At 47.7% G+C, this 60,948-nt stretch overlaps 2 protein-coding genes across 5 annotated transcripts; both read right to left on the bottom strand.

Moving 5' to 3' along the window:
* Window positions 1-265: 265 nt before the first annotated feature.
* LOC309680022 (solute carrier family 2, facilitated glucose transporter member 5-like) lies at window positions 266-9,802 on the bottom strand (the record flags this gene model as incomplete). The annotated part of the gene is made up of 12 exons (XM_082493507.1): window positions 9,725-9,802; window positions 7,999-8,097; window positions 7,397-7,557; window positions 6,770-6,894; window positions 4,732-4,884; window positions 4,523-4,648; window positions 4,050-4,237; window positions 3,524-3,634; window positions 2,908-3,009; window positions 2,429-2,504; window positions 1,154-1,281; window positions 266-496 (listed from the first exon to the last, which is right to left on the bottom strand). The coding sequence occupies exons 1-12, from the start codon at window positions 9,779-9,781 to the stop codon at window positions 266-268; spliced, it is 1,557 nt and encodes a 518-aa protein (XP_082349633.1). The 5' UTR covers window positions 9,782-9,802.
* A 4,755-nt stretch (window positions 9,803-14,557) lies between these two features.
* On the bottom strand, window positions 14,558-30,870 carry GPR157 (G protein-coupled receptor 157). 4 transcript variants are annotated; one of them, XM_082493393.1, is made up of 6 exons: window positions 29,505-30,870; window positions 27,741-29,376; window positions 21,240-21,453; window positions 18,623-18,817; window positions 17,810-18,073; window positions 14,558-15,375 (listed from the first exon to the last, which is right to left on the bottom strand). In XM_082493393.1, the coding sequence occupies exons 2-5, from the start codon at window positions 28,115-28,117 to the stop codon at window positions 17,852-17,854; spliced, it is 1,008 nt and encodes a 335-aa protein (XP_082349519.1). In that variant the 5' UTR covers window positions 28,118-29,376; window positions 29,505-30,870; the 3' UTR covers window positions 14,558-15,375; window positions 17,810-17,851. The 4 variants fall into 4 exon arrangements, with proteins under 4 accessions (XP_082349519.1, XP_082349520.1, XP_082349517.1 ...); XM_082493392.1 differs by lacking the exon at window positions 14,558-15,375 and adding an exon at window positions 18,170-18,526 and having other exon boundaries at window positions 17,973-18,073; XM_082493394.1 differs by lacking the exon at window positions 18,623-18,817.
* Window positions 30,871-60,948: the final 30,078 nt, after the last annotated feature.

Here is a 60,948-nt window from a genome sequence, read left to right as displayed (position 1 = left end):
CTGAGGATGTTGCCCTTTCCCTGTGACAAATACCACGAATGGGCAATTTGTCTTGGCAGTGGCTATGCCATGAGGCTGAATGGTCCTTCTAATTACTCACAGTGAGAACACTCTCAAGACACAATGGGTTATTTGGAAACTTCTGCTGTGGGAAGTTTGCAGAAGGTCTGAATGAAGATCAGTATCAAACGATGAATCGATGCATTTGTTCTCCCACTGAACAAATCCTGAACAACCTATGGGCCAGGCCAAATACTGAGCTGGGTCACAGCTCAATGCTGGAGGATTCTGACTTCTTTCTCTGCCCACCTGGGACAGGGTGGAAATCCTTAAGCTCTTTGTCTTCCTGAATCTCCACCTTGTTCCTTTTGGCCATGATCCTGTTGATTTCCATGAAGGTTTTGTTCTTCGTCTCAGGAACAATAAAGAAGATGTAAACTATAGTGGCGAGGCAGATGGCACAGAAGATGAGGAAGCTGTAGGGCCCCAGTCCAGCCTAGGGGCAATGAAAGAAGACAGAGAAGGGATCAGAGGAATACTCCAGTTGCATACATTACAGGATTTGGACATGCTGAACCCTGCAATAGCTATAAAAAATGCAGCCACAGCGATAGTGATGCGCACATATTTTAAGTTGAACAACTAGAAGTTAGAGGTGGTTCTAGATTCTGTCTTCCCATACCACCAGCATGGATTTATGAAACCACCACGGATTTACTGGAAAAGAAGGGTGAGGGGCTGTTACGTAAATCAAACTAAACTCGCCAGCTCCCTTTGCACAGGCTAAAATCAGCAATTGCAACAACCCGTGGGTCACTACTGCTGGGGACCAGTTTGAACTGGAGACCTAGAGATCAACAGCTAAAATTGGCTAAGATGGAAGACAGGGAATTTGCAGCCTTTTCCATGATCCTGAATTCAGGATCAGACATCCACCTGGAAAAATAACAGCTTGCTTTCAAAGCATGTGCTACAGACCGATGTGATAAAGAAGTGCTGATTAATATCTGTTTCTTGCCCTTAGTAAGTAATCCTGCATAGAGATACTGGGAACCAACTTGGGCACTTACGGCTCTCGCGATTAAGAAGAACACAGGGGTGAAGATACTAATTTTAAGCTGAAGTCTTGCCCTGTCATGTGATCGTGTCTTACCTCCATGTAGAGGAACACGAGCCCCACGGTGAAGTTGCATAGCCAGTGCACAGACCCACCCACCATGAACGCAGCAGGCCGGGATGACTGCAGGAACATCTCGGTGATCATCACAAAGGGGATTGGACCTGGAAGGTAGTTGCACATTTGGAAACCCCAAAGGCAATTCCTCCACTCCGAATTCCTAGATTACACTGTTCATTTCAGTGGCAGGCACTGGTTTCTAAATTACCGGTGTTTAGAAACACCAATATACCAAATAAGGGATTAAATTAAAAAAAAAAGAAAAAAAAAAAAACAACAGGGCAAACAAATGACCTTCCTATGCTCACACACAGCAATCAACCTCTTCTCTCCTATGGCTGCACCCTAACCACAAACCCATCTCCTGCAAAAATTGTAAAATAAGGTTGATAAACACGAACCGTCTCTCCAGAGAGCACCCTGCGAGCAGCGACTAAGCAAGTGATTGCTTCTTCAAAAAACAGAGAAACACCCCAACACATGCAGGTGCTGGAAAAATGACTGGTGGGACAAACCCCCAAGCCCGTGCCCTGCCGCCCCATGGCGTGGCTAAGCAGAATCAGACCGTGTTCTCATTAACGGGGTCAGGCCACAGGTCTAGCTGGCCTGGTGGTCTCCCTGGCTATTTATCAGCCATCTCCCTGCCCCCCGGTGCTTGAATCTGCCTGATGGCATAAATGGAAAAGGAAAGGTTGTATGTAATTCCATCTGCCAATGAAACCTCTACAGGAGTTTCAAACCCACATTGGTACATCCAGCAAGGGTCTGGCAGAGCTTTCCAAGCTAACCGGACAACTCCACCACGCTAAGGAGCTGAGTCAGGACTAAGCCCTTCCAACACCCACACCTATCTGCCCATCTCCTTTCTGCAAAGCGATCTGCAGGGCCACGCGTATCATTGGAGTTGCTTCGGATTCGATTTGTTGCCTGTAGCTGCAAGCACGCAACATCTCTGCCCAGTTGGTAGGGCTGGCTATCTCAGCGTAATTTTGCTCCAGGTATCGCTGGGGGCCTCTCAGGCACAAGCACAGTTGTGCCTTTGCTTTCCCTCCTGAAAGCCAAATGCTCCCCTGCCTCACGGACACAGCCAGCAAGTCACCGGAACGCAATCAACAGGGTGCATGGCCACACCACCAAGAAGAAGTTTTGCCTCCTTGGATTAGCTCCATAAAGCTTTTGATTTGAAATTTAGCATAACACTTGGCTTTACCCAGCTTGTGGAGGGGACTGGACTAAACTGTGCATACTTACTGGCTCCAATAGCGTGTCCGATGATGTAAACAATGACACACGCTATGCTGAGGTAAGACATCCATGAGACGGTGGTCTGTGAAGAATTTAATCACAGGTTAGATGTTGTTCCTATCTGAACACCACCAACACATTAAAGGCACTATGTGCAGTAAGATTTGAAGGCATTTCCAAGCCAGCGTCACCCGCCATTGCCAGATATGTCCATACTTTGCCACAAAAATCATAGCCTGGGTATGATCCTTGCCTCCAACAAATGGACACAATGGGTATTATCTGGATGCACTGGAAGCAGTATTCAGACAAGCAGGATCACAGTTTCCCGGGTTTACTTTAGGTAGATATACAAGCACGGAGACCTTTCGTACTGTCCCCTTCCCACCAGGGAGTAGAAGCAACTTCAAGATATACCAACGGTCTGCTCCCTGGAAGGTCCCAAAATGCATGGGTAGGATCACCCAAGCCCTTCAACTACACACCTGGAGATTGAGGGCCAAAGTTAACACTGCACAGGAGACACAGCACAACCCAAAGCCAGCAAGGAGAAGGATCCTCCTCCCCAGGGATTCCACAATGAAAACCTGAACGAGACAGAAGAGGGTGAGCCCAGACACCTGGGGCACAGCACTTCTTTTTCCAGCAAAATTTATTAAGATAGTCTTTGTCTTTTAAGAAATTCAGTCCAATTTCCACCATCTACTGATGGAGTGTGGGCACGAAATCCCCCAGGAACTGCAAAAAGCTGCATGTGTCAATAACGCAGAGAGTAGGGAGGCCATTCTTCAGTACCCAGTCCCAGCGAGAACTGCGGGGAAGCCCCACGTGGTAACACTGGGCACGGTTACCCCATGGTAATGCTGGGCAGCAAAAGGAGGGCATATCAGCCTGCAGACCAGAGATTGAACACTTCTGCGGCACGTGAGAAATCGGCACGATTAATCACTTTGGTTAGCATAGGTGCCTTCAACCAAGGGACACCGCAGGACAGCTGTCGTGCAAAGCAGCTCACAGGATGTGTACGTAACACAACTTAATTTAAACAGTGACGGACAGGGGAGACTGGAGAAGCCTCAGAAAGGCCCGATAGAAACTTACAGCAAGCAAAGTCATGACGACATTGATGGCACCTATCGACACAGTGACATATTGAACGTTGTTGCTATCCACACCGGCCGACTGGAAGATTCTGTCTGCGTAGTAGAAGACCTGCAGCAAAACCACAGCTGTGTTTGTTTATACGTGGCTGAAGGCAGAACACAGGAATCCCGTTTTGGCTGCTTTTACATCCTGGAACTGGTGCACAGAAGCCCGAGCACTGAATTCTTTAATTTCTGGAGACATTGGTGTTTGGATCCAGGCACAAGCACCTTACTCTAAAGACATCCAAGCTCCCCTTCACAGGACAGCTTGACCCTGTATCTAGTACATGCGCGTATTGGATTTGGTACCGGCCAGGGTCAAACCACCACAGTGTGATGCATCACCAGTGTCCCTGATGAAGAGGCACTCCCGTGTCCTAGGTTCCAGCTCCTGTGTCAGCACTGCCCCACGTCACCCACTCTGAGGTCCCATCCCTTTACTACTCACCCCGCTGGCCTTTCCCACACGCCTCCCCACTCACCGCATTAACCCCGGAGAGCTGCTGGCCCATCATCATGACAATAATAGAGATGAGCTGCCATCGCAAGCCTCTGAAGGTGCACAGGCTGAGTACAGAGAACTGTCCTTCTTCCTTTTCAGACCGGTCTTCTTGGCGCATTTCTTCTATCTCATCGTCCACATCACCCCAGCCTCTCAGCTTCTGCAGGGCTAGTTGGGAGAAGAAAGGGAGTTATGGACCCCGGACAACAGGTCTACAGTGAGCTCTCCTGCTTCTAATCAAGACAGAACAGTATGTAAACCATACTGTTTACATATCCCCATGTCAGGGATTCACATATGCAGAGAAAGGACTAATGTTGCAGGAATTCCATCCACCAGCAGCACATCAATGAAGAATTTCACACTCAGTTGCTTCACTGTCACTGTCGGTCATGCCCAACAATCAGATCTATCCCATTCCACCTCCCCTTTCACTAAAGGCTGATATTGTACCTTGTCGTGCTTGCTCTTCATCGCCCTTTTGTATCAGGAGATATCTGGGAGACTCAGGGAAAAAGGGCAGTGTAAGGAGCTGAATTAGCGATGGGATCCCAGTGAGCCCCAGCAGCACGGGCCAGCCTGCAACAAGGGAGACAAGATGACAACCGTGAGAAATCTTTCCCCATTGGAGCCCACAGAAAAGCCCCGAGCCAGGGCTTTACCTTCGGCATTCCCGAGGATGCTGTTGAGACCGAAGACCTGAGCGACAAGGATCCCAAGGGTGATGAAGAGTTGGGGTACTACCCCAATAGCACCTCTCAGATTTTTGGGGGATATTTCTCCAAGGAACATGGGAACCACATTGGAAGCCAGACCTAGTAGTTAGAGAACAGGGTTAGATGTGCAGCAGCCTGATGTCAGCACGCTCGCCAGCTTTAATAAGATTCCTTTTTCCCACGTGAGACCAAAGAACAGAAATTAGTATCCAAACAAGCTGGCATGAGGGTGGAGGGATGCGACTCCTTGCTGGCTTCCAGAAATTCCCTACTCCTTTATTTGCTCAGTAACATTTTGCAGAGAGCTTTGCTGGTTTGAGATCTCTTACAGGCACATGCTGGAATAGGTATTTCTACTTTAACAGGAGACAGGTTATTTTGAGGAACGCTGCGTTGAGGAACATTACCCACAGTAACCCCAGAGAGCTGCCAGCTCCCACGCTGACACTGCAGACCCGAGCATGCAAAACCCAAACTCCTGGAGTCAAATGACCACACGAGACTCTGATCTTGCATGCCTAAAGTTCCTAGCCTCCAGGAGCTTGGAGCGACAAAGGTGATTGAGCTGTTATCCAAGAGCCAAAACGTCTGGAAACAAGTCTTAAAGCAACTACGAAACATTATAAAACTCATGAGGTGTAGTGTTTTAGGTTCGCACTATAACCAGCCTTTTAACCGCCCAGATTAAAACACGCCAGCGGTGACTCCGGGACTACTGCACTCAGGTCACAGTGGCTCTGAAGGTCCAGAGCTACGTTGCCTGAGCCCTGCCCCAGAGGGGCCCTGCGTCCAGCACGGCTGCCAGCGGTGCTACCAGCACCGGCGCTGCCCTTTGCCGTGGAAGGGCGACGCGTGGGTCCTACCAAAGGCTGAAGCAGGCTGGCCTGGCTCAGCACCTTCCCTCCCCAGACACCGTGGCCACAGTGCAAGCGAGGTTAAGCTGTGAAGGGCAAGTGAGGACAGCCAGTCCGGATTCTTTTGTCGGTTATAAATAACTGGAAAGAGGGATCACACTTCACAGGTCCCTTAGCATTTATTCAGAGAAGCCGTGCTGAGAGCAGCTGCCAGGCTTAGAAGAGTCAAAAGCCAAAGCAGAACCTTCAGACTAGATAACTTCCCTGCCTTAGCTCACCAACTGCAATTGCTGCATGGTACAGATCCCATTGTTTTTCTTATGTCAGTTTCTTGTTTTCTCATTTTATCTTTACAGGATATTCCCAACTCACTAATAAAACATGGAGCGTGTCAGTCTCACCAGCCCCGAGGCAATTAATTGAGCCTAAATGCTGTTAGGACCCTTATCTGCACGCACTCAGTCCAGTACGGCATGGGGCACCCGGCCACGCTCCTTCCTGTTGGTTCCGTATCACTGTAGCTCTCATACAGCCACTTACACCAGCAACTCGCACACCCCCTTCTCCTTGGCTTCCCGCTGCCTTTGCGGGAAATCCAGCGGCTCTGAACCCTTCGCTCTCCTTTTTAACATTTCTTTTCTCCCGCAGGAAGAACAGGCAGTTCCAGGACTGGATTATTGGATCTGGCGTTGTCTCCAACCTCTTTGAGTTAGAAGGATTATTCTGTCTCCGATTATGTTAAAAAGCAAAAAAATAAAGCAAAAAAAAAAAAAAAAAAAAAAGCTAAGCTATCTGCTTTAAGATGTCTGGGAAAAAACAGGTTATCATCATCAGGTTTCCTGGCTGTTGGAGCTCCAGTGGGTAGCAGATGCTTATTACAGAGGATGGCTGCATCTACAGACACACGTCTCCGCTGCACATCTTAATTTCCAGTCTCGCTGCCATTGTTTATTACTTTAGTACTTCTGCAACATGATGACAACTGTTATTCAGGCAAATACAGCATTGTTATGCAGATGCAAAGCTAAAATGTGCTACCTGTGAAACCATCTGTTGTGAGAATAAAAAACCTTTACATAGCCAAGAAGACAATTTATTGCTCTCCTTTTACCATCCAACCTCTTGCTTACCAGCATATATTCCCATGATAACACGCGAAAGGATGATTACTTCAAAGGTTTTTGCTAGCTCTGAGGTTCCCATAAGGATTGCAGCAGTAATGGAGAAGAGGTTATTTATCAGCAAAGTGCCCTTTCTGCAAAGTAATAGAAAAGGAAACAGATTCAGTTTATTTTTTCTAAGGCCCCAAGAGCAGATAGAGCCCCTCTGTGTTACACTCTCCAAAACCCAAATGAATCACCGTCCCAAAGACTAATCAAAGAGAAAATGGCGATTGTCCCATTTTTCCTGCAGGGAATGAAGGCTTCAAGACGGAACTGAAGTTTCTCGGGAAACCCGATCAGGGCCCGATCTCAAATCCCAGCCCAGGACTTTCATCCCTGCGCTCTACCTGGCGCAGCGCCCAGCGCCCAGCCCGGCCTTGACCATGCTGAGGCCATATAAATTCTTCTGCACACGGGAGACGACACATATTGCTGAGTCCAGCAACTAATCACTGGCCCGTCTGCCTCACAATCACGGTGCGCGTGACAGTTGTGCTCCTGACGGGCTTGGCAAGCCGGAGTGACCAGTGAGGCAAGTCTTATCTGAACCCAGCAAACTGTCGGTGAAGGATGTTAAACACCACTGTCACGTACCGGCCACAATTGTTGACCAGAGGCCACACCATGAGGGACCCAAACAAGCCACCCAGAGGGTACATGGACACAGTAAGGGACCAGAGCAACGTCTGGAAGCCACTGTCCATAGGGACTCCACTCCTGTTGAAGTAGGTTTGGTTGTAAAAGTCCTGCATGTACTGGAATGAAATACAGAGCATGTTTAGCACAGTAAGAAAGATTTTCATGCTGTAAAAGCTAGTTGACAAATGCCATAAAGCTTTACACAAAAGCCTTGATAAAATCCAGAATAGCTGAGTTGGGAAATGAATGCAAGAGAGGGATGGAGAAGCCTGGACTAGATAACTGTTACGACCAGCTATCCTGCCTTATAAGATTTGCCTGGTTCCAGAAGGGAAGGCGTTCCTCGTGCCCCAGCTCTGCTGGGTACAAAGTCCGAACAGATTAACATCCCCCTGTCCTCTCCTGGGGAACCACTTCTCACCGGCTGCCCGGTGAGTCAAAGCACGGAGAGGTACCAGCGGCTGCCCAGAGACACCCGTAACCCACTGCTACGCTCCTGCCCTGTTTCGTATGTAAACCTGTTCCCAGGTCATGGTCCACTCCACAGTCCAACCTACCGGGGCTGGAGAATTGATCACAGACACGTTGTAGCCATACTGGAAAGAAGATCCAAACGCCGATATCAGTGCTACCAACGCAAGCGAAAGTGTCATTTTCTGCAGCGGGGAAAGAAAACACACAACCACCACCTTAGAAGAAGCTTTGGCTTTTAGGCATACATGGCATTCAGTAAAAACGATGAAATACCCTAAGACTTGCTTTCTGTGTTTTTCACTTCATGTTGCTGTATGAAGAAAGCCCAATGGGTTGTGTTCATTATAAGTCATTTTGTTCTGCTTGATTTACACACAGTCATTACAGTAATTCCTTCTACTCTTTCCTGGTATCGATGGATCATTTGGATGATGAATAATTTTTAAGTTACCGTGCTTAAAATACCACCCCGCAGGGAAAAAAGTTGTATGCAATTATTCTTTTTCCAACATGCAAATTGGTTGGTGAAATAACACAGGATATTGGCACAGGAAAGCTTTAAAAAGAAGAGATTGTGCATGAAGTGGCAAAATCCCTTTCCTGTTCATTTGTTCTGCTTTGACATGCTGGCTTGCTCTGCCTCCCGCATCTCAGGATGAAGCTGTTTATGGATCTAATCCGATTGCCACTGAAGCCAATTAGAACTTATCCAAGTAGCTCAGGGAGGGCTTGGTTGTGGGGTCTAAGAGCAGCACTTTGCACTTAAACAGAAAGGTGAAGCTGCCATCCGGAGTAGGATCAGACACCAACCACGTTTGCTGGTACACAGCCCTCAGGGTTCAAGCAACTTGATTTTCACAACAATTTAGCTGCTCTTCAGTCCTCGGGCTGGCCCTAATGTGTTGACTGAGCTCTTTTGGGGTTGGTTTGGATTTTTTTTAGGGTTTGGTGGGGTTTTTTTGGTAGCTCACTATCATATATCTCATTGCTGCTCTGTCAATAAAGTAATTTTTCATTGAGACATATATAACTTTCTGTCACCATCATTAGCCTTAATGTCTGCAAGGTTTTATGTCCCAACACAACTCCAGTCCCACATGAAGGTTCTGTCTTTTCCCTAATTGAACAGTTGCCCAAATAACTGCCGGTACTCCTCGTATTCCTCAGCTGCTCTAGCAGCTCACCTCCAGAGATCTGCAGAGGTTAAGGTGCTGCAGGAGCTCAAAATTCAAGTCAATCTCAGAGTGATGGTCAGGAAGAAGCTGAAGCTTCCAGCTTCATTTTCTAGGAGTAGACTGTTGACATTCTCCCATTGGCGATGAAAAGCAGGCTGCCTTGCTCTCGTTAAACAAATCCCAGGAGCTCAAAAGAGCCACTGGTGTTAATTATTCACATTCAGCAATTTTAGGAAAACTTCTGGCATACGCGAGCATTGCATTGTGCAAGATTCCGCAAAGATGCTGCTGTGAAAGGCAGCCCCCATCCAGAAGCATCTGCAGCCTAAAACTGATTAGAAAGTAGAAAAAAAACCCTCAAGCACAGAGGGGGGGAAAGTCACGCAGAAGTTACACGGTAGGTCAGCTGCAGACAGAGGGGAAGTCAGGAGACTCGGTGCAACACTACACTGCAGACAAACTGGGTTTGAGAACATAGGCGTCTCTGCTCTCCCTGTGAGCTCAGCTGTGGATACGGCAGCCTAGAAGATCTTGGTCTTCTCCTTCCCTCTACAAGTACCTGCAGCTCCCACCCGGCTTGCCCTGCATCCCCGGGGGAGGCTGAAGGTGCAAGTATCGAGTCTGGCGTACTTACCCCCTTCGGACCTTCGTTGCCCTCGCAGCTCTCCTGCTTCTCTCCTTTCAACTTCATTTTGGTGTTTGAATCGCAGATGCCGAGGAGAGGCTTTTATAGCCAAAACAGACAACGCAGGGGATGGAAACGCCCTACGCAGAAAATCCCCCTCTGTGACTTTTCAGAAAACATCCAATCAATGCCAAGCTCTATCGGCCGAAGCAAGTTGTTGTTGTCTCACCATTCCCTTACTCTGCGTGACTCCCTCGTGTCTTCTCTTTCTTTTCCTTGTTCAAGTCTGTCGCCACCAGGTCAGATCTTCTTTTGCCGGATCTTGACTCAAAAGAGAGGCGCTGCATAGCTACGGGGGAAACAGGCTCATCTCTCCAGCTAGGAGGGGCTGACTTATCGCAAAAGCTGTTAAATGAGCTGTTTCCCCCCAGCTACGTGTACGTGGACAAGATGAGTCTACGGCAATAGAGCTGCTGCTCCTTCCCCCTGCGGCTCATGGGCAGCGGTGGACGGTGCAGCTGGAGATGCCGCCTGGCAACTGCCACATGCTGGTGGAAACGGGGCATTCTGCGGGAGCAGCCACAGCAGAGAGAGCGTTCGCCACGACCACAGCCGTAAAACCAAACCGCATGAACCCTCCTGCAGCCACAGATTGCGTATCTGCCCTTGGGCCGAAACACTGCTCCTTGTCCTCCTACCTTGCACGGACCGGTTTGCTCGGGGCACTTTTGCAGTTCGCAGAGAACAGGTTCATCCTCTCAGATTTGTGGTTGTGACAGCGCACAGGACGCCCTTTTCCCACCAGAGCACGTTAGTTCCTTTCCCTCTACGCGTAAGGCATACCATGTGTCGCTGGCTTAGTATTAACCTCCCACACTGCGAGGCTACTTTGAACACTACAGGATTTGGTTAATAGTCAACTACAATTTCTAGAGTTTATCAGAGAAATGCAAAGTTCACAGGTACCTCCAGCGACCAGGGAAACTGGAACCGAACATTGTTCTTATTGGTCCCTCTGTCTTTAACAGCCAGCTTAAAAAAAAAAAAAAAATGCATTCTCTTGAGCAGTAAGAGTTGTTCATGTGTCTTGCACGCATTCGTTGCCTGGTTGCAGCCTCCCTTCCTCCAGGTGAAAGCATTCTGCTCCAAAAATAGGAAGAGATACAGCGCCCCGTTGCTTTCAGGGTAGTGGAACTCAGTCCCTTGACTTCTTGTCATTTGTCTTTTATTGCATTTGTTATACGTTAACATCCTTAAGGATGCCGTTTGCTAGGATACCTTGACAGTGGATCCCACCTCAGGAACACTCCTGTTTCATAGTCCCACCCACCACGGAGAGATGCAAACCAGAATATTCGTTTCACCCGTAACTCACGTTTCTCCCCCTTTCTCCGCATTCCCACGGAGAGCGTAGTTAGCTGGTGCGAACCAAGGCACTCTGAGCTAGCTCAGCTTCAAACATTGCTCGAAGGACCCCAAAACAAGCGGGACAGGTCATCGGTCACTCAGCAACTAGTTCAGTCCTCGCTTTCACAGATCTTTGCCCAGAAGAGGGGAAAACGGAAAGTGAGCCCTTCTGCCCCAGGAGTGGGGGAAATTGCAAGGAGGACAAACTTTGTTCATGAAATTTCTCTTCTTTAAAGACAGTATCATTCTTCTGGAGCTCTTGGCACAGTGACACCCACTCTGATACTCAGTATCAGTAATTATACAGTAATTATATTATACAGTAATTATAAGAAAAGAGACTTCTCCATCACAGTCTTTAAACTCCTTCCCTGAACTTGAAGAAATAATCTTGAAACATACAAAAATCAAACAGGACACGTATGTTTGCCATCAGAAATCCTTCAGCAGAGTAAATATTTGCTTATGGCAGCAGAACACTTTGAATACTTGCCAAGGACAGCAAGAATCTGGTAACAACATCCACAAGGTAGTAACTGGCACTGGGATGATCTTGGAAGAGATCAGTGGAGGGAGACAGGATGGTGAATGAACTTCTTGGACTTTCAAAGCAATCACAGGGGTATAATTTCTTCAACATCTGAGATCCTTTTGGACTTGGGCAAAGAACAGAGCCGGTAACAAGAGAAGAGATGATTTTACGGGCGTTTTACACGCACACTTTTGATTTCAGCTACAGCACATACTAAGCTTCTTACATCTGCTCTTCACCCCAGAGTGCATTTGCCTGAAGACATTAACTCAGCTCTGTATCTTTTCTCCTCTGCACTTGTCCACCACGTGGTGGGAGTTCCCATGCATGTATACAGGGAACCATTTACCCTCAGCCCCATTGTCTGTGCTCAGAGCTGTATCCCATGAAATCCTGATACCTTTGGCAAAAATAATTAAGAAGAGAGGCTTAGTTTCCAGGAGAATAAATCTGCTGGAGAACATTCGCAGTGAGCTATATAAAAGTGATGGTTAGATCAGGAGCTGGCGGTCAGCCCGGCTGCAGTATGCTGATTGCAGTGCTTGCGGTAGGGAGACTTATTAGGAGACATCCCACAGCGTCTCCCACATCCAAGAGTGTGACATTAGCAGCCTCTTCACCTGCATTTTGGGAAGGAATCGCATGTTCAGTCAAGGCTAATTCAGTATTATACACAGTCCTGAACTACAGCCGGGGCCTCCAGGTGAATAAATAATTTAAGGAACAAACGATTTGCCTGCAAATAAGCCACATACAGATACTGCTTTATCAGCTGCACAAACGGCTTCCAGCCAATTTAGCAAGAGGCAGATATGGCAGTCTGATCCCTAGCAGTCGGAAAGGGGGTTGCTGGATAAATAAGCCCACCCTGCAGGTTCTCAGTAGCAGCCAGGAGGCTCTGGAACTCAGAGGTAAGCCAGACCCTGTTCTCGCTGCACAAAGGCAACCCTAGGTAGCATCCTGCCAACCTTCTTCCTTTTCCATTGCTGCCCTCAAAGACCACCTCAGAAGAGCCTCAGCCACACAGATACATCCCCAAAATAAAAACAAAGCAGACAGATCTATAAACTTACCATGCCACGATCTGATAAGTTGGTCTGGTCCTTTCTCTATTGGCAGGGTTGTGCGACCCGAAGATGTTTCGGAAAGTGTTGGAATGCTTGGATATTAAATCTCCACCTGTACTTTGTTCAGCAGAAGCACCCAACTGTCAAAATGCCCACATTGCCCTCCTGGACCTTAGTGGGTTCATTTATCTACCTAGGACAGAAACACCGACGGTGCCAGCCAAGACCTGCCTTCAGCCGGCTCACGCCACTCCGCATTCATCCCTGCGGTTGCCTATAGGGTTGCACGGACTAGAAGGTACATGGAACTCAGTGCGGCGCAATAGACATTCCCACTGCTTCTGAGCAGCAGGAGCGACTTGTACTATGCAACCATAAGTCTTACAAACATTAGATTTGGCAGCATTAGAGAACTCCGCTGTCACCTCTGTAACTGTTTTCACGATGAAAAGAGAAGATAGTAGCGGCACAACCAGAAATTACTTTACTCCGATGCTCCCCTGCTTTAGCAACAAGATTTATCCTTTTCTTGCAAGCAGGTGGTTCGGTAAACACACAACTTCGGGTTTTAAAGTAAAACCGACACCACACAAATCCTCCTTGGTTCACTCCTAGAGCCAGGGATCACCTTGCACTATTAGACTCAAGTCTTAGGAATAAGACAAAAAGGAAGGGGGGAGGGGGAGGAGGATAGGATTTTGCAGTGACCAAATCAGTATCAACAGTACCGGTAAGTAGTGTTAACAGTACCGGTAAGTAGTGTTAACAGTACCGATAAGTAGTGTTAACAGTACCGATAAGTAGTGTAACAGTACCGATAAGTAGTGTAACAGTACCGATAAGTAGTGTAACAGTACCGATAGTATGTATGGGTGTACAAATCTAACATTTTTCTCAAAGGTTCGTCATGCAGTCAGAAGGCAGAGTGATGACGCAAAGGACACATTGCAAGTCCCCCTGCCAAAGCAGCCAAAATACTGCGAAGAGCCTTCGATTACTTCTAACGCTGCGGAACAAACCAGCTTCCCCCTGCTTGATGTCTACAGCATCTGGACTCCTTTCCTCGTCTGCCCAGATCAACCAGTCGACTTTGAGCACAGCTATAAGCCGCGGAAAAGCAGATACCCCAGATGGGAAGCACCGTGCAACCCCAGTAACAGACACCGTCAATCGGTTGCGAATATAGCCATGGTCCGGCACCACTTATTACACCAGGGGTCTTGGCTGCTTCCAGCCCCGTGAGACAGCCAAAGTGCGAAGCTAATCTCAGAACAGTTTATTCACAGGTTTGGAATCATGTGGCAACTTACAAAGCAATACTCAACTGTCAGCCTGCCCACGCCTCAGGTTTGTTTTTCCTCTATAACGACTTGAATTTTCTCTATTTGGGCAAGTCCTGGAATGGCACCAGCTCTCCCCAACATCAGCCCCAGCTACCTTACGGCCTGGCCTCATCTGGAGAAAGTGCAATTTGCAATCTCGTGATTACATACCATTTGTAATCTCACATAGCTGAGAGCCACAGTGCATAAGGGCAACAAGAGCCACGCGCTCACTTCTCAGAGTTCTTTCCACAGTTCATAGCAATAGGCCACTAAGAATGAACTATAACACCACATACTGGTGAACAGGTTGCTCAAACTGATGAAAGGTTTACATTTCTGTACATATAAAGAAAAGATAGGAAGAGGAACGTATCTACAAATAAGTAGAAGAGATTTGTCTTCCTGTACATGCCTTAGTCTTTATGGTAGACACAAAAGAAACCTGAAGGAAGATCTTTCTCATCCAAATTCTCCAAGGGGTTGAGACCCATCACAACACGCTTGGACGACATCTTGGTAAAGAAACAAAACTTTATTTTGTAAAAGTTGGAGAAAATGTTTAAAAAAAAAAAAACAACAAGCAAATGAGGAGCTGTACATAAGGTAAAACATGATCTCCAAACAGCAAACACCATTCCCTCCCCAGCTCTGATGTAACACCCCCAAAGCAAGACCAGACTGTAGCTTGTGCTTCGGCAGAGTTCAGAGCACACACCAGGCACCGTCTTGCTGCTGGTGAGGGCTGTCCTTGCTGGAGGCTGGGGTGGTACCTCCAGATATCCCTGAGCACCAACGGACTCCGCAGAGTTCAGATTTCCCCAGGAGGCAATAAGCATGCTGCCACCACAAACCACCACGGAGGAGGAATAAACCATCAAGAGGAACCATCCATCACCACCGTAAAACAAACACGTTTGCGCTGTTGTCCACATTCAAGTGAAGAACAGGAGCCAGTCTAGAGCTCCCTGGAAGACCTCGCACACTAGGACTGGAATCCATGCCCAGGATAGCAGTCCTGTTCAGCAGTTACTAAAGTTCTCCTATCACCATGATACTTGTTCACCCCAGAATTCACACCACATTCGCCTTGTCAGACAGGAAAGCAAAACCCCAAACAATTTTTAAGAGTTACAGTGGAGGGAGAGGGGAAGGAGGGAAGAAAACCAGGCACTTGGAGTACAGCCAAACAGTGTCTTCCAGAGGACCCTGAGCAAAGTTCAAGACCAGACGCCGAGGAGGAGCAGGACCTCTTCCGTTCGCTCAGCCACTCCAGCGGTGCTTTTCCCCAGGCTTTAGCTCCCTCTGTGGGACTCTGGGATGATCCTGCGCCTGCTCAAAATGAAGCACAGTTAAAAATCCAGGAGTGCCCCGTCCTCCCACAGCCAGCGTGCACAGGTTTGCCCTGAGTCAGGACAACAGGCTTGCTGCGCCTCGAGCCGCCTTGCAGCAGCTGAAAAGAGGCATGGTGGACCCATTCCTAAAGTACGGGCAGGCACCCCAACCTCAGCCACCTTCGCAAACAGCAGGGTTAAAATTCTCCAGGCCGTGCCTGGCAGGAGAGAGTTCAGAGTCATCTTCACAGACCACCGAGGCTGCAAAGAGAACCGCGCTCCAGCACCAGCCCTGCGCTTGCACGTCAGGCCAGAGACCGAGGGGGACCCGCCAGGAGCCGCCGAGCGTTTCTGCGCACCACCTCCCCTATTATCCCATCACTGTTTATACTTAGGGTGCAGTCAGCTTCAGCGTTGGGGACTACAAAGGCTTCTAAGAGGTTCTCTGTTGGCTGTTTTTCTTTCTCTGTCCTTGCCGACGTGAAGATGGCCCCAGACTTCCCGCTCGTACCACTGCCGACAGCTGGCCTTTACCGACCAGCGTGCTCCCCTGGACCCCGGGGAGCCGGACATGTAATTCTGCACATTCCTCCAAAAGCATTTCTCAGACCTCTGTTATGGCACAGGGCAAACCCAGAACGAGGAGCCTGTTTTGATTAGTTGTTTTGGGTTTTTTTTTGAGGGGGTGGTTGGTTTTTTTTGTGTTTGTGGCGTTGTGTTTTGTTTTCCCATAAGCTGGTCAAATTGGTGACAATTTTACTTCCTCTCTTCAGGCCTGGCCCCAAAAAAACCTGAACACAGCACAATTCTAAGTCTCGTAAAAGTTAAGATTTAGTATCCTGCCTTTCTGCAAGAAGTTTTTAACACAGCTCCTCTTTCCAAGCCACGTGGGCTTAACGCGAGGCTGAGCTACCAAGGTTGCCTTTAGAAGTTTAAAAAAGGCCTTTTGAAAGGAGGCAAAACCTCTTGAAGTCATCTATGCCAGAGATAAGATGCTTGCATCTACCTTTCAAAGACTCTAGTGATGCCGAAGAGCTGAGCCCCTCTACAGCCTCATGAAATGGGTTAACGAGCTCTTGAGGACGCCACCTTCCCGCGCTTGCACAGCCTGCGTACAAGGGGGCTTAAATATATTAATATAATAATAAAGTTAATGCCAAGTCTTCCGTTCAGGAAATAGCAGGACTTGCACCTGCCTGTAATCCCAGGAGACCACTGTATCATTCAGCTGTTCTGCACGCTGTTAACTTGCCTAAAATTAAACTAATAAGAGCAGCTCTGGAACAGCTGGGTGCCTGCCGCAGCGGGAGCCCGACAGCTGCCCTCTCTCCCCAGGCAATTCACGAGGCTCCTGCCCTTTTTGCAAAAACTTGTTATATGAACTAAAAAGAATTGCCAACTGATTAAAAAAAAAAAAAAAAAAATCCTTTGGTTTTTTTTTCTTGTCCTCCCAGAGCACAAAACCTGCAACACGCGTACATGAGAGGTGTACGCAGAGACCGACCGTCCCCGATGCCCAGCTCGCTTTTCGGGATGCTCAGCCCCGCCGTGCCCCACGACCCGGCAGCCGTGCTGCCTTTCAGCCTCAGCCCTTTTGACCGCGTGTGCCCTGCAGGGTGAGTACAGCCGCAGAACCGCCCGGGGTTTCACGCTCTTTCCGAAGAGACTGCAGGAACTGCAGCGCATCAGTTTACATTCCCCTAAGCAGGCGGGACAGCCGCTCTAGGTTTTTACCTCTTTCAGCTGCACTCTATTCCTGAGGAGAGTACTATCCATATCTGCTTCACAGACAGAAGCCCACACAGCGCCCCAACCCCAAGTGCTCTTAAATGGATTAAGTCTTGACACGCCTGCAATTGTCACTCATGAGGTCAAGCGCAAGGAAACGAGATGCTCACACGACTAGACCAATGCAGGGGCATCAGCGTCCAGTCCTGTTCCTGAAATGAAGAGCCTCTCTCAAGTTTTTGCTCCTACAGATTTTCTACATAAGCTTGGACGAATTGCCCTCCGCTTCCTTACGATGATGAGCAGCGGGGATTGCACTATGAGGAACGCTTGAGGCACTAAGTACATCTGAGCTGTGCAGTACCGAAGAAATGTATGTGTGCATGGTATTTTACATCAGAAGGAGCCACTAATTCCTCTTCTTCAGTTTTCACTGGTGTCCTGTCCCTGTGGGCCAGACAGCACTGCGGTCTGTTTCCTCATTTTACGGGCTTGAGTAACAGACAGCAGCCCAGTTCACAGGGAAGGGGAACGGGTCAGTTCTATTAATGGTTTCGTCCCGAAGGAGCGTGACGGGGAGCTGCTCTGCAGTCGGACAGGGAACCCCCTCCGAAACCCACCTCTGCCAACTGCTTACTGACAGCTGTCCCCCCCCCTCGCATCACCAGGCAGGGCAGGAGGAAAGAGTCACACTACATCTTTACCGAAAAAGAAGAGACGGGCAGCGAGGTGTAGGCAGCCCAGGCTCAGGTGCTGGGAAGCTGGGGTTTCGTCCGCTCAGGGCCTGGGACGTCCTTGTCCTTGTCGGATTCTGGGCGCTGCCAGAAGCTGTTTGATCTTCGCAAAGGCCAATCCAACTCGTCGTAGTGGCAACAGCAAATGGAGGAAAACAGCCGAGTCCGGACCACCCGTGTACAGAGGACAAACATAATACAGTTGGCACCTCCTTGGAACGTGTTACCGATTCCCTGCAAGGGCGAGAAAGGAGTTAGGCAGTTCCGTTCCTACGGGCACCCCCCAAAGAAGAGCAAACAGGGTGTCAGACCAGCTATAGTACTGCCCACCTGACAGTTGGCAAGTTCCACCTAGGCGAGAAAAACAGATGCAGAAAAACCAGCCTTGCACCCCAAAACCAGACCAGGCGGCTGTTGTGGGCTGCTCTTTCTACAGCCTGGTCTAGGGGAGGCGCGGGCTGAGCCCTGCGGAAGGACAGACAGCCAACATCTCTGGTCTGAGCCTGCTTCTCCTCCAAGCAGCTGGCATTGCCCAACGCTCCCCCTGCAGTGATTCTCTGCAGCCGCTAGATGCTGCCCAAACAGCTCCTGTGAGCATCCCACACAGCGCTTCCCAGGAGGGAGCACATGTTCTTGCAAGGCGCATGGGTTTTGGTTTTTTTTTTTTTTACCAGTGCGCACTGCATCCTGCCACAAAAAAAAAAAAAAGTGATATCAAGAGCAACAAAGCTTTATCTCCCTCCCAGATCCTCCTCCTAATGCATTTTCCTGACAAATACTTACATGCAGGACAACCAGGACTGAATTTTGCACTGCAGGGGAGTTACAGAGGGTCAGAATGAATCGCACAGTGCTCCAGATGCGGAGGATGATAAAGATGACGGGGATGAGAATCAACTTCTTATCTGCTATGGAAGTCCGGGGTGGAAATGCAGGTGCTCTTGAGAGAATGGGGCGATACTCTGAGAGCGCTGCATGCTTCCGTGGAGGGTGGGAGGGAGGGAGGGAGACAAAAACGTGAACAAAAAGCTACACGCATCAGACATTTAGCTCCAGGGATTCTTTCCAAAGCAAACTAAACTTTTGCATCTTGTGGGAAGTTAGCAGGGACACAGGTATGAGCACCAGTCTTCAGCCACATTCTGCCCTCGTTAACGCAAACATTCCTGCTGAAGCCAAGGAGTGGCAAATAAGGGAAATCTGGCCCTTATCGGAGTCCCACTAAAGCTTTATATTAACAAATACCACTATGTAGTTGCCAAGAAACCAGGTCATAACAATAAAAACAGCGATGCTCCACAAAATAGTTTTGCTGGTCCGGTGAGCTGGCCCCATCGCTGCTGGCTGTACCACTTTGTAAATCCACAGTTTGGCCTTGGATGAGCCTCTTCATGGATATATATATATATATATATGTGGAGTGGAGAAGTCTGGCTCATCTTTCTCAAACTATTCAAACTTTCAGCCTTCACCGTGGCCACAGCCAACAAATTCCACAAGGACTTTACGCCCAGGTGAGCCAGTCCTTCAGTACATGTGTGTAGAACCTGCTGCCTGATTGCTGACCATATACTGTCAGCAACGGGCTTCCATGGATTTGGGCAAGCCAGCAAGCCTCTCTATGCCAGCACATGTAGGAAGAAATCAGGGATCCGTGCCCTGGATCAGGGTGGCTGGAGGTGTAAGGCCCGTAAGACCTTCCTAGGGTAGAAGCTACTGGATGCTCTCCAATTCCTGGATGGGGGAGAGCAGGTCAACACCGCACGCAGAGCAGCTGCTGGGACACACGATGCTGAATACCAGGGTGTTAACGTGGGTGAAGAGATGAAATCTCAGGAGAGCTGACCTGCAGAAAACTATTCCTCCTACCATCTGGGCTACGGAGCATACACAACTTTGGTGCATGGTATTCTCCTTCACTCCAGCACCCCCAAGTCTTGACACCTTGCCTCCTCCAGAACACAGCTGTATGACAACACTGCACAGTGGCCCCAGTCAAACCCTGCTGAGGGCTTTCAGCGCAGCTTCCCACCCGCTCCCATGCGGTCTTTTCCATCTGCAAAACCCACAGCACACACCCTGCGCGTGTTCCCCACAACAGCTACTTCCATAACTTCTCCTGCCTCTCAGACTGCGCCACTTGAGCCCAAACCCAGCCCTGGCTGCCTATTGCTCCTCCTTGGAAGTGGGAGACCTCCTACCAGCAGAGAGCCCCAGTAAGCAAGCTACCAGTCTTGGCAAAACCCCCAGTGATGTGAAGAGCGACTCCCCGGTCCAGAAGGCGCTGTGCGCTGCCACTCCATCCCCCGGACCTCCTATGATGAGAACAGAGTGATAACTGCCTGCGGCACGGCTCCTGTTGGGGGCTGCGGGCTGGGAGCGGGGACGGGAGAGCAGAGTGCCCAGGAATCCCTGGCAGAGCAAGAGGGGAGAGCCCGGCCCGGCGGCGGTCAGGTTTCCAGGCGGTCATGCTGCTATCTTTGACAGCGGCTGGGACACGGCGTCCTGTCTGGTTTATGTCAGGTGATGGTGACGGGCACTGGCAAACCCTTCCCAGCTCCCCTTTCCCAGGACCCTCAGGGCAGCTTAAGACAACGTTCTTCTTCCGACTGGTCTGCAGGATCCTGCCCTAACCAGATCTGTGTTTACCCCAAACTACCACAGCGAGCAGGTTTGCAGTGGCAGCATTTTCCAGAAGGACATCTATCCTGATGGTTTGGGTTGGGTTTTTTTTTCCCCTAATACAACTTAAGAGAAAAAAAAGACTCCCTGGATGTAGTTCCTTCTGCCACTCTCTAGATTTCTGTTACGCAGATGTTGTCCTGGATGTCTGGATTCTTTGTGTTCGCACCACTAAACACGCCCCTAAATTCTGAACCCCCCCAGGACAGGGTGTCTTCCCATATTGTGTACGCGTATGGTGCCTAATGCTATAGTGCCCAGACTCCCAAATGGGGCTTTACGCTGCTAGTACAAAACAGGTATTCATAAACGCAAACTATCATTAGAGATCCTAAAATGACTGAGGTTAGGCAAGTCCAGATGCCAAACTCAGGCTTGGTACAAGCAGAAGTGTAGAAGACTGACTAAAGCTGAGTTTTGTCCTTCACATCCCATTTCAATTCTTACTGTAGGATTTACATTTCACTCATGTACATCCCATAACCCCTTAAGTTTCCAAAAGGCTTTTACAGCCCTCTCGTGCCAAGCCACTGTGTAACGATGCCGCAGGCTGCTCAGGGAGGTGTGCTGCTTCTCCCAGCGCTGGATGCATTTCAGCGGTACGGGAAGCAATTCCTGCCTGTGTAGCTGCTAAATACGCAGCAAAATCTTCGGGGCACGGGAGGGTATAACCACAAAGCAAGTCTGTAACCCAAGCTGAAAGCAGCAAAATACTCACCGCTCTGTTAATGTGCTTCTTGATGAGAATGTAGAGCACTGGCAAAGTCACGTAGGCCAGTATCTCCCAAACTTTCCCCGTTAACAACATCCACAAGACCCGATCCTCTGCATCCAAGTTGACCCAACACCAGCCCACAGAAACATTGGAGGCATCATAGCCAATCTTCTTCAGAGCAACCGCAGCCACCGTAATGCCCAGGGGGACTCCCCAGCTGAGGAAAGAAAGAACAAGAAGAGCAAGGTTAAGCCAAGAACATACTCGGTTTAGCCCCTCCACACCCCAGGGAAAATGGGCGACAGATGACGGGATTCTTCATCCACCAGGATGCCAACGCCTCTTCCAGAATATCAACACTCCTGCATCAGGCTGAAGGGAAGCGACTGACAAACAGGTGTTTGACAGCAGATGAATGTGGACCACAAATCCGCTTCCTAGGGACCCCCTCGAACCTGGATCCCCACTCCTGAAGGACAGATGCGTAATGATGTCCTACACTCTGAACTGGGACCTGACCCGCACAGAAAGTGGTCAGTGTCCAGCGAGGTCAACAGGAGACATCCCACCTACTCCCCTGTCCCATTCTTTCTTGGATACAGGTGAGGTCGAGGATTTGACAAGGCCAGAACATTGAACAAGGTGACCATCCCACAGGACGCAGCCATTCGAGAGCACGCTGGCCGATTCACGGCTTTGAGAATGCAAGCAACCAAATCCCACGCTCTGATTCCTAAGTGACACTTGGCACAACGGCCCAGCACACAAAGGAATCCGCAGTTTTAGTCCATCAGTGGTTTTGTTTGTTTGTTTTTAAAATGGAGGTGTAGTCAATGTTTTGGGGAACAAAGGGATAATTTCTGAAGGACAAAGGGCAAGTTTCTTGCCAAGGAAAAGCACTGGCAGTAACAGCAAGAGTTAAGGAACCAAAGAGGATTCATATACACATAATTTGGAGCTGTGTTTTGACTTTGGCTTCTCTCTTGACAGCAGAGGCAAATGTAGGAAAGCATTTAGAAGAAAGAAAAAAACAACTGTGGTGACACACATGAATTAAACCTTTCAGCAGCTCAGGCTGCCCACAAAAAAACCCCATGAGCAAGAACTGAAAAATTCCATGAGCCCAAATGCAAAAATACTCAGCCCTTTCCTGGGTGCTGCTAACACCCAGGACTTCGCAGGTCTGCCCTGGGCTGTGACGTACCACGCACGAGTTACTCCACAACCCAAATGCTGCTCTGCGTTCAACCGAATGCATCACCTGCCCTTCCCATACTCGTCCTCAGAGAAAGGTTCTCTGGAGTGTGTCCCCTCCCTTAAGAGGGACAGGGACACTTCCGCAGTAAGTGACACAAATGCTTCGAGAGTGCTGAGGTCGCGCTTCCAGCATAACCCTCCCGGTCTCTCCGGATGCGGAGAAAACAAAGCCATCGCTGCATCGCTCTCATTACCTCCCTGGTTCGCACTCCTCTTTCGCCGACAGCCTGGAGCAGCTGCCGAGAACACGCAAAGGATCTTCCTCCCCAAATCAGTTTCACATGCATCAGACTATGCAGTTGCCTACGCCAGATTATCCGAAATTCCACTGCCCCGTTGAAAAAAAAAATCAGAGATAATCCCACAATACCAGATGTCAAAAATACCCTCTTTCCTACTCTCAAATCACGTCCGGGCGCACCTACTCTACTCACACAACAAATGTAAATATTATGCTGTCAAAAATTCAGAGTCGACCTTATAGCAGGTTTAGAACATTCTGTTTCAGTGCTCAGCTGAGAACAGGCAGTGCCGATCCAAGCCAGTGCTGTTATTTAAGGACAGTTCTGCCCTCCCCGCGCTATTATCAGAACAGGCTTTCCTAAGACATTCCGAACATTGCCACCACCACGAAAATTTCTACACAACTCATGACTGGTTTTGGTAAAAATGGTGATTTGCCTGAAAACAAGGATTACGGACGCAGAGACATTCAAATTTCAGTACACTTGGAAGAAGTGACCACTAAGGTAAAGAATTCAAGAGAACTGGCACCTCCTGAAAGAAACCATATTAAGGCACACAGGCACAAACGAGTCCGGCACCAAGAAAAAGGAAGTGCATTAAGAAAGTAATTTGCCTAAATAATGATCTCCACAGTGACCTGAAACTGAAAGAGAGTTATATGAAAATAAAAGCAGGTCAGACTACCAGGCAGGGATTTCAGAGAGAACAGCCCACAGACACAGTGAGAGAGGCCACAGTAGGAAACAACAGACCACCAGGCAAGGGACTGGAAAACACCAAGTATCAAACCAGTAAAAGGAAGAACGTGGAAGAAAACTGCCACACATGAGGCAGTTGATTGTCACTTAAATAGTTTATTGGGATCCGACGGCTATTACAGCTCACATCAAGGACAAAGGATCACAAACTCAAAGCGAAGTTAGAAAATTTAGGAAGTAATCAGGCATTTCAGTGAACTTCTTCCTCTCCATTTTAGAAAACTGGAAAGGAGAACTGAGAGTAGTGATTTTATTATTCTTGAGAAGCCCTAAATGACAAGTTCCCAAGGAGTGGAAAATATCACCTAGAAGAACGGGGGAACAGAAGAATCAGAATATTACACACCCAGAGCATATGTAAAGACTGGAATTAACAGGATCCATGATAACAGAGAGAGGTGGAAATTTTACTCTGAGCCCCAAAGACGGTGCAGTTATGTAGGTTGGGCCTCTCAAAAGCACGCTTGGCTCTAAACACAGCGTGGGAGAGAAGGGAAAGAAGGTACTCCTTGCACCCCTGTAAGGCGGCTGGCAATCCCATCTCTGCGGCGGCTACAACAGTACTTCTTGCCCTAATACAGCCCCCAGCGATCTATTAATAAAAATACATACATCCCAGCACGTCTTCCCACGTTAACACCAATGCTGCACTCATACAAGGTAAGACAAGGACCCTTAACCTACAGCAGCGTACAGCCCAAGTTGTTTTGGCTCTCTTGCCCTCGGTACACCCGGGTCAGATTGGTTAATACCACATTTTGATTTATGCAGCACAGCTGCTTCTCCATCCCTCCATCCCCCCCGGGGCTGTTCCAAGCAGGGGAGATCTGCAGTCACCTGCCTGCGCAGGTTAGACAACAAGCCCTCCTACCAGCGAGCCCGCAGGCGATTCCTGCTGGGGACAGGAATTTTTACTCTGTAGAGAGAGGGGAGAAAAAGAAAATAATTAAAAAAAAAAATAAAAATCAGTCTTCTGAATATACCAGCCAATTTCAAGAAGGAGCTTTGAGCATACGCTATAAGCAGGACTCCAGACCAAATCTGCTTCAATTTCATTTTTGCTTTCCCTCCCCCTCAAACATCAAACCCTTTGCAGTACCAAAGGACGGGCTTCCCGAAAACCAACCAGAGACTCCTCCCAGAGCCGCACGCACGAAGGCAGAAGCTAAGGCAGCAGCAGCCGGGTAGCTCGCGCTTTGGCTGGCCCGACCTACCAGCTTTTATAAACTAAATGGTGACACCACAGCAAATTTCAAGAGATCCCTGCACCTGACAGGCAACACCGAGGGACTTCAGCCCAGCTCCCAGATGTAGCGCTGCCACAATCATGTACTACGTACGATACACAGTACACGAAAGGATCCCCAGGTACTCCACGGACTTGCATATACATGCATATATATGCATATATGCACGGTTATAAACATATATAAGCACACATATATTGATATATAACCACACGTATGTCTTTTACAGGTGTTTTTACATATAGAAAAGTAAGCATACAAATGCTTATAACCACCTGCATAGCCTGATCAAGAAATGCAAATATTTCAGAGGTTGACAGAAATTGCTACCAAAAGCAAAGCAAGAGACAATCCCAAGGTGGGTTCTGGTCCATTCCTCACCCCGAGTTTGGATCAGCTGCTCTCACAGCAAAGCAGACGTTACCCAGCATTTAGAAATCTACACTCTGGATGCCAGAACTTACACCTCACAACTACACCAGTCTTTTGAAAGCTGACGGTAAGCTTGCGCTGAGCTCCGGTGAGCTTTGAAAACAAGCTTAAAACCCAAGCAGAGCCTCCAGTCCAGCAGCAGAACAGGGGACGTGTTACCACATGAATCAGCGAGGAACCAACCCGTCTGACAGGTTTCACCCAGCGTGACACCCTAATTTCCCTAAAAAGAAACTTTCAGGTCCCGACTTCCAACATGCATTGAGTCAGCTCCACTCAGCTAAAGACCAGACAGTCGCTGGTTATACTCAGCATGACGAGTATTCATCTTTACAAACATTTGCCCTAACGAGTAGCCGCTCGTGAGGAATAGGAAACATCACGGCCAAACTCCATCCTGCCCGGAACCCCTTCCAGCAGTGCCGCAGAATGACTCTTCACGCAGCGGTCGCTGCGTGACTGCATTAGCGACCTAGCAAGCCAGGAGGGCGGGAAAAAAACAAAAAAACCACCCCAGTTTCTTACCCAGACAAAAATGCCGATAACATCTTTAACTCCTTAAAACATCACCTGCCCTTTGCCACCTTTCCTTTTGCCCCAGACAGGTCTCATCTCCCTTCTGCAATTAACGCCTGTGGTAGCATCTTTTTGTACCTGTTGCAGCAGTTCCCATCTGCACAGTAGTAAAAGATTTTTAGGCTAAAAGCACCGCAGATCGCCAGTGGGACTTGGAAGCGCTGAAAGGTGCGAGGGGGAGCCATCTCCACGCGTGATGTCCAGAATTTGATTTTACGATTGAGCTCTCAGGTAGTGACAGCAGTGCAGGGAAGGAAAGAAGGAAGATGTGTCACAAGGGGATGGGCAGAGAACAGATCCTCACTCGTTTCCTCTGGCTTTTAATACAGTTCATAAAGCGGGAATAAGCTTTATACACTGGCGCTGCGCAGAATGCGAATCATTTACGAAGCAGAAGGTGGTAATAGGTGGATAAAAGCTATCTATGCTGCCCTTTACACGGAGCAAGTGGAGAGGATCAACACCAAGAACAGAAGATGGCATTTTATTTTTACCGTGAAGACCTGAAAAATCACCATAGCGAATTCACCCAGAGGAAGTTCAGTTTGAACACTCCCTCTCTGTCGCAGGGTTAGAGCAATCTTTCACGGGTTTTACAGTTTTAAGCGTGCACAGATTACGGCCAACGTTATTTCAGTGAATCTGCCTGTTTCCGCGCTCCGTAGCTGACGAGGCTGACAAGCACTAAACCAGATGGAGAAGTTAAAAGTACAGACAAAGACAACACAACGAGCGATTAGCAGACAGCAAAATTACAAATAGGCCAGATTTGCATCAACCCTGTGATGTAGCCCGATGCAGACAGCGCGCCCGTAACAAAGTCAGAGAACCATACGATCTCACAGCCTCCTCTTTTCCGATCCTTAAGCAGCAGACGGCTCTTTACTGGCACTCCGTCCTCTCCACAATTCTTACAACTCAACTCTATTCACTTGAAATGAAATAGCCCTGACGAACGCGCTGCCACCTCGGGCTGCCTCCCACGCGGACCTTCCTGTCAAGCGATAATTGGAACAGGTAGGGCAGGAGCTGAAGTTCCTCCCTCATTCACACACAGCCTCGATGTCTTTCTCTGGCCCACCTTTACCTGGACACAGCTCCAATTCAATCGCCTCCCAAGCGATGCTGTTGGAAAACAAAAAGGTGACAAACATTCAACTAAGAAACGAAAGTCAGTACTTGCCCTGACGGCTTTTTTTTTTTTTTTTTTTTTTTTAAAGCAGATCATTCCTCTTATAATTTATTGCAAAAGCTCGGCAGCACAGAGGACTAAAGGATCACTGTTTTGCTCAGCGTGGAAGTAGCACATGATTCCACAAGCTCAAATTGCATAATGAAAGCTTTTACTAAACACGATGTGGAAAAATCAGCTCCTTAAACAGCAGAAACTGAGACACAGAGCTACGCTGCGGTCTGTCTTGTCTTGCTTTCAATCAAACATGCCAAAACCACCTTCAGAGCGCTTTTCCAGCAGCCTCCTCGCTTGTAGACTACCTTCTCCTACATTACAGCAACCCGCCCGGGGAAAAGGGGAAGGATGGACAGACCAGCCGGACACGGGGAAGTCAGGGACCCGTGGAAACACGCCCCAAACACAGGAGTTTTGGCAGCAGCACAGCGGTATTGCAAACACGACTTTCACGATATTATTTCTAGGATGTCAGAGCAGACTGTGGAGGGAAAGCAGAAGCCGGGATTTACAGGCATTGCCAGAGATTTTTCTATGTGACCTCAAGCAAATAATTTTTAAGTTTTCCACATCTCCATTTCTTCACTTGTGGGGAGGGAGGAAGCAGGGCTGGTTAGTTAAAAAGACCGCAAAATCCCTGTTTGAGAGGCACTGGGAGAAGGGCGCGCCATCCTTAAGCAAAGAGGGGGTGACTCCAGCAGCCGTCCCAGCGCTCCGTGGCAGAGCCGCGCTCACCGCAGGCCATGGCGGTGGCTGCCGGCCGCGGGGCGCCCCTGGGGGTCTCGCCGATGGCACCCACCTCACGACGTGGAAGCAGCAGAGCAAGCCCGTGCCGGTGGGCGAACCCCTCACGATGGTGATGTAGAGGTAAAGGGCGACGGCCATGGTCCAGAAGAAGGAGCTGGTGTTGGCGAAGGTGGAGAGGGCGCCCTGCAGCACGCAGTCCCACGAGGTCCCGTCGAAGTCCTGCAGAACCCCGTAGAAGTAGGAGAGGGCCGAGAGGAGGTCCGCCAGCGACAGGTAGAGCAGGAGCTGACGGGGCCGCGTCCGCAGCTCCGGCCACAGGGCGTGGGTGCCCACCAGCAGCCCGGAGCCCAGGCAGGACAGCAGGCAGGACACCAGCACCACCGCCCGCTCCGAGGCGTACAGCTCGGTGGGGGGCAGCGGGGCGGGCATGCCGCGGGCAGAGCGCGGGGACGCGGCACCGGGACGCGGCACCGGCCGCAGCCGAGGCGAGGCGGGGCGAGGAGAGCCGGGCAGCGGCGGGAGGCGGCCCCGGCAGCGGCCCCGGCAGCGGCGGGGCCCGCACCGCCCCCGACCGTCATGTGAGACCCGGCCCGGCCCGGCCCCCGCCGCGCCCCGGGACAGCCCGGCCCCGGGGGGGGGGTTGGAGGCAGCCTGCTGCCCCCAGCACAGAAACAACTTTCTTTTTTTTTCTTTTTCTTTAAATCCACAACAACAAAAACAAAACAAAACATAAACAACAAACAAACAAAACCACCCCACACCCCCCAAAATAAAACAAACAAAAAAATCTCCAAACGAAAACAAAAACCCCCCAAAACAAACAAACAAAAAGAAAACCCAACCAAAACAAACCGAACAAACAAACAAAAAATGCACCCGCCCCCAAAATAAACAAACAAACAACAAAAAAAAACCCACAACAAAATCAAAAAGCCAACCAAAACCCACTGTGACTGCCTGGTGCAGAGTGAGAGAAGGCACTGATTGAGAAATAAGTGTTTGGGTTTTTTTTTTTTCCCCCTATCATCTCCTAAAAGCCATACTTGATACCCTTCCTCTGAGGAGAGCGCACAACTCTCCCACCCTTTCCTACAGCAGAACTATATCTATGAATCACAGAATGGGAAAGGACATTAAAGACCATCTCATTCCATCCCCCTGCCCTGGGCAGGGCCACCTCCCCCCAGCCCAGGTTGCTCCCAGCCCCGTCCAACCCGGCCTTGAACACCTCCAGGGATGGGGCAGCCACAGCTTCTCAGGGCAACCTGCGCCAGGGGCTCACCGCCCTCACAGTCAAGAATATCTTCCTAATATCGCATCTAAATCTACCCTTCCAGTTTGAAGCCATTACCCCTCATCCTATCACTACGTACCCTTGTAAAAAGTCCCTCTCCAGCTTTCCCACAGGCCCCCTTCAGATACTGGAAGGGGCTATAAGGTCTCCCTGGAGGCTTCTCTTCTCCAGGCTGAACAGCCCAATCTATCTATGTATCTCAGTACTTCACGGAACACTCACAGGGACACAGTTTGACCCGTGTATGTTCAGATACGCAGGATCAGAGGTTATCAGGGCAGCAATCCTCCCTGGGTTCCTTCACCCTCCCGAGGTGGCACCAATGTTATCTTTACCTTCCACATTCTTTACTTTGAAACACGCCAGCACTGACTCTTGCAGCGACTCCTGCAACCTGGGAAGCCGAAAACGATAAGCAGACACAATAGAGCATTCACTACCATGTTAAGCAGATTCTACATTTCTGTTGGTAAGAAAGCACCATGCCCCCCCCCTCCTCCTCCCCCCTTTCAAAGAACTTACAAGTTGAAAGTATGTCCTTGTTTGCTTCTAACTCGCCTGATACTTCACTGGCTTCCACATGGACGGCTCAGACCTTACACCTTTGATGTGGACAGTGATGTGCTCCATTTCCAAAGGAGATGGTCATTGTTTCGGGTGTCCTGTTCTCTCAAACAGCTCAGTCATTTCCTGGCTACCCAGCAATGAAGAATCCCTGCCGAACTCACAATTTTTAACAAGGGTTTATTCTGACCTGTAAAACCAGGTGCCTTATCCCCCACTCACGCTTCTCTCAGTACTCTGAAGCCATTTAAGGCACCCTAGAAAACACATCTGGCAGAAATATCTTAAAAAAAAAAAAAACAACAAAAACAAACAACAAACCACAAGTTATTCAGTGTTTGCATTTTACTTCTGGCCATGGGGTCCTTTCAGTTTTACATTCCTGTCTTCCAAACTGAAAAGGGATTCTTCTCAACATTTTAAATCGCTCCTTTTGACCAGTCTCCTATTTAAAACACACCATTTTATAACTGAGTTTTTCAGGACAACTAGTATTTAATTGCGCTCTATTTTTGCACAATTGCCACTTTACTGAAAAAAAGATTTTACTTTTAACAAAATAAATCTGCATTGCCCTCAGATGTAGAAGGGGCCGCTACTGCTTACATGGATCTAAGAGCAGGATTTCCCATTTTTCCACTGCAGCAGTTTCTTCTTCCACTACTCTGCTGCGCAGCTGTATTCAAAACCGGCAGCCAGTCCCACTGCCTCCTTCAGGTTTTGATTATCTTCATCTGGTTTTCACTTCTAAGTTCAAATCCAATTTTCTACTGAATCCTGGAGGCCCTTGGGGATCCAGCAGTTGGGCAGGATAAGCCCTCACACCCACTCCGACAGTTCACAAAGGGCTTTTCACTAACGTTCAGCTGTGCCTCGGCTACCCAGGATTGAGTACCGGTTCTGAATAAAGTCTTTAGAGCATTTTATCAGATTGATTTAAACCAGTTTTGCCACAGCGCAACAGGGGCCGTGTGGGTCAGCACGCAGAGCGTCCCACAAATGAACCACGACCCTGTTGCCTTTCCTGCGCCGTCCAAACACGCTGCTTCTGCTCCAGAGGTTCACCTCCAAGGACAAGGCACTCTACGCTTCCCAAGAAGTTGCTAGGTAGATCTTGAGAGATGTTTAAAATTCCTTTTACTAAGTCTCTAGCAATATCCAGGCTTGCTGTGCTGCTTCTTGGTCACCTCGATGCATGTCATTTACTCTGTTAAAGTCGCTTCCTTTGGAAACAAGATCTTTCTACGTACCTTTTTGACCTTTACCACCCAGTTAAACCTCAGTCAAGCGGGCTGTTACGTTTAGAAGTTTATTTTGGAGCCTGACGCTTTCTGCATGTTCTTCATAGGAAAAGGGAGTTGCAGCAACTTACATTTCCCCTGAACACAATCCGACACCAATAGCTTTTTTTAACTAATTATCCCTGGCTTTCTTTAGCTGCCACCTGACCCCAAAAACACACGAGACAAAACTTTGTCAAGGCTGCATTCCCAGTTGTCGCTCTTACACATTCTTGGCTTCTTCCTTGTTCTTCGGTTTCCCTTTGCCCACTTTGACAGTTCAGGACACTCACCCGTCACAAACATCCAGACCCGCTGCACGGCATACCCTGGGGCTTTTGAGTGCTGCTTGTAGTTGGGGGTGATGGATGTGGCTGTACAACACAGCTTAATTGTTGTTTATTTCTGCAACTTATTGTGACCTGACAAACTCCTTTTTTTAGAACCGGAGAGAAGAGAATATGTGAATCATAACCACAGGTTAGTGGAGATGAAAATTTTGTTTTTGTCTTGATTCACTGAGAGATGCACCTTTCCCTTAGCGATCAGAAAGAAACAGGACAAGCATAGGATCTTCTGCTGGATCTCTGCCTATTTTCTAAAAATAGGAATATAGTAAATTTACACACAGAAGTCATCACTGAACAGAAGGGCATGCATGAAGAGCTAGTGCTTCAAAATTGTGTAATAAAAGGCGGATAATCTTCCTAAAGATTCCCACTACCTATTTTCTTGACATCCGCATGTGCAAGACATCTACCACCCGGCATCTCTGTGGCATTCCTGTGATCCTGACATTGTCCCCTCTGATTGCAGAGTAGCGGGGCAGCTGTCTCTGCCCAGATACACATTCCTGCCTCCAGTCCCACGGAATCTGCAGTTGTCCAGAGAACAGAAATATTTGGGAACTGCACAATACATGACAATTCACAGGCAGCGTTGTGTGCAGCTCAGAGGAGAAGTAAAAATCTAAGCAACTAGCTTGTCCTAAAGCAACATACAAAATGAAAATTCTCCTTTGAGCATTTCACCTTCAGATGCTCTTAAAGCACAGGGAGGTGAAGCAAAGTGTTATTTGGTGGAAAGAAACGGAAAGTCTTTTTTTTTTTCCTGACTTGAATTCATCTCACCGATTACTAAAAAAGCTTTCTGACACACAGGCTACACCCTGCATCTCATAAAGCATCAGTTGAGCTGTAACTACCTAAATTTACCTCCACTAACCGTGAGATAGAATGTACTGACATAACCTTTAAAAGAAGGAAAAGACTTCAACAGGAAGTTGTTACTCTGCCTTTGCAGCTGGCGGGAAGCGGGGCTGAGGCATGGATCCCGGCTAACTGGGAAGGAACCTGGTTATCTGCCTTAGGGCTTTGATGTGATCATTAGGGGCCGAGACCCCCCCAGTACCTCTGCGTATCACAGACGCAGTCCTGGCTTCCACAGTACCGTGTTACTCTCCCGATTTTGTGCCACATCAGTGAGACAACTTTTATCCGAGATGAAGACACTTCATGGAGAAAGTACATGAGCAAAAGTTCTGGTCTCACTCTGTCGTACTCCCCCGGTGCGCCCAAAGGCCAACTCTGGGTTCCGCAGGGGGAGGGGAGTCCGCACTGCTGCTGAACAATTGGGACACTGTTGCACATCACAGCTTCAGAGGACATACAGGTGAGGAAGAAGAGCCTTAGGTGTTCAGGAGACTTAGAGCTGTTTGTTTCTGACACCCAGCCCAGAGCAGCCACGCTCCCTTTACCACATTCGCTTTAAGGCCACAGACATAATTACAACCAAGCACTATCCTCTGCATCCCAAGTGCCAACTGCCGGCACGACCAGCCCTCCTCACTACCCACAAGAGGTCACTGCTGGCCCAGGCAGCAATATTTTTCCCCATCACCATTGTCCTGCCCTAAGAAGAGCTCCTCCACCTTTTCTCTCTCTCTCTGCTGAAGGCAGATGGCTCCAACACCAGCAGATGTACCTTGGCCACCTTTTGCCATCCCTGCTTCATGCCCACAGCTTAGACAGCAGCAGTTTCAAGTAGGAGCTTGGAAAAAAGTAAAGCCCAGTTTCATTGCACCCATAAAAAGAAGTAGATGTGTACCGAAATCACCAGAAGTTATTAAAAAAAAATAATAATAATCAGCCATTAGAGGTTCAGTTTGGGCAAAAAGCCTTTAATGTTTTAGTTTTCAAATCACCAGGAAGCTCCTCTCAAGGAAGTCAGTACAACTGTTCTTGTAGTCATTAGCTCCTCGGGGCTCAGCCTGGGAGCAATAAGACACCCAACTCCCACCCTTCTCGGAGGAACGCAAAATTAAATGCATCGCGCACAGCCTTTCATTAACACAGACCTTCAGCATAGCCTGGCTGCTCCCGTGCAAGACACCACATATATGAGAACATCTAGCCAGGAGGCAACATGAACCTGATTCTCTAGAAATGTAAACCTAACTCTGGAATCATAACACAATAAAAAAAAAATCTAGCCAACAGTTTTACCAGCACCTGAGCTCTTCACTTCCAGAACCAGACCATTTCTCTAAGTCATCACCTGATCCTTAGGGTCCACTGCATCAGCTGAGAGGAAGGCAGGGAAGCATGGTTAAGAGAAGGCTTCTGAGAGAGACGAAAATCCTCGTGTTTGTCTTTTGTTGCTTTTTCTAGCATGTGACAAAAAATAACCTACATTTCTAGCAGTCCTTGTGCAGATTAAGGACCTAATCCTTGACTTTATTAACCCCATCTATTCCATTTTGGATAGACACTAATACAGACAGCTTCCGATATAGCATTAATGAAGGGCATCTAGGGCTGCTCAAGAAACTCCAAAATGATCACCGACAGCCTTCATAACAATTTCTCAGTAGCTGCTCCCTCCAGCCAACAACAACTTCAAATACATTTAGAAGAAGCAAGCAAAAAGCCCACAAGGAAATCCATTCCCTACGTATCTACTAAGAACGTTAAGCAACAAGGCGGTCAGTTAAACAGGTGCAGACACTACAGCCAACTCTCATGCGGCTTTTCTTCTCAGAAAAATAGCTTTCAGAGATTTGAAAGGTTTTATTTGGCAAACACAGGGGTCAAGACAGCTCCGTGACAAGCACGAGTGGGTACTACCTAGTCGCCTGGGAGGAATCCGACATTCGCGTGCGAAGGGTCATGCTGAAAGTTCGGCAGAGCGGGAGGTCATTTTACATGCAGAGAACAGACTTTCTGGAAGCAGAATTGCAATTCACATAGAAGTACATAGAGGCAATAAAGTAATTTGGAGCTATAAAAGATAAATACCATTTTCCCTGACTCTCCTTGTGCGGGAAACTGCAAAGTTTCATAGTTTTGTAACTGGTTAGTTTAAATTCATTCTTAGTTTCTCTGGAATTAACAGATGCTATGTGGATTCCTTTTTATTTTGATTATGCAAAACTAAACACTGTGAATTTCTCTGCCGCTGCTACATCTAGATTAATACCCACCGTTCTCCCGCTTCCCATCCCTCTGTTGCTCAACAGTAAACCAGCAGTATGCCCTCCGAGGCAGGCAGGGCAGCTTTCGGTGTCCGAGTACTCGCTGTGGCACGTTGGCTGTTACTCCAGCCTGGCTCCTTGCGATTCTCTGCGGACTGAAATATGCAGTGCCCTCATCGCCTTTAACCAGACCAACGTGCCAGGCAACTCTTCCAGTAAGAAATTTTCAACTGTTGGCAGGCTCGGCATGGGGATAGAAGAATGGCCCGGAGGCAAACGTGACAGCGTAAAAACCTGCCGGATCGAGACGAGCCTGGGATTTATGCAGTCCTTCACGTTCCATCTCCAGCGCACTGGGACCACTGGGCAGAGCGTGTGTGCACAACTGCTGAAACAGGAGACCCCCCCCCTCAACCTACCTACAATAACGCTTCGCTTTCATCAAGGAGATGCTTAGTCATTTTGAGCAGTTTTCCATTAGCATCAAAAACGCGTAGTCAGGCTGCAGAGATCACACAAGAATTCGAGCCAGCAACTCTCAAAAAAAGCCATGAGCAATGAGAATTTTTTTTGCAAGCAGAATGTCATTAGTTACACCGCTGGAATCAAGCCAGCACAATCAATGAATTAAAGTATGCTCCGAGTGATGTGAGAGTTTTTCGTTTCAAATTTAAATTAGGAGATTAATATGGGCTACTCCTTCATGCTGTGGCTGCATGGAGAAAAATAAAGGTATTAATATTGTACATTCACAATGAAACGGTGTGCCATGAACAAAAAAAATAATATTACATTTAAGACCTGGTCTTAAGGTCACTCAGCTCAGACTCAAGTACAGAGCGGTGGCACTTTAGGAGAGGGCAGTAGAAAGGACACTTGCACAGAATACAGAGAGGCACTCTTTGTAGTGATCTTCACGGCAATATTTCAATGCTATTTTTTTAGCCATTCTCATTACCTATACTAAAAGTGTATGGACTGCATCTCTTCTATGTAGTAGTAGGAAAATAGGCCAAATAGTAGTATTTTTGGGGTGTAGCTCTTACTGTAAATTGACTTGGAGATATACACTGTCTGCCTACAGGCTGTAGTATTAACACAGATGAGACAGGAATATAAAAGCTAATAATGAGACCCTCGAGTAGGAAAAGTCATGACGGGTGTCAGCTTCCCGCATACTGAACTAGAAGCCCCACTCGAGTTATTTCACACAAGTTATTTGAAACAGATGAAGTGCAAAGCAGCAAAGAGACAATTCTGCTAAAGGGAAAGGGTCCAACAGAGCCCAGGAGACTACTTCTTTCATTGCCACAAGGACATTAAACATGTACAGTCCACAATCCAAATACAACCTTGAAAATGGGTTGTAAACCACCATATTGTACTTCTCACCCTCCTTCTTTGAGAGCAGACATAAAATATTTGCATTAAACAATTCACAGACTCTCTCCCCGTGTGTGGGTGCCGAGGTCCCAGCAGGCTGACGCACAGCCACCACCATTCATCCAACTAAGGGGTCAGCTGTGGTCACATTCCCAAGGCAGCACTCCAGAACACCACTCGGTATTCAACAATGTTGATCGCCACCTGGGAAAGCAGCATGATGCAAAGAGCACATTTAGCAGAACTATATTTGAAATCCAGTGCCCGCACGTCTACAGAAACTAACCGGATGGTTGGTCACTACCAGCCCGCCTGGTTTAAGCGCTACTGCAAAGCTACGTACAGGAAACTTGAAGAGCAGAACATTATCTTATAACCTAGAATTCAAACTCACTGACTTTATTAACACGGGTGAAGTTGCTCAGCAGTTACATGCAGAGTGAGACAGCTCAAGCCCCACACGTTTGTCACTCCAACCGCATTCCAGTCATTGCATCGGTTCCATTCAGCCAACACCCAGCGCAGACTCGAGTACGGAGCAGTGGCACTTCGGAAAAGGGCACTGGAAAGGACATTTACACAGAATACAAAGAGGCACTCTCTGTAGCAGTCTTCATGGCGATCTTCCAATGATATTTTTTAGCCATTCTTATTACCTATAACACCACACCCTCTTTCTCCCCAAAAAGCCTGGAACCTATGGTCATCCTTTGCTCCATAAAGAAGAAAAAAAAAAAAAAAACACACCTGAAAGCAAAAAGTCGTAGAAAAGTAGTATTTTATCAGGAAATCTGATGTACTAGCTCAAAACGTCTGTCTCATGACAAATATCCTGCAAAAGCAGACATGAAGTTTGTGAAGATTTGTAACAGAAGGATACCGTGCTCCCTTCTGGCCACCCATTATCTCCTGAGTGCACAACTTTTACAGACAGTTCATGAAGTTTCACAACTCCCAGTAACTGGTGCAATTATGTTCATGTCTGGGTGAAAAAAAAAAAGCATACAGAATTGTGGGCAAATTCATAGCTAGTTTTTTAAAAAGGAGTGGAGCTCCAGTGTCCCTGGATTGTGACACCCAGCTCGTGCCAAGTCAGTGGGGGCCGTACAGAAAAGACAAAACCAACTTGGTTTGATCAAAATTAATGTAATCAAAATTAATGTAAGTGTTATCCTTTGAGTACTGGAAGTTTAAACAAAATTTAGGCAAGGCCTTTCTTTCTTCCAAGGTTGGGTGCTCTTGCATTTCCTGTCTTAGAACAATCCCATAGATCGATCATAGATTTGTCCTTTCCATAAATCCTCCTTGTCTCTCTCCTGTCCAGACAAGGTAAGAAGCAATGTCTCACTGCATAATTAAAATCTAATTAATTATTCCCCAGAAAGATCAGTTAAGTTTTGGGCACCCCTAGTCCATGTATTTGCAACGCACACCTGCTGACCAGCACCCAGGAGAAATAGTGACCACAGGTGAGTTGCTCCCACACTCAGTTCAAAGCCAAGTTAGCTCATCATTACCATCCGATTGAGGCTGGGATGAATTCTTCCTAAAAGCAGGCCCTTCTCCCCATGTCTAGTGTTGCATTTTGGCAGTGTTACTAACAATAGGCGGTATTTTACCCTCGGGAAGATGCATGTGGGAAGGACCAAGAAAGAGCAAAGCAACTTGCAACATGTTTATCTTCTCTTTTCTTCATCTCGTCCCTGACGCAGTGACCACATCATCAAGCATCCCGTGGCATTTCTCACGTTAGCACTCAGCTCCGTCAGACGCCCCGAGCTCCAGTGCGGCACGGTACGCCCGGGCAGCGTCCCAACCTGCATCCCCATCCACCTCTCAAGCCAGGGAGATGAGGCAGGCCCAACAATGTGCAGCACTTCTAGGGCAGTATACTTGCTGATTGCTTCCTTGACTATTGTTCACAACAACCAGCTAAGACACTGCCAAAGAAACACTCACAGCTGGCGTCACGCAAGGAGGGAAGTTAGGGCAGGTTGTTGGAGCTCCTCTCTTCTCCTTCACAGAAGGCAAGAGCCTGGGGACAAACAAAGAGTCAATGAAGCAGCTGCAGCAGTACTAAAGAAAACAGCTTTCAAGGGAGAAGAGGCCCAAAACCAGTTACCCTGTCCCTTACCCCCAGTCTTGGTTAAGGCCTCAAAGAATTACAAACGTTAACAAGATAAACGCGGCTTACTTGTCTGCAATCCATATTTATCTCAATGAGTTCCCAAGTTTCACAAAGACCCTTCAGGCAAGACAGTGGAACAGTAAAGTGTTTCCAGACGCTTAATAGTTTGAGACACAAAACTGTTCAATCTCTTGGTGGGTTCACTTGACTGCACAGCTCTGCTCTTAGGTCACACATGTGATGTTAGACAGAAAGAGAACTCACTGGGAACACAATCATCTGCAAAACAAATGAAAAGAAGACCAATACTTATTGTACCAAAGCCGTTTGACTTTCCTATTTTACATGTGGAACAGCCTAAGATACACAAGATATGGTGTTATCTAGCATTCTTGCAATCCTCAGTTCCTGGAAGCACATGAACATGTGAGAAGACAACCTTCAGGGCAAAGCCATTCCTTACCTCTTGCATCATAGCCTCAAAAGCAGGTTATTACTCAAGGGCCTCTTGCACAACACTTGAGAGTAAAGGTGAAACATGCTGCATAACTAGACGCTCGCTGGCTTTCATCAGCCTCCGATTTCTTTCGGTGATCCACTGGCAACACTACATCTGAATATTCTGAGACATCTAAACCTTCTATTCCCCCTCCTAATAGGCCAGGTTAAACTTTCCAAAAACTCAGGAATTTGTTTTGTATTTGGATAGCAAGACAGAGAGCACCAAGACTCTCGATTCTTTCTTGCTCTCACCCTGTTTTGCTCACAGTGAAACTATATTTGATCTTCCAATAAGTTACCAGAAACCTGCCATCCTGCGAGGAAAGGCAGAAGCACCAACTGAAATGCGAGAATTGGGAAGACTTCACACTGAAAAGCAGATGTTAAAACCCCAAACTCCTGACTATCTATCACAGAGTCCTCAGAATGGCCTCAGAATTGGGGAGGAAATGTTTTTTTCAGAAGACATACAGTAACCCAAGACAAACCTGTTGGGTTTATTGCCAGAGTCAGTTGTTGTACAGGATGGCAGTGCAGGTGATGGGAAAAGCTCGTGCCCTCTACGTAACATCAAAGGAGACTGACAAAGGTGAAATGAAGTGCTGTAACTGCACGTCAATCAAAGCAGCACAGCAGAGAACAATAATACCTACCAGGCAGTGTGATAACAGAACAAGGGCTCCATTCCCTGTGTCCCTGGAGACAGCACCAATTAATTAACAAATCGCTTCTTGACGGTAACCTTTTCACCCTAAGGAAAAAGGCAAACAATTCCAAAACATCAAAATCGAGACTTGACAACAGTACCCACCTTCTTGCCCTGAAAATGTGTCCCACTCTGGAACTAGCTGTCTTGTTTAAACAATGACCTAATCATCCCTCCAACATTTCCCATCAGGATCAGAACAAACCAGACTATCTCAAAGGCAATTAACAGGTCAGGGACAAGCACAGCTATAGGAGAGCAAACCAATCTGGTACAGAAGAGGAAGATACTTCATCTTTCATCCTCCTCCGGGGACATACAGGACTGCAGAATTGCTGTTTTGGGAACTGTAAAAAAACTCTCCGTTGAGCCACTAAAAATTAAGCACGACAGGGCCAGGGAAAAGATGCTTTAGGGATCAACCTTGTAGCTATGCAGCAGGAAAATGATCCTGCTTTTAATTTTTTCAAATCATTTTAGCTCCCTTCTGCTGCTTGCTACCTATAAGAATTCCTAGTGCTTTAGGAAAGGGGGAAAACAAGTCATCCAACCAAAACTGTTTAACAGGAGAAAATGGAGCAGCAAGAGCACCCTTGTATTCAAGGCTCACAGGAAGCGCAGCCCCAAAAAAATATGTGCCCAATACCCAAAGCAGAAAAGAGGGAGTGCAGCATGCCACATCAGTACTGCTCCGCTGGTCCAAACAAGTCTCCTCAAGGCTCCAGCATCTTAGATGCTAATGTATGTCTCGGATTGAATCCACTGAGTCCTGCTCCTGGCAGCCAAAGATCTCAATAAACCTAGACAATATCTATTAAATTAGTGCAGCTCTATCTTTTTTTTTTTTTATATAGCACAATCTAAGATGTCAGCTGCATGGGGACTGCTGTACTAGGCACCATGCAGCAACATTGCAGAAGAATGCATCCCTACCTCTCAAGAGTTTGTTCTGCACTAACATTAACAGCTGTGTTGCATGAGACAAGATATTAATTCTTTCTCCCAAATCACTGCAGTGTCATCTTAGAAAAATAGTCTTTCCTTAACGTGGACAAAAATCTTCAGGGTATTAAGTATAAATGAAATCTCATCACAGGCAGGTATGTAGGAGCATCCTTCTCCACGCTTCCTATTGATGTACCTGGAGAGAACATATAAGCTGCAACTCAGTTTCTAATTACACGCGTCTCAGAAATAGACACGAGTATTTTTTCCACAAATAAGAAATCCACAAGCCTCCACAGATGTGAACGTGTTTTACCATCACGTGGAGTCCAAACAAGCTGGCAATCTGGCAAGGATCCTTCAGGTTTGAAGGAGCCCAGGTTGAAGACTGCAGCAAAAGCTAAGGCACAGACAAGCACCCTTCTGCAGAGACCTGGAATCATTTAACTGGTTATTCACTGCCGTGGCGGCAGCAAAGCGAGCATTTGCAATGCTGAAGAAAGTTATCCAGCTCTTTAGTTTGCTCTCATTTTTAGATGGTCAGAAGCTGTATTTCTAGGGATGACTGACTTGGGAACAGCTCTGACGTCTCACAGGGAAACCAAACAACTTACCCAGTTTAGCGTTAGAAGGGACCCGTGCAAAGGTGCCGGCCAACAAGCTGAGCAACTTTTCTGTTTCGGCAACTTGTCTAACAGCAAATCCTTTTCTCCTTTTAGTTCAGGTATCTGGCAGATTTACTGCCATTGTGCATTTATGCAATGCATTCTGCTTTAGGGAATTGTCTACAAGGAATTAGCCTATAAAGAAATCACTACTATAAACCAACAAGCTGATGGGTGCGGAGGATGGAGATACTCTCCTGTTACGGAAATACTGCATTCCATGAAAGGTAAGAAGTGCTGCCAGGTGAGATCTGCAGCAATCATTTTGTCACCACTGAAATATGTGACACCATAACCTTCATTTAATTGAACACATTTATTTCAAGTTCATTCCCAGCATTGTGTCATCCTCCTGTTGTCAACAAAGCGGAGTTTCAAGCCATGACTGACCCAGTCACAAGCCTTGAGTTAGTACCTGACGAATTACACAAAGTTTCTCTAAAGATTTGACCAACTCCTGCTGGAAGCCTGACGCAAACAGATCCTCTGCCACTGCAGGCTTCAAATACTTCCTGTTTTAAGGCGAAACAAAGTTGGATTTTCATCTGAAATCTGTGGGTGAAACTCGGCAACAGGAGAAAGCTTGAATGAAAGAGATGAAACGACAGTTTTCAAACTTCAGAAAGATTTAGGTTGGAAGAGACTGCTAGATATCAGCTAGTTCGACTGCCTATTTTAAACAAGGCTAACTTCAAAACTAGATCAGGATGCTGAGTGTCTTTTGTACAGGCTGTTTTAATCAACCCTGTCTATTTCTACACCATAGAATTAGAAGCAACATCTGAGTCTATTACACTTACAAGGATGAACTGGCATCCCAGAGAAAAAAAAAAAATGTTTTAAAGCTATACCAAAACACTAGCGGTGGTTGCAGAGCAAGAACAAGTTCTCCCCTTTCTCTCAAAGAAAGAAGTTGGTCTTTATTATGAACCTTCAGGTAAAAGAGGAAGTGATTTGCTTCTCCAAATACCATCAGTTTTCCTGACCTATAACCTTACAGACAGGTTTCCCTTTTTAAGGTAAGAACACATTCGATACATTCTGACTTTGATTTGATACAAGTCCTATGATATGCAGATGCAGGGTTTTGGTTAGTCTCTCCAAAAATGTTCAAAACTAGTGCTGTATTATCCCATCTTCTACTGCAACTCCTGCAAGACGCCACCCAGTCGGCCAGAAAATGGTTCTCGGCTCTGACTCTTGGCAATGCTTATTAGGCATTGTTATCATCATACTTTTCCTGTCACTTTCTTCTCCAAACCCCCTACAGCGTCCCAATACCCCAAACAGAGGGCACGAGCTGCTTAACAACTCCCGGTTGCCTTTTTTTATTAATCGCACAGCAGAAATTTTCCCGACGAGATATATTGCTGTGACCTTAGATAGGAAAGACATTTACCAGTTTCTTACAGTTCCGCGGCAGGAGATCATCCAGCTGGCGGTGGTACCTGAAGTGCCTCTAAGGTCCCAGGTGACCCCAGCTTCCTGCTGCTGGGCCCGATACGCCGCAAGCAAGCCAAGCGCAGGCTCCGGAGCGGTGCAGACACCTGCTTCATAGTTCAGACTCACTGCAAACTCAGACGGTTCCGGCTTTTTGATATAGCTACGACTCCACCCCACGTACTGCCACGGCTCCTGCAGGCCAACCTCACAGCTAATAAGGAAATGGGACAATACCTTCGCAGTGAGTCACGGACCGTCTACAACAAAGCAGAACTCAGAGGAAAGAATAGGCAGTCCCAGCGATTCCTTACTGCAGAACACAGTAAGGCAGGCAAAAATCACGCCAGATAGGTAAGTGTCAGAATGACAGGGGAAAAGATAAGAGCCCTAGCTTGAGATTGGTCAGCATTCCTACCTGTAGGACAGCTGCATTCCCGACCCTACCGATTTTCAGCTGATCACTCAGCTCAGAGGGACAGACCATTGGGGTAACAGGCTGTTTTCATCTTATTGCAGGTGACAAGTGAAAAGGCAGCAGTGGTTTCGTAGGCCCATTGCAGATGGAAACCAGATCTACTCTCGGTAGCTTCTTTCCACAAACGTTCCTGCACGCTGAGAAACACAAAAGCTCTCAGATACGACAGGGAAAATTCAGGAAGGAGTTCAGGTTATTCCATTACTGAGATCTGCAGGAGAGCCGTGTCTGTCAGTCAGTTACTTACTCCAAGAAATACAGACACAAAAATTCCATAAAACGTGGTACAGTTAAGGATACTATGAAGAAAATCTAGAGCACCCGTTTCCTCCCATTCCTTAAAAGGCGTCATATTTAGAATCTACCACATCTCACCCAAGTGAATCTTCGTGTGGGATTTCATTGGGCCTCAATAATATCAGTGGCTTCAGCAATATTAAATCCCCACATCAAAACAAGGTAAAGCCGTGGAATGAATATACACATCACTTACTGAATCGCTCCACATACTGTGTAGTGAGAAACACGCACACACGCAGTACACCAGACTTGTGCCTTCCGCCACAGCAGTTAAACAATTCATTCTTTGCCGGGTTCAGTGCAACTTCTTCCTTTCTTTCAGACTTCATTTTTCTTTTTACATGAAGACAAGCGAAAAAAGCCCTCTGCTCTCTGCATTCTAGTAAACTCTGTTCTCGCCCTCACAATAACAATATTTAACAAAGCTTTCATTACCTCTCCCCCCTCTTCTCTCTCAAATGAGATCAGAGATGGCCCGCAGCAACAACTTCACTTTGGCTTCAAGCTCTTTAAAGCAGTCCAGTCTCACTGGCTGGAAGACCCCCCAGCACTCGCGTTACCAAGAAAGCATATTCACCAACGTATTTCACACGTTGCACTTACTGCATATTATTTCTTCCCTTTACACAATTCCCTCCCCATATCTTATCTAACTTAAATAAAACACACAGTCAGTGAACTTCATCACCCAAAGGTTTAAGCAGAAGCAAATGTGCTCCGTTAAACCTGCTCTGCGGTCATCTCCCAAATACCGTAAACATTGGTTCTCCCCATAGCATCTCAGAGAAGGTCTTTAAGGAGTTGTCATTTGGGAGCTTACACGAACAGCTCACAGTTCTAGCGGCAGCTGAGCTAGCCACTACATCTACATAAGCGCCATTGGTTTTTGGGTAGACGCACCACAGACAGAAGTACTTTCCAGCAGCGAGATGTGCAAAACAGTACAGCGTGGCAGATAGCCCCGTGCGAGGGTGCAATGCCGCCGTCGCTCCTGGAAGCAGGGCGACCCCTTTTCCTAGCCGGCTCCACTCTGCAGCAGTCAGTATGAGCTAGGAACACCAGGTTATTTAGGGGTTCTGCTGATTCAGTACCTTGGGACAGGCCTGGGCAGAGTCCAGTGCATTGCAGATTCCAGAGGAGCGCAAGCCACACGTAAGCACGCATGACTCATTAACCAAGCAATGCGGAAGCATTAGCCAGAGATGATAAACCCAGAGTCAGAGCTGTCAGCAGCCCCGTGTATACTCTAGCATGTCAGTCCAAAAAGAAACAAACCAAAAAAACCTGTGGTTTTATAGCCTAGATGGACCCCAGAAAGACAAACTTGTCCAACCCAAGACGTTCCTGACCTGTCCCCCCAGTTCAGCCAGCTGATTCATAGCAGAGATTTTACTGTCTCAGCAGTTCTGTCCTTTCTGGCTTAAGCTCAGGCTCCTCCTTTATGAGGACTTAGAGGGCTCTTTATAGAGTTTCCTTCTGGGCATGCCTCTCTTTTGTTCCAAGGTCAGACCCACCCATTTGTACATCTTTGCCTCAAAGCAAGAGGCCAAGTGTCAAGCAGGGTCTGCTGCCTGCACAGCTCCTCCCCTTCTCTCAGCTGCATTAGGGAAGTTTCCATTTTTGATGCCCGCTCCTGCTCAGTCAGCCACTCACCACCACAGCCAGAGAACTTCCGAAGGGTCCCATGCACCAGTGGCTGAAGTTGTCGCCATCCTCTATGCTGAGAGATGCTCACCACGCACCACCAAAGCGTGCGGGGAGCTCAGGGTTATCCGGCCTTCCCATCTGCCCAAGGAGAGGAGATACACTGTGACATCGAAGCAGGAGAAAGGGCAATAGGATGCCTGCAACACAACCAGGGAAGTCACTCCCAGATGCTACCCAGAAGCACATCTTCCTCCACACATTTCCCCTGCCCAAGGTTACTTGTGCTGAAACAGTGCCAGACATCGCTCCTGCATCTGGCTTCACCCTGGCTTCTGAGGTGAATAACACCTGCATTTAGCAAAACTTGACGTGAGCCATCTCCTGTTGCACCAGAGAACTTACCATCCCTTGTAAGATAAATTTAAATTAATCACGAGTGCACTGCAATATCCCAGACAAGGTAAGGGTCTTGCATCTTAGCTGCTTCCCTTGTAAAGAGGTATAACAGCAGACCCACAACACCAGGGGGGAACATCTACAGAGAAGCTCGAGTGAAAAAGATTCAAACTCCGTTTTCAGCAGAAAACAACTTGTTTACTCTAATTCCTCTTACCAGAGCCTTCTCACGTCCACTGGGTGAAGGATTCTTATTTCAGGGAGAAGGTTGCTTCAGACAGGCTGGGCAGAGATTTGATGCCTGGTCACTGCTCCTACAATACATCCAAATGCAAACAGGAAAAAAATACATAAAACCGGAGGCTCGAATTAGAGTCCCACACTTGTATAAGCCCCTTCAGCTGAGTCTCTCTTTGGAAACAAAACAATGGCTCATGTGTTATTAACTTCTCTCTATTTGCATTAAGAGATGGTCTGTAGCAGTTACTGGAAGATTACTGGTGTTCTACCTTCAAAATACAAGGAAACACAGACTTGCCTACAAAATGGACTAGCAAGTTTCATCAAAATGAGATCCCAGTCATACAAGGAAACCTGCTGAGGAGAAGACCTCTCCATCCAACCATGGAGAACAAGCAGAAATAACTTTTTATGAAAAGGAGGACTGATATCCTTTCAGCAAGAAAGTACTGATGTATTGTTTCTCATGTAACCATCTTTCTTCAAAGGCTATAGTATAATTGAGTGGAATGAAGAGATTTTTTTCAAAATCCGTACTAAAAGTCCTCCCGTTCCCCCACTCCGAGACAAGGTACATGCACTGAGGGGTCAATAGGCCAGGACAGATAAAAGTTCTCTTCTCATTATTGGTATGAAATCTGCTATTGTATCACCTATGTTTTAAGCCCGTCCATCCTCCGTGATACATACCAGATCAAAACAGAGCAAAGTATTAGAGAATACGACGGTCAGCTAGCAGGAATAGAAAAATTTATAAGCTACTGCTTTCAGAGGAGTTTTTCCTTTCCTGCTCTGATCAAACTCCCTCCCTAAAGCTTATCTATAGTTCTGTCTGTCTAAATAAAAAGGCTGACAAACCCATCTAAGTGGGAAGAAAATGTTAAAAAGCCCCACAAAACTAGTTTGGGAGAATCCCAATCTGGAGTCAAAGGGACAAAGCAAAAAGCATCCCTAGCGTTACTCCACCAAAGTGACTTCAGCCTCATGTTACTGCTCTAGCATCACTCACCCTTCAAATATTTTTTTTTTTTTTTGTGCATCAGCTTTCTGAAGCTACTTAAAATAGGTCAGTTAACGTTCTCTTGGGGGACAAAACACAGTGTGAGATGACAAGACAGAAACACAGTCACTGGACCTGCCTGTACGCAGCATCCTTGGGTCAGATGCAGAGGGCAGCAAGCGAGAGGGAACTAAAAAGGAGCCTCATTATTTAAGAATCCTTTGCCCCTCTTACTCTGTTCAGAATTTAGACTAAGTCACTCCGCAGAGCCCAGAGCCAACAGTTTCACAGTGCACATGGCTTTGTTGCATTCATTAGGCCTGAAGCAGAGTCCTAAATGCAACCCCACCGCAAGGGACCTTACTCTGGCAGACTACGAGTTCTTCAAAGAACAGAAGAGCTGCAGGCTGACCAATGCGCCCACTGGAACTGTCGGCGTTAAAGGGTTCAGGCCCAGTCTGACGCCTGAAAATGTAAACACGTGCGAATGGAAGCCCTTGCTGGAACGGTGCACCTTTAACGGTACTGCTTGCCAATACCATCAATGGCAGGAGCAAAGCAGTCACTAGAAGAGAACGGCATTCATCATAACCAAATATTACATGTTTACTTTCAGGTCCTGCAAAATCACCCTTATCATCTCCGGTCTGCTAAACAAAACATGAAAGCACCTTTCAGCATTTAAAAATTATAAAGCCAAAACCAACCAAATTCACCCTCGGTGGGTAGAAACTCCCAAACACGCCAGCATACATACAGCTAATAAAATACCACACCAGCCCATACAGATGAGAGGTAGGTTCCTTACAAATGAATGCATTTTATATCAGAGAGATAAAAATGTAAGCATGGGTGGGTCTGTCTTCAAAAGACAGACAAAAACTTCACATCCATTCACCCCACCCGCCGTGCTGAGATGCCTCTGGAAGGTAGCAGGGGCAACACCACCAAACCCTCAGCCCCGACCTGTGCTGGTGTAGCCTGTTAGCTCCAAAGGACTGTACTTAGGTTTGATCTGAAAGCACTCCTGGTGTCTTTTTCAACTCCTGCCTGAGCTAGTCTTTCCTTAGTAATGGAAAGGTCCTCTCCTACATAATGTAACAGTTATGTGGATAACAGATAACCCCATTCGCGGTTTGCAGACACCTGAAGCCTTGGGACAAGCAGGTGGGTGATGCACAGGGCGCCCAGACGCAGGTAAAGCCAAGCTTCGCTTTGCCAGTGTTCAGGGAGGCTGAACAGGGTAGTGGGGAGCAAAGCCAAACACACCATCACAGAGCCTTCTTCCCCCATACGAGCATCAGGCAACACCAGCATTTGAGTTATATTATTTATCCTTTCCATTACAAAACAAACGTGGAGGCAACGTGTTGAACCAGGTAACGACACGGGGAATGGGACGGAGAGGACAGTTTGTGCTAAGTGTAGCAGGAGCGGGGGATAGCTGCCAGCTCCTTGCAAAGAATTAAGCATTCAGCTTCCATGTTCCCCTCTGTAAATGCTAGGCACGGTGATGAACCACAGAGTGGCTAATACCACACCAATTCGTTTACCTTGTCTCCCGTACGTAGAAGGCAAACAACTAACTCGCCTGAATCACTCGCTGCTCGCTAGACTCAAGCTGCTAAGCAGCATCCTCGGCTTTCCCGGTACAGCTGCAGCACAGTCAGTGCCAGCACACAGCTGCTTTTTTGGGTGCTATTACTTTCTGGGATCCCTCTTTACTTTCTAGACCCTCACTCCGCAGTATCCCCAACTCCACCGTGCATTCGTGTGTGAAGGGCTTGGAGGAAGGGGGCTACAGAGGAGGAAAGACAAAGAAATAAGATAAAGGAAACACCCTTTCCCCCATCACTACAGACCGGCAGAGGCAGTTACTGTAACTTTCTCCTACCGACTTTCAAGACCTCAGAGCTTACCTGCCTGTAGGGTTTTGCACAGACCACCCCCATCTCCCAGTGCCCCACTCAGACACAAACAGGCTCCGCAGAAACGCTGGCAGAGAGCGTAGCGCAGACGCACACGTCCAGCGCATCCACGGGGACAAGCGCAAACACAGACTGCGCTTACCTGGAGGGACAGAGAAGGTCAGAAAGGCTCCAGGTGAGGAGAGGGCCGGTGGGGTCTCTCAAGGAGGTCCGGTCAGCGGAGCAGCTGCAAACCGCAGAGGCAGATCCTCCTCTGATCCACCGGGATCCCTGCGGTCGCACAGACAAAGGCAGGCTCAGGCCTGAACAAGCCCAGACAAGCCCAAATCAAGGCTCTTCCTGAGCCCGCCCGGTTGTGAGAGCGGCCAGCCCTCGGGCTGTCCCTGCTCGGGACCGTCAGGGTCCCCGCGGCCGCGGGCCGGTGGCAGAGGTCAGCGCGCAGCGGGTTGTGACCGTAAGGCACCTCATTCCTCCCGGCGCAGCATCACTGCTTTCAGTGAAGCCGAAATACACCGGCCAGGGAGCACTTCAACTCTGGCACGCTTGTGCCAGGGCTGAGTTTAATCCGTTTCACTGAAAGGAGCCCACATCGGGAAGAATGCAAGATTTCTCCAGGACTCTGCCTGGCAAAGGAATGTAACCCACAACTTTGCAATCACGTCAGAGGCTCCAGTAATTGGAAAAAGGGAACTGGCGGCAGAGACGTACTGCAGCAAGGACCTCAGAAACCCGCAGGCACAGGACCCCAGGTTTGAAGTGCGCGTGCAAATCTATCCATCGGGCTCGGAGGCTTTTCTCCTGCCAGCCCACCCCGTCCCCAACACTAATTTTGTTACAGGCAGTAGGGTTGTGGAGGGACGCTAAGGCACCTCATTCATCCTCCAGAGAAGCACTTATTGTGCACACAGCTAATTAATAACGAGCCCTTCAGAGACAGAACTGCAGCAGTCTCCTCACCACTGACACAATGCAGATATTTTTCCTCTCCTTCGTATCAGTGAGTGTTCGCGTTTACTTTTCTTATTAAAGCTGCAGGGCCAGATTCCAGTTTCAGCACCGCGCAAGCCGAGGGCCGGCCCTGCTGCCTCACTGGGTGACGCCACTCTTACCTACTTGAGAAAGTAAAGAATTTGGCCTGTTAAATCCATCCATGATAACAAGAAAAAGCCTGCACAAAATCAAACCAAGCCAAGCTTGCAGGTTTGGGGGGTTGTGTTTTGGTTTTTGGTTTGGGTTTTTTTTTTTTTTCCCCTTTTTATACAGACTTCCATACAGACCGCCCAATTCTACAGCATTTTTCAACCAACAATTAAGAGCCCCTCTGAAGTTTCCCGTGCCCAGAGAGATGAGGATAACTTACACCGAGGCTGTCCCCATCTTCAGCAGCATATGGCACTTCGCACCTCTGCTTTCCTCCAGGTGCCCTCGCTTCCCTGCGGTGATGTGAAGATGCAGCTGGGGGAAGGAAAGGGGGTCAGGATGCACAGCATGACAGGGACGAGTGGGGTATCTGACAGCTCCAAAGCATTCTTTTTCTTTTTTTAATCCATTTCCATAAAAATATTTTAAAAATAGACTAGCCTTATGCACATGCTTCCCAAAGCTTGTACTACAAGGGGCTGAGCCCTTCACTCCTTCCCCCCACGTCTTCCACTCGGGAAGGACACAGAGCAGACCCACCTGGAAGGGAGCGCGAGGTGTTGAACAGTGCGAACACGACAGGCAGCTAAAGGGGCCAGTTCTGCATTTGCTTACACAAGTCGTCAGGGGTCTCCTCCGTCACGAGACTGAGGTTTCCACCTTACTCCACCTTCTGAACTGACAGCTGATTAATAAAAAAAATCCCACCAACTTCTGAACCACCTTTCTTTTCCCCGAGACACTGCAGACCTCTTTGCAGCCCAGGAAATTCCACCATTTTCCCACCCAGCGCCCTTCACAACTCCCACCTCCTAACACCAATTCAGTTTGATGCAGAGGTTGGCTGATTTGGTAACAAATAAGAAATATTTCAAGTCTTCAGTCTTCTTGAGTCTCTGCACTTCAGTTTACACAGGAAGCAAGTGTAAAACCTACTACATCAAAATACAAAAAGTGTGTAAACCACGTTCAATCCAGATGGCAAATATTTTATAATCTCTGCCTTTAAGCTAATAGTTTCTATACTTTTTATAAGAAATAACAAGCAATCACTTGCTGAGATAGCCACCAACAGCAACTGAGCGTATCCCTAACTTAGGTTATCCCTAACTGGTCTCATTGATAGTGCCCTGACTGCTAAACCAAGCGGCTTCCAGCCATAACCCAGTTACAGGGTAGGAGCTCTTCCCAGAGAGAAGTGCTGGATGGGGCTGCTTGTTCTTCACAGCCGCAGAGGGAGGCAGAAGAGCCCGTGGCTAAAAGCCAACGGCAGAGGTTCAGCTTAAACTAAGCAGAGAAACCGCATTAAGGACTGGAATTCAGTACCGAGGCAAGCGGTGGATTATTTTGTCTTCAAATCAAGGTGAATCACCTTTCTGACATTCTGATCCGGCCCAGCAATTTTGTAGACTAACAATGAATTCCTGCTGCTTACTGGTCAGATCGCTTCAGTCGATCCTTCCTGTCCTCAAACTCCAGGGAACTATGACCTGAACGTGAATTTACTTTAACTCACATTTTATCTTCACAGTTATCCCTAATCACAGTACCATGCACTGGTTAAAAACGTACAGATACTAGCAGTAGATTTTAATGTCAGATGAGAAAGACATATATATGCACAGAAAAATTACCTACCACCTTCCCCGAGTGTCAGCTTGTTGATTTCCACCCTGCAGCCAAGACATCACGGCACCAAGTTATCGCTTCACCTACCAAGGGTAAAAGAGTATTCTCAAATAACGTAAAGGCACACAGCAGTCTCAGTGCCTCCTCTAAGGTCCCAACCTCTCCCCATCCATTCCAACCCCTTCCCTTCGATGGGACCACTACGGAGGCTGATTCACGAACATTTACGCAAATTGTCAGTCACAAGTTGCTAATATGCGACTTCTCTCCCTTCAAAACACATCACTTGAACATATAGATGGCAAAATTCCTGGTAAACAGGAAAAAAGTTCACACTTTCCTCAAAGTACATGTTTCCAGAGCTCCTTTGCAAGGGCAGATACGCAGAGGACTTTGTAGCTATCCCCTTGTGATGAGCAGAGGATCCAATTACCTTAATTGCAGCAAAGTGGCCTGTTAACAATGAACAGAAATACTGTACGTACAACACCAGTTACTGTGTTTGTGGTTGTATTTATTACGTAAATAGTTTGTGCCTACTCAACAGGCCCTTTCACCTCGTACCATGGGCATTTCCCAGAGGGTAATAAAACACGGCTGCAACGTAGCCCAAGGCCTTCACACAAACCTGACAAACTTCAATAACCCGTTTTACATCTTCTGTTGAGGAAACACCTCGGTTAGGGTCTAAGCTGGGAAACTTTAGCAGCAAGTGAAGGTGGAAGGCACCCAACTGCCGTGTCATATGCTTGAACAAGTTCTCGTAGCTTCGCTAAGGGAATGCCATGCTGCAGCTGAGCTGGATTAACTGTCCGTGTGTACAAGCTCATAGCCTGTGTTAACAGGAGTTAACGCAACAAATATGAGCTCACGCTGAGGGGGCGTTAGCCTGAATCAGCTACCTCTCATATGCTATAGTCTAAGAGTATGACGACATGTCTCACCTACCAACCCAAGATAACGTGACTGGGGACTAACCATATCATTACTTCACTCGAGCCGCTAGCGCTCTGCTCAAGTTTTTGCTCGCAGCAACTGGATGGACAAGGGCTGGAGGCTGAGGCACATTAACCACCTGGAACTTGGACACAAGCAGAAGAGGAGTTCCCAGGCTGCTAGAGGAGCACAAGCTGTCACGAACTCTGACTTGAAAATAGATACAGGTTCAGCAGTCCTCAGCTCCTCTGCAGATACCTTGTCCCTAGGCTGTCTTCTGGCAAGACCGCTGCAGACATACGTGCGTACTTTGTAGACACTAATTACAGCTAATGAGCTGGGGACAGAGTCTTTTCAGTCACATACATGCAAAGGCAGAGCAAAGTTGTTCGCATCAGCGAGCGTGCTGCTACTCCGCAGAAGCTCAGGTTGCTGGGTTATTGGTGCTCCCATTCATCTTGCAGATTTGAGTGACCACTTTGGCAGCCACGTGAAGGACCCAGATCTTACTAATCCTGATTCTGGTTTCGGTAGCGTTTGGATTGTTCTTTGGCTGTCAAGTTCTGCAAGCGCAGCTGCCAATGCTGGCCTTTCCTTTTGCTGCACGCTTAGGCAGAGAATAAGCGGAAAGATTGCTGAAGATCTAACAACAAGAGCAGCAAAGCCCTGATGAGATGCAAGTCTCTGCAGCGTTCAGCGAGCCTTCCCAAACCCCCGCGTGGCTGGCAGGGCTCCTGCGTGGCCCAGGCTGCTGGCAGTGGTCTGCCCGAGTTTATGTCACATCACAGTTACCAAACAGAGGTGCTGCGTTTGAAGATTAACGTAATCAGTGAAGACAGTAGAGGGAATAATATAAATGTATCAATAAGTGCTTATGAGGATTTGTGATGACGTATTTTGCCCGAGAGGGGAGAAATATTTTAAAAAAGAAAGACCACCTCACAGGTAATGGTCTAATATACAAACTGCCCCTGCATGCCATGTGCTAATTAGCCCCCCCATCAGTGCATAGCAACTCAGAGCCAGTTCTGTTTCCTGCGCTGCCTCTGTCTAAAGAGCCAAAAACCCATTTAGACATCACCAAAAGCATCATCTCCCAGAAGCTCCCGGTCTCCACGAACGCTGGCAAATTTTCTCCTGAAACATTTTGTGGGTACAACAGCCTATGAACATTTCCCCTTTTTGCAGAAACAGGAAACAGAAGCCGAGCGATTAGCGTAAGAAACCACACTAATTCAAGCGCAGAGCAAGGGATGATGTTCCAGGCAATTGAGTATGATTCCAGTGATGACTGAAACTGGCTGCTCAAACTGGAGCGCCTTATTCATTCTGATCGTCTGTTTGGCCTTGCTCAGACATGTCCCAGTTGCAAGATCAGGATTTTTCTCTTAGTAAGATTCTTTTTGCCTCCTGATCAGATAGAAACCGAAGCAAGGACACCCCCCCACACCTCCACACTGCACAGGAGACGGCCTCCAGCAGTACCTGCCCGGTGCAGGTACACCTCAACACACTGACGTGGTTTGCAACTGGCCTGTTAGGAAGGACTTTTACCACTGACGGACTGAGACACACTGAAGTCCACTAAGCTGCAAAAGCCCAAAGTTGAGGCACTTTTGCATTGCAGAAAAGAAGTAGAATTTGTCAAAACCTGTCCCTGTAATCTCAGGGAAAAGAACGCTACAGAGGACGCAGCAGCCACGTTACTCCTCCAAGGAGCAGGAACCTGTTCAACCAGCCCTTCATCTCCTCCTGGACTGCGTCACTCCTCCCCGGTGTCACACCCACGCACCAGAGCGGGGCCTGGATGGCACAGGGGTTCTGTGTATGAGTTGACGGAACAAATAAAGAACAGCAAGCTGGAGATGCAGCTTCAGATTAAAAAACAAAGGCAAGAAGACAAAAGACAGACTTTTGTACTAAGGTCATAAGAGCAAAGAATCACAAGAGACTTAAGTCATTCGGTCCACCGCCTTGGGCTAGCTACAGTTTGCCAAGATCATCCATCAGCATTTCCATCGCTTTCTTAGTATTTCCACCAGTATTTGACTTACCTCCCTCAGAAAAGCAGGGTCTCCATCAATCTCTTGCATGGCTTTGCCTCTTAAGTAGAGGGAAGATGCTTCCAAATTCACTCGTTTAACTAATCTCCCCGAAGGCACAGACCAAGCCTTAGCATTTGCTCTGTCAAGAATCCAGTAGGGACTGAACTAAGAATAGCAGCTGAGGTGAAGGACGGAGCTTGCGAGTGGGATTAGCCAGCGCAATTACAGGTAGCAAATCCCTGCTACTCAAAGGCTTTATCGTTAAGCAGCAAGGGAAATGCTTCTGTTCTTGGTGAGGTGGCGCGGGGTGTTTGTGTTTATTTGTTTTTAATGACACCAAGGCTGAAAGAGCCCAGAGCGGCTGAAGGCCGCATGACTGCGACTTGGTGAGCTTCTGCCTCCCTCTGCTGGGAGGCAGGCAGCCAGCCGACCCTGCAGAGGGGACACCTTGTCCTGGGAACGAGGTCTCCTGTCCTCCTCTAACCTGAAGTGCCAGCGGAGAGACATCCTCTCCCCACCTTGTGCAGGCACACAAGGTCACGGGGCCACGGCAGCAAGGACAGGGACGGATGGAAGAGTCTCCTTCAGAGGCATGTGGGAGAAGCTCATTGCGTTTTTCCTGCTAGTTCACAGATGGAGACAAAGGGTCATTTTGGTCCATCAGTTTAAGAAAACTGTGCTTTTTGCTGTCACCTTCGCCCCTCCCATGCCCAACAGACTGCAGGTATTTTTATTTTGTTGCATACTTCACATCTGCGGAACCAAGAGAGTTTTCGGCAAGAAATGGGGTCAAGTTCAGCTGTCTCTCATGCAGAGCTGCTCAGGGAGGGACGCCTATGCAGCCGCAAGCATCCACCTTTGCACCCAAGGAACAGCGCAAGGCCAGCAGAAAACTGGCAGCTCTGTTAGCCCGGCCACGCTTTCTCTACCGCTGCTGCAACCCCTTGATTCCTCCTGAAATTACTGCCATGAACGAAATCCGTTGTCTAATCCATCCTTCTCCAAATTCCCTGCTAGTTCCTGCCTAGTGAGAAGTAGCTTTGAACCCATTGAGATGGCACTGCACAGAGCAGCCACGAAGAACAGCAATTCAAAGCTCTGGAGAACACGCGTGTGTGGGTCTCCACATCCCTCCTGGCTGAAGCTGCAGCTCTTCAGGACGTATGAGGAGAACACAGCAAAAGAGGGCAGCTTTATATCAAGCCGCAGAGGCACACGATTGCCAGTTCGGTGCGCACAGTTCAAATGGCTGGTTTTAGATGCTGTGCCACGCGAGTTCTTCATACAGCTAAACACACCAACATGACTCCCAGTTAAGAGCTTTGTTACCAGAAACACTCCTCACATGTAAATCTGAGTCAGTTTCTTAAAATAGAGAGTCTGAAAATAAACATCAACTAAGCATTAATATTATGAACACTACCTACCAACAGAAATAGATTCATCACATGATGTATTCTACTGGTGTTACACAGGAATGGTCAGAATAAGAACAGTTTACCACTGCAAGGTTTTTCCGCATCTGTGGTCTCCTACAAACTCTGCTTCTCCAGTGCTAAACCCTCAGTTCACAGCACCACAAGAAACAGCATATAAAGTAATCTAAGCAAGTGTCCCCTCTCCTCTACCTCAATACTATGACCGGAGCATAAGGAGTTAAGCTAACAGGTTAATTTTGAAACACAAAGTTAAAAAGCCTTACCATGCCCTCTTGCAACTCCTTCCAGAGCAAAGTGGCCAAATTCCACTTGGCTAGCAGGTTGTGCGGCCAAGAGGTCCAGCTTGGAAGCTGTGCGGCAGGATGCCCCCCCTTTATGAGCACTGCTGTGAGTGGGTGGCAGCCCGTGGCCAGCAGCCCTGCACCTGGCCCATAGACCAGCGGGGTCTTCTGCCACCCATCGGTTGCCACTTCGGGTGTAATTCTCTTAAGAGGGGCAGAACAGAGCATCTGACAGGGCAGCCTGCAGGTCACAGCCTTCCTCTGCAGCACCAGTATATTTGTTGGGGGAGGCAAAAGAGGCTATGACCAACTGCAAAGCTGTAATCCCTAGTAGACGAGACACATGGACTGTCCTTTATTTCACTCCTTGCCTCAGGGTACCATCCAGACAGCTTGCGCGTGCTGCAACACCAATAATCCACGGATCCCCTGCACTGCATCAGCAGTTAGCCGTTTCTTTGGGCTACTCTTCCCTTCCGGCAGCGCTGCTGCTACGTAATGCGCTGCATCTGCCATTTTAGTCCCCAGAACACGATAACATCCCGGCTGAGGCAATTGCCGAGCAGATGCTGCAGTGGTGGCTTGTCACCCAAGTTCAATTTGCCTATTGGAGCCTGGCCGCTTCCTCAGCGCCACCATTACCTCAATCGCTACACCGAGCCCCTGGGGACATGCCTACACGCAGTACCGTCCCTCGTTGCAACTGAAGGACATCCAGGGAAAGGACACTGCATTCTACTCGCAGACATAAGGCAATGGACTTGGCCAACTACACTTGCTAAATGATTGGGGGGGGAGGGGGGGGAGAAGAAGAGTACAGGGGTTGGCTGTCACACCGCTTGCAGCAGCATCTTTCCGTCGTGTACAGCCCGTCATCGTCGTCCCCCCCTCCCCTTTCCCTGCAATGTCCTTCTTTGCTGAAGAGTTTTCAGACAGGGCTTTTGCTGCAGTGCATCAAAGAGCGGGTGACTTGCCAGCAAACCACAAATTGTTCTCTCCTCGTCGCTTCTCCCCCGTCTGCCCAAGGCACGCTAGCTGATAGTCGGGAATCGGACCCGGAATGACTGCCTGGCCTCTGTGGGACGGAGCCTTCAAGGAGGAGCAGGTCTTATTTGCACCGCCCCTCCTTTAAACTCCCCCAGGTGTAGGCAAGGGTCCTGCTCAGTTTTACCCTCTGTGCGGCATAACCACATTTATACAGCTTCTCTGGGGAGCGCTTTTGCCTCTGCCCCGAGGCGTGCCGATTTTACCAGCTCTACAGGCACGGCAGGAGCTCCGAGGATTTCCTGGTATCCAGCCCAAGGTCCGTCTCCTCAGGACCGCAACCCACTGCTCTAACTTGGGTGCTTTTCCACAGCTTCAGTTTCCTCCTGCCCTTCAGTTCCAGGATATTTGCTTCAGGCCCCTCTTGGCCCAGAGGGGTTCAGATGACGCTCTCTGAGGCACTGCAGGCACTCCCGGGCACTTCTACAGACTGCGAGGGAGCCAGGTTCAGGCTCACCTCGCGTGTTCTCAGTGCTGCTGCATTAGCACAACAATGCCTTCCGTCAAAAAAAAAGAAAAAAAAAAAAAAAGTATGTTCTTTACTGCATGTAAAGGTACACTCAGGTATCCCCTGGGAGAAGGTATGTGTGGGGAAGCATTCCGCAGCCTGGGAGCTCCACAGGAGCCAGAACACAGCACCTCAGGGATGACCTCAACCAGCAACTTTCTCCCCCACTATCCCCAAACTGACAGTGACCTTCAAAGTTGAAAATGACTCTCTGCATAGTTTCCCTTCGTTTAATCAAATGGTACTTAATCAGCCAACTCTCCATCTTTTTTGAATGACAGGATTGGCAGAGGACTTACGACTGATGCTACATTACAACCCACTGATATTTTAAACCTAAAAACTTCACCAGCAATTCAAGGTCAACAGCTAGTTCAAGGCCATTTCCAGGCTTTTCTTGACTAGCATAGGCCCTCGTCTGTGAGCTTTCTGGGGCAGGGACCTTATTGTGTTTTCACAGGATTCAACACAACCCCTGCTGCTAAACCGAGTGAGAGGCATCTTCGATAAGCGTATCCTCACTTAATTTTATTCTTAGACAAGAGCCGAGTACTTTCTATTCATCACAAGTAAGCTTTTAAAATGAGGTAAGCTTTGCCCTCTGTTTATAAGTGAACACAGTTATTTGCTGCAGAATATCGATGCGAATTAAAACCCAGTTAGATTTGCCAAATTTTAGTTCTCCCTCCCTCAGCAGTAGGGACTTTCCCTTCTCAAAAGATCGGTTGTCTGAAAAGCAGGGGAAAGGCACGGGAAGGGTAGCCGAATGGCAACCCCGCTGCAGCTTAGCTCCCCCAGCATAATTAGAAATTCTGAAGGCTGAGCTGGAAAAATTACATCTTAAGGACATTTATGCCCGTGCATAGAGGTAGGGAAAAAAAAACATTAAGATTCCTGGCACAGGGGAATTCTCGTGTTCACGTGTCAGGCAGGGATGGGCAGAAAGCAATTTACAGCAGCTGGTAAGGCTTTTTAATACATTGGTGCATCACATTGCACCACTGAGACAGCCAACAATCTCCCCCACCCCTCGCACTCCTCGTCACTCTGGATTCTGCAGCGAAAGAGTCAAGTGGAAGAATCTGCAGAGGTTTTACAAGGAGCAGCCTCTCTCCCCTGCCCCAATCCAAATGTTTCGGGTCTGTGTGAAAACGGGCAAAACTGTTAAATGCTCGACATTATTCAGGAAGGGAAAGCATATCTTCCCCAATTCCTCACTGGAACAGGCATTACCAACGACCCTTCCATCGGGGTCCAGGAGCAATTCTAAAATTCCTCTTTAAGAGACCCTTCCTCACATCACTATGTCTTTTTTTTTCCACTCATAAAACCAGACCTCTTGGAAGAAAGAAACTTACACCATGTGAGTTTGCTGCAGTGCTAGGAAATACCCATGGAGTATGTCATTCATTAAGGGGGCGGGAAGCACATATTAGCTTGGAAATAAGCTACGTCCCTACAGCCTAGCACCCAGCCTGCTGTTGCACTACACTACATTTGCCTTAGCAGCACGAAAGGCGAGAGTTAAAATAAACTACAGACATATCCAAATACTTAAAGGATATGCGCCTTTTGCAGTGGGGCACCAGGCAGAGAATCCATGACCTTCTCAAAAAAACCCAAACCAAACAAAAACCAAAAACCCAAAACCAAACCACCAACACTGTCATTTGATTTAAGTCCCACTCATTAAAAGTGTAGTGAAGCAAAGTCACCTGAGGTTCTGGTAGTGGCGCTGGCTATAACCACGAGGAATTTGGTATGGCATATCTCTGCACAAGCCCCTGAGCCTCAAGAACAGGCACTAGGAATAAACCTCCTTACATTTTATAAAGCTAGTACTTTCTCAAGACACCTTAACTCTTATTTAAAAAAAAAAAAAAAAAAAAAAAAAAAAAAAGAGAGACTCTAGCAGGAGCAAATACCCCAGACAGCCCAAAATGCTAAAACTCACTCTAAAGTCAATCTGGCAGCCAGGAAAAGATCACTGCTTTCCAGATCAGAGACTGGCATTAAAAGAAGAAAATCGGTTGAAATACAGTCTTTCAGACACAGCAAAGTCTAGATTTCAGAGGCACCGAATCTGTGCACTCAGGCTTTTCAGCACACTGGTTTACGTTATATTCACACTATCTGGATGTCTGTCATGTTGGATCGCTGTAGGCATAGCACAGAAGTTTAAGGTGGTACTGGAGGTGCTATGAACTCCAGTTTAGGTTTAATGTGTACTGAGGATGCCTTCCCAGGTGCCCAAAGCAGGAACTGCCAGGGCAGCATAGGGTGTGAAAGGCTAGACAAAGTACATCCTCCCTCCCCCCAACACTTGCACTCTGGTGGTATTTTGTCTTTTAGCACCGAAGGGTTCTTTGCCCTCAATTCCCTGATAGCAGCGTGTATTCAGTTATACCTCACCTGAATAGGAGATTACCGGTACGGTGACACTTCAGTACAGGGACTGCCATTGGAAACGCACAAGTCTTGGATTTGGCTCATTTTTGTCCTCTATAATCATTCTTATTTTCTATATCTGATAGACAGTCATCTTTCCAGGTTTTCAAGGAGACATGAAGAGAGCCCTTTCAAGAGGAGCATTCCAGCAACTGCAGCTGCTCCCCTGCAGCTCCCACGCTTTCACCACTCGCACCACCTTTGGTGAAGTCTGTTCTTCTGCCCAGTTTTAGAGCAGTTGGTTTTTTTCTTAAAGCAAAGACCAGTACGCTTTTATGCCGATTACCCTTCCACAACGCCCATATGTTGGAACACCCCGTCACATTCGTTACCCCTCAGTGATTTACATCAAACCTGGTGTTAGCTCAGTTATATTTATTTTGTTCCTATTCTAGCAATTAGAGTGGTTCTGCAGAAATGCCACAAACATATGCGTAAGTACTTTACAAATGAAATTAAGTCTCTTTGCTCATTAATATGCTGACGTAAGGAAAACAGCAGTAATATAGTATTAGTGGGCTGCATAAAATCTGCATCACGACCATTTGAGTTTCTCACATTAAGTTGCTATTTACAAGTCAAAGTTTCATCCTTACATCTATGACTCTCCTTGTGTCTTCAAGACTCGGGGCCAGAGGTGCCTGATGGAAGATCTGAAAGTTTAATAGTATTTAAAAGAATGACTTTGCACTTGAGGGTGCCTAGGGGCTTGCCTCTACCATCAGCTGAGTGGTGTGACCTTGAGAGATCAAGCTTTGGTCCCAGCTCCCCTCCTCTGTGACGAGGATAACACTTACCTTTCCCACAGATCTGACTGACTTTTCTCAGTCCTTGCGCAAGCACACGATAAAAAAGCCACCACAATTACAGATCTAATCAATGTAAACATACACTACTACTCTCAAATAAAGTTGCAGACACAAGTAATTGCCTCTTGCCTCAGCGGGGACAAAAACACTTCCTGATGTCAAGAGACATCACTAAAAAAGGGAAGTCAAATATTTAGTCATTTCAGACACTGCTAATGTCATCCAGCATCAACTCCGCAGCAGCGGCAGGATCTAACTTGGTATGTGCTGTAACAACCGACTGCTGGTTCGCTTCCACCCCCTCACCCCCAGACACACAATGTGAAATCCATATCTACAGGGATTTCGGCACAGCTGAATTCTCTGTTATTTCAACAGAACTGATAATTGCTCAAACTGCATTTTTCCCCTTGCCCCATTCATTCATACAGTTACCAAGACTCTGGAATTGGTAAGAAGCCACATTTCAATTAATATCAGTATTTTTATACTAGGAAAAGGCAAGTTGCTAGCAGACATTCCTGTCCAAGCAAATTTTTTCTTTTAACTTTCGAGTTAAGAATTCAGTCCTCGTGCCATTAACAAATTGTGTTCAGAACACACATTTCTCCAGA

The sequence above is a fragment of the Vanellus vanellus genome (genome assembly GCF_965231255.1).
Source record: "Vanellus vanellus genome assembly, chromosome: 20".
In the NCBI taxonomy this organism is placed as follows: Eukaryota; Metazoa; Chordata; class Aves; order Charadriiformes; family Charadriidae; genus Vanellus; species Vanellus vanellus.
Note: the sequence above shows the minus strand (reverse complement) of the source record. Positions and strands in the feature narration are given on the sequence as shown.

Bases quoted from the DNA above. Each gene is read 5' to 3' on its own strand.
- GPR157 (XM_082493391.1), bottom strand. From the start codon at position 28,117: ATGCCCGCCCCGCTGCCCCCCACCGAGCTGTACGCCTCGGAGCGGGCG. The intron at 21,454-27,740 runs GTGGGTGCCATC...TTCTTTCCTCAG, and splicing joins TGCTGCTTCCACGTCGTGAG to CTGGGGAGTCCCCCTGGGCA. The intron at 18,818-21,239 runs GTGAGTATTTTG...CCTCCACGGAAG, and splicing joins AGAAGCACATTAACAGAGCG to CATGCAGCGCTCTCAGAGTA.